Raw genomic sequence first — 72089 nt, forward strand, 5'->3', positions numbered from 1 at the left:
CTGATAGGGACTATAATGCACAGGAGGCTCTGATGGGGACTAGGATATATTGGGGGTTCTGATAGAGATTTTAATGCATAGGGGGCTCTGATGGGGACTATGATGTAAAGAAAGGCTCTATGATGTAAAGGAAGCTCTGATGGGGACTATGATGTAAAGAAAGGCTCTATGATGTAAAGGAAGCTCTGATAGGGACTATGATGTAAAGGAAGCTCTGATAGGGACTATGATGTAAAGGACGGCTCTATGATTTAAAGGAAGCTCTGATAGGGACTATGATGTAAAGGAAGGCTCTATGATGTAAAGGAAGCTCTGATAGGGACTATGATGTAAAGGAAGGCTCTATGATGTAAAGGAAGCTCTGATAGGCACTATGATGTAAAGGAAGGCTCTATAATGTAAATGAAGCTCTGATGGGGACTATGATGTTAAAGAAGGCTCAGAAAACATACATTTGAAGCAATTCTAATGTGCATGAGTTTGGAAAGTAGGGATTCCACACATACCTCTTACTAGGTAATCTTCTGCTTTTTGTGCTTACATGTTACATGTTATATACTGTATATACAGTATACTACAATCACATACCTCCCAACCTTTTGATATATAGATGAGGGACACATATTAGAAAAAGTATGCAGGCATAGGACACACCCCCTGCCATGCCCCTTAAAACAGAATTATTAAAAAAAAAATTTAGTTAAACCCACAAGTGTCTTTTTTTTTTTTTTTTACTACTATTCTTTTATACTGGCTTTTGAAATTTACAAATGTAGCAATTTAGAAATTGCATGAAAGGCTTGGCTCTGGGAAATATTTTGAGAGGACAGCAAATTTACACTGTTATACAAGCTGTACACTCACTACTTTACATTGTAGATTTTTTTCAGTGTTGCCACCTGAAAAGATATAATAAAGTATTTACAAAAAATGTGAGGGGTGTACTCACTTTTGTGAGACACTGTATGTCCTGTTTCTTGGACCCCCCTCCCAGTATACAACAATTGTCAGCTTTGATTAATCAAAGCCGGCAGAACTTTACACAAAAATGCAGTCTGACTTCATAAATAACACCAGATGCGAATATACAAAGATACAAAGTAACATATTGTTACTTTTGTATTATTCTGTTTATTCGTCTGCAGATTAAAGGGATGAATTTCAATCTGCAGATGATGTCCGTAAAAGCAACCTGACAATTGTAATAAAATGTTCCTTTGTTCAATCCATTATTAAAGTAATATTAAAGTCTCTTTTAAAAAAACAAACATGTCATACATACTTAGCTGCTCTGTGCAGCAGTTTTGCAAAAAGCAACCCCTGATTCTCCTTTTCTCATGTCCCCCGCCTGCGCTCCTGGCCCCTCCCTCATGCTGAGTGCCCCCAGAGCAAATATCTTGCAATAGGGGGCATCTGAGCTCGCTTCCAAGCTGGGGCTCTACAGGTCCATTCACACACAGAGCCACGGCTTGGTTCCGCCCCTCTCTCTCATGATTGGCTCAGTGCATGTGATTGCCAGCAGCGGGAGCCAATGCTGTCTCAGCCAATGAGGAGGTAGAGTCCCCAGAGAGCCGAGGCACTCTTGCACTTCGCTGGATCGAAATGGGGCACAGGTAAGTACTGGGGGGGGGGGGGCTGCTGCCACAGGTGTGTTCACATGTGGTTATATGAGCAATTACGTTTTTATGTTTATGCTTTGCCACAAGGATGTGTACTTGGTGATTTGTGGCCCAATTTGGACATTTTCACCTAAAGGTGTACTCACTTTTGTTGCCAGCAGTTTAGACATTATTGACTGTGTGTTAAGTTATGTTAGGGGACAGCAAATATACACTGTTATACAAGCTGTACACTTGTCACATGGAAAGATATAATAATATAATTCCAAAAATGTGAGGGGTGTACTCACTTTTGTGAGATACTGTATATACTGAATGTGCTACAATGTGTAGCATGCCCAAAGTTTGCAACTAGTTAAAGTGATATTAAATCCTCAGTTTTGCAAGCACGTTCCGCATGATTATGCAGCTTTGTCATCTCTTAATCCATTCTAGTGTTCCAGGACCCCTGTCTCATTTTTCCTGTTTTAGGGTGGTCTCTTTCTATTGGAGTATCCTATGGAACCATCCTTGCAATCAGGGGGTAGAGTTGTGTCTCTCTACACTATGTGCATTAATAGGAACACACAGCCCCATAGCCTAGGAGGCCAAGGCACTCTCCTGCTCTTCCCTCCCCTTCAGTCCTTCCTTGTCCAAGCTAACGGACTATCTTTATATTGCACTGTCAAATAGCAACTTTTTCCTGTGAAGACTGGAAGTTCAGGGAAGCAGCACTGAGAGAGCAGGAGCCAGCAGCATTGGAAGTTGTAAGCTTTCTGGGGTAAGAATTTCAATAAAAATGTGTTGGGAAACGTTTATTTTATTGTTTCCAATGTGTTAAACCTAAAAACACTAAGGGTTTATTACTACTTTAACCACTTAAGGACTGGAAGTTTTACCCCCTTAATGACCAGGCCATTTTTTGCGATACAACACTGTGTTAATTTAGCTGACAATTTCAAGATTGTGCGACACTGTATTAAAATAAAATTGATATCCTTTTTTTCCCCACAAATAGAGCTTTCTTTTGGTGGTATTTAATCACCTCTGCGATTTTTAAATTTTTTTTTGCTATAAACAAAAAAAGAGCAACAATAAAACAATATTTTTTACTTTCTGCTATAAAACATTCTCAATAAAAAAATCAAAAATCTAATTTTTTCATCAATTTAGGCCAAAATATATTCTGCTACATATTTTTGAGAAAATAAACCCCAATAAGTGTATATTGATGGTTTGCGCAAAAGTCATCACGTCTACAAACTAGGGGATTGATTTATGTCATTTTAATTTTTTTTTTTACTAGTAATAGCGGCGATCAGCGATTTGTAGCAGGACTGCAACATTGTGTATCGGACACCTAACTGACACTTTTGAGGGAACCAATGACACTAATACACTAATCAGTGCTAAAAATATGCACTGTTACTGTACTAATGACACTGGCTGGGAAGGGGTTAACATCAGGGGAGATCAAAGGGTTAAGTGTGCTCCTAGGGAGTGCTTTCTAACTGTATGGGGGATGTACTCACTGGATGAACATAGAGATCTGTGTTCCTAAATAGGTGGAACACAGGACCCCTGTGTTAATCTCTGATAGAACAGCGGTCTGCCTTGTTTACATCGGCAGACCGCCGTTCTGTCTCCATGGGGAGCGATCGCGGGTGGCCGGTGGACATCGCATCCGCCGGACCTGCTAATTAGCTCCCCCTTTGGCCAATTGGCGCGTGTGCGCGCCTCTGGCAGCGCTCGTGCTACCCCACTATCTGTTACATGAAGGGACGTACAGGTACATAGTTTTGCGTAATAGAGCAGACCTGCCCAGTAAAACTATGGCGGCTGATCGGCAAGTGGTTAAGGGTTTCGGTCATGTCCCTCTTTCCTTTCTTTCCTCAAGACTACATATTGGTACATAGGTCGTTCACTTTGCAAGTGAATTTTCCCAGAGCTTAGTAGCTTAGTGAATGCGGTAAAATTCCACTTTGCAAAAAAATACCAAATCACGTGCAAGGAAATGGAGAATAAGAAAATATTATGGCTTTTTTGCTTGCACGTGATTGGATGAAAGAAGCTAGTAGAGCTTCACCTCATTTATTAAGCTTTGGGGAAAATTCCAGTTCAGCTTGTAATGTGAACAGTATATTTGCCTTTAATAACATCAACTCCATTACATTCCTATAGTCTCTCCTGATATGTTTTATCCCTCAAACCATCACCACCTGTAGTATGCACATCTCCTTTCTTCTCCTGTAGCCCCATCTTGGATTGAGGAGGCGGATGTCACTTCCTGATAACTTAACCGTCCCCCCGTTGAAATGTCGCTGTGTGTGTGTGAGATCTATGGACTACAAGGTGACTGTCCTCCTGAGATAGAATATTGGTTAGGCTCCAAGTACACGGGACGTTGTAAAAAGTCCCTTGAATGCTGGAATTTTTTTTTTTTTTGTAGGACGTTTAAAATGTCCGTTGTGTCGCGTTTTCCCCCGCGTTTAGCGGGCGTTTAGTGGGCGTTTAGCGGGCGTTTGCGTCTAAAACCGTTCCTAGAGGTCAAAAAAATCATTCCCCTTTAAAATGGAAAAACGCGAGCGCTAAACGCGGGTTATCGCGTTCGGCCGCGTTTGGTCGCGTTTGGTCGCGTTTTTTGCGTTTGAAACGCCGGGAAACACACGTTTGAATGCAAATAATTGCTTTCCAAAAAACGTCCCTGAACTCAACTGCCTGTAAATGATTGTAAACGACCCTGTGTACATGGACAGATAAGATAACATGGAGGTGGGTTTAGGGGCTTCTGAAAAAAAACGCCCAACTGCTCCTAAACGGCCATTTACAACGTCCCGTGTACATGGAGCCTTAGTGCTGGTTCACACTGAAGCGGCACGACTTCGGGGGCGACCTGTGAAGTCCCGTGCACCGCGACTTCGGCACAACTTGCACAGACTTCATAAAATGAATGTCTATGCAAGTCGCTCCAGGTCGCCCCAAAGTAGTACAGGACCCTTTTTCTAAGTCGGAGCGACTTGTGTCGCTCCTATTAGAACGGTTCCTGTAGCAGTCAATGGACCGCGATGGTGCGTGACTTGTCAGGCTGACCAAGTCGCCTGACAAGTCGTACTAGTGTGAATGGAGACTAAGTGTAATGCTTAATGGATTCCTATGGACTGGGTTGGGTTGGGATTGTTCAGCTCGCTTTTAAGCTAACCAGTGCATGCAAGTGTTAACTTTGGGTTGGGATCGTTCAGCTCTTTTAACTTACATTTGCCTTTAAGACAACCAGTGCATGCAAGTATTAACTTTGAAAAAAATAACACTTTTATTTCTAGTAAACATTCCCCAGCAGAAATATTAAAGAGCAAAATGCCATATTGCTCTGCAATCATTAGCCCCTGCTGAGATTTCCAACCTGATGAACACAACCATCTGTCTTTCTCTAAGCACAAACAGAGCATTTACATGACACGTGGAAAAGGTTTGCATATATTAAACCACAAATTGCAAAGACACTTAAAAAGGCATATACTGTTTACTGAAAACCACTGCTGCCTCTACCGCTTACTCTGAAACATATAACTTTGAAAAACAAAAATAAAAGATGTAGAAAATGCTTACAAAGTGGTGAACATACTCATTAATTAGGAAAAAAGTTAAAATTATCTTACAAATGCAGATGCAACATACATTTTTAGTTTGAAAATGACACCGCATTCACACTGAAGCGGCACGACTTCGGGGGGGGCTACCTGTGAAGTCGCGTGCAGCTCGACTTCGGCACGACTTGCACGGACTTCATAAAATGAATGTCTATGCAAGTCTCTCCAGGTCGCCCCAAAGTAGTACAGGACCCTTTTTCTAAGTCGGAGAGACTTATGTCGCTCCTATTAGAACCGTTTCCGTACCACACAATGGACCGCGACGGTGCACGACTTGTCAGGCTGACCAAGTCGCCTGACAAGTCGTATTAGTGTGAATGGACTCTTAAAGTGGACCTTTCAAAAATGTTACTAGTCTGTGTGAAAACAAATTAAAACTCTATTTTTATTTTTAAAAAAAACATTCCTTGTATTCCTGTGACTTTGCCAAGGCTAAGATGATCTGCCCAGTCTGCTGCATGCAGGAGGAAGCATTTTCTCAGTCTCCTCTTTCTACAGGATCGGAGTACAGTAGTTTAATTCAGTAGGGGACGGAAGTGCGTTGTGTTTGTGAACAAAAATCAAAAAGTCAGCACTCAAGAATATGTAATTCCTTTCTTTCATAAAATGAAGTACATGAGAAACTATGGCTAAGAATAGGGGTGCTGCCAAAATTGGGGGAGGTTTTCAATTTTTGTACTTCATGTTCTGCAATGTGATAAAAAAAAATGAAATGTTGAAGGTCAGTTGTCTGTAAATGCTGTTTTTTTCTGTTGTGTCAGTTGAGGCTACACCAAAGGAGATGTTGCTATGCCCCACGCCACACAGTGCCATGACTCGTTAGCATTAAAAATGCAGTTGGAACAATACTAATCATCTTCTCATTTGTGACCACAACCCAGAAATGCATAGCATGTGAGTCTATATTAACAAAAAATTATTATTAAGACTGAATCTATCATTCTGATATTAACATTTGGGTACATTTCTCATTTTGACCATACCTTTGGCTCTATAGATGAGCAAACTGACAGAGGAGCAATTAACTAATAGCAGATATTAACCAATCTACAGCCAATCTGCAAGGCCAGGCCAATCTTTTTTTTTAAAGGTACAAATGAAAAAAAAAAATGGTACTCCCATTAACATTAGTAGGAAGTAATCTGGTCTAACGGTTATATAGTGCCATCATACCTAGTATAAGACTACAAGAAAATACCCTCTGGGGTTGGGACTATATGGGCACTTTAAAAAGAGTATGCATGCGTAGATAAAACAGAAAATTTCCTATCAAATGCTTACCATAATTTTCCTTTTCTGATCGGCTCCATGGCAGCATACGTGTGGGTTAACCCCGCCTCCTCTCTTACCCTATAGGATCCTGATTCCAATAAATCTTTGCTCCAAACCAGAGGCCGCGTTCCATAACTAGCGTACTCCAGCATTTGGGGGGGGGGGACTCCTGTATGTGGGTAGGTGGTCCCTGCGCTATCAGAGGTGTTATTAGGTCCCTTCCTAATGCTGCACCACTATACTGGTACCAGAAACCAGTTAGTAGAAATTAAAATATGGGGGTGTGTGGCGCGCTTCAGAAGTGGAGAAAAATTTAAATAAAGTAATTAAATTAATTAAAATATATGAGTAGTAAATGTGCTATTATTTTCAATTCCTTATCCTCGTGATTTGTACATACAGATGAAACTTCAATCAAACCGACATATAAATCATTCAAAAAAATCTGTAAAGTGTTGATCCAGGTATTTCAAACTATAAAGTGCTGAGTGCTTACAAACTTCCAAAATATATCAATAAATCTCTATAAAACTCATTAAATAAATAAAGTGCAAATTCCAGTGAATGTCCGTTTTTTTCTTTCCACCACAAGCAATTAATAAGATAAATTCAACTGTGTATCTTCAACTTATCACAAAGTGCTTCTGTGCAAAATAAAGTGCAGTGACTTGTTCCTCCACCAGGTGTCACCACTAGGTGTTCTAAACTCTCACCTTCATGGAGTATATAAATCGCCTGAATGGGGGGGGGGGGGGGGTGGGGGACTCCTACTGCCATTGAGTCCATCGGGAAAGGAAAATTCCGGAAGGTATTTGACAGGAAATTTTCAGTTTTCCTGACAGACTCCATGGCAGCATACATGTGGGAAATAACTAGCCAAACACACCCGGGTGGGCAATTGCTGATCAAAAGAAAAATGGTTTAATTTGCACCATCAACAGACAGAACTTGCAAGCCAAAGGTAACAGAGGACAAAGAAGCCGGCTTAATATAGTAGTGAGCCATGAAAGTGTTAATTGATGACCATGAGGCTGCTCTGCAGACTAATTCATGAGCGACGTGCATGGAGGCCGCTCCTTTGGGGTAGAAACACTTGTGGTTGAATGTGCTGTCAGCGCCTCTGGAGAAACCAAGCCCTTACTTTTATAAGCCCACTGGATGGTCTGGACAATCCACGCCGAGATTGATCTGGAAGAGACACGCATTCCTTTGTTTCAACCCATGGAAGAGGACAAACAGATAGTCAGACAGACAGAAAGGTGCTATGGCTTGCAGATACAGACTCAGAGTTTCTCCCACATCCAGCGAATAAATATTAAAATTTACTGATGACCTGAACGTTGGTAGGACAATTTCCTGGTTTTAATGAAAAACAAATGTAACCTTGGGGTTTGACCCCATCATAGGGATTAGCATAACTCGGTCTGGAAAAAAGGTTAGGAATGGTTCTTCACAACTCAGGGCTCCTATCTGAGACACTCTTTTTGCTGAAGTGATGGCTACCACGAAGGCAGCTTTGAGAGAAAGATCCTTGATAGAGATCAGTTTAATGAGCTCCAAACCTAATAAAGAGAGAAAGTCAAGGACGAGTGGAAGGTCCCATTTGGGGAATCTTGGCTTCCTCTGAGGCCTAAGCTTTACTGCTCTGTTGAAAAACTGGCAGATAATAGGGTGTCTAGCCCAGGACACCCCTGTGAAGGCTGAAAATGCTGGATTGTAGGAAACTCAAGATATCCTGGACTGACGGATTGCTGCATGAACCGGTAGTTGAGGCCATGTATTCCGTAAATCTTGACCATATTCTCTCGTAAACCCTATTTGTGCTTGTTTTTCTAGCACTAATTAGTGTAGAGATGGCCCCATCCGGGCAACCTAGGGCCTCCAGCCTCCCCCTCTCAAGAACCAGACCCTCAGGTGCAGATGAGCTGGGCAAGGATGTAGGGCAGCCCCTTGAGACAGAAGGTCTGGCCTGAGAAGTAAGGGAACTGGGTCCCGGAAATTGAGCTGAGTTAGGAGGGTAAACCATGGCCTGTATGGGATTAATGCCACTTTCTCCACCCATTCTGTCCTGAGCCTCTGCACGAACCGAAGAATGACCGGAACTGGGGGAAAGGCATAGGCCCTGCAAAATCTCCACCGATCTGTCAGGGCATCTACCCCAAAGGCCTGGGGAATCAGTGGGGATACCGATTCCTTGAGTAGTACCTCTCCAACTTGTTGTTGCATGGGGAGGCAAACAGGTCGACCTCCAGAGTGACTCCCAGAGACAAGACCCAGTTGAAGACTTCAGCATGGAGAGCCCATTTGTTGTGATCTAGCTGGACCCTGGACAGGAAGTCTGCATGGGTGTTCTGGACTCCGGGAACATAGACCGCTGAAAGGTTGGACAGGAACTTCTGGGCCCAGGCCATGATTGGCTCTACTTCCCACAACATGGAAAGGCTGTGGGTTCCCCCTTGCTTCCTTATGTAGGAAACCGCTGTTGTATTGTCCAATCTTAGCAGCACCGATGCCCCTGTTATCAGCTGATGAAAGACCTGAAGCGCACACAGTTTTGATAAGGGGCTCCAGGATGTTCGAGACCATTCCACGAGAAGGAAAGTTCCACTTGCACTGGGCTAACTTTGTTAGGCATCGAGCGCCCCAACCCGTGTTGCTGGCGTCCATAGTGATTGTGACCCAAGAAATGGGTGTAATGGAGTGGCAATTGAGAAGATTCTTCCATTGCAGCCACCAAGGGAGGCTCTCCCTCTAGGAAGGAGTTATGTAGATGGACTGCACTACGTTCCCTGGAGTCCATTGTTGAAGTAAACCCTTCAGAAAGGGACGCATCCTCCACTGAGCCCACCTCATCATGGGCAGCATGGCTACCATGGTGCCGATAGTCCTAAGGCACCGTAATGCCGTGAGATGAGAAGAGAACAGTGCTAGACGTATTCTGTCCCAAATCACTGGAATTTCCTCCATGGCCAGGGGGATGGTGCCTGTGAAAAGATCTAATAAAATATTTACAAAAATGTGAGGGGTGTACTCACTTTTGTGAGATACTGTATATATAGTATACATTTCTGTAAAAAGAAATGTATATAACTATTTAAATAAACGTACTGTATATTTTGGTACTTTGTATCTGAGTATATTTCCTCTTTTAGGCACTGCTAAAAGGTTTTAATGATTTCATTTATATTTATACTATATTGTCAAACGTTTAGGGACGCCTGCCTTTACATGAACTTTAATGGCATTCTAGTCTTTGTCTGTAGGATTTAATATTGAGTTGGCCAGCCCTTTGCAGTTATAACAGCTTCAGCTCTTCTGGGGAGGCTGTCCACAAGATTTAGAAGTGTGTCTATGGGAATGTTTGACCATTCTTCCAAAAGCACATTTGTGAGGTCTGGCGCTGATGTTGCAGAAAATACCTGGCCCGCAGTCTGCGCTCTAATTCATCTCAAAGATGTTCTATCGGGTTCAGGTCAGGACTCTGTGCAGGTCCAAATCATTTGGTTGGGGGGGGGGGATTATGGTGTGTGGTTGTTTTTCAGGGGTCGGGCTTGGTCTCTTAGTTCCAATGAAGGGAACCCTTAAGGCGGGTTCCCTTCCGTTTGGGGATGGCCCCTTCCTGTTCCAACATGACTGCGCACTAGTGCACAAAGCAAGGTCCATAAAGACATAGATGAGCAAGTTTAGGGTGGAGAAACTTGACTGGCCTGCACAGACTCCTGACCTCAACCGGATAGAACAACTTTGGAATAAATTAAAGCAGAGACTACAAGCCATGCCTTCTTGTCCAACATCAGTGTCTGACCTCACAAATGCGCTTCTGGAAGAATGGTCAAACATTCCCATAGACACACTCCCAAACCTTGTGGACAGCCTTCCCAGAAGAGTTTAAGCTGGTATAGCTGCAAAGGGTGGGCCAACTCAACATTGAACCTGGACTAAGACTGGGTTGCCATTAAAGTTTATGTGCGTGGAAAAGGCAGGCAACTCGATACTTTTAATAATATAGTTTTTCTCCTCTCACCTTCCAGGACGGCCCACACATGAGAGATGATAGGCTCCTCCCTACCGGAAACACAATGACTTACAATTTGTTAAAAGGCCCCACCCTTCCCTTTGCCCCTCAATTTAGATTGTGTTTCTTCCTACACCGAAACGTTTGTTATTTTTACCGACCTGAAGACTTGGAAGTCTGACGGTCCCCCTGTGAGCCAGGTTCAGTAAATTGCAGTGAGAGCTGAACTCTACCTGCTGCCTCCTCAGGCTTCTCACAGGTTGCCCCCAAGCATACAAGCCGTCGGTCACCAGGGGTGCCCCTCTAGGCTTGTCTCCGGCGCCAGCAGCTCTCCTCCACAGAAGGTTTTTTTAAAATCCCGCCGGACGGGCGTCTCAAGTCTCATCCTGAAACTGGAAATTCTGGCATGACGTCAGGGCGCAGCCGCGCAGCAATGCGGAAGATAAAAAGTGGGAAAGAGACGCTGGACCCGCTTGCTAGCGAGAAAGCAGACTCCCAGGCTACAGGAGCCCGGACAGCTGCAGGGGAAATGAAGCCCTACACAACCCACCTACCGGAGAAGGAGGAAGGGAGGCCGGTCCAGGTGTCGACAGCCAAACCCAGGTTGGAACCGGGTAAGTGCAGAAATGTACCCTTGCTTTTTTTTGGAAGACTGCTGGTATTGACAAAAAAAATCCTGTAAAAGTCTATTTCCCTGAACCTAGTCGGACTTACTCCGTGTCCTCTCTATGGTCCATGTATTTAAGTATGGAAGAGTGATACCTGGCTTTTTCTGTTTGTATCCTTTCTTCCAGAGTCCCAGGGCGGTTCACAAGAAACCTCTACTACTACCCCACCCTTATCAGCAGGCTCTGTTACCTCTAAGAAGAGTGGTAATTGTGGTGATAGACTATCCAGCTCCCACACCAAGCCCTTCTGTTATAGGTGCATTTATAAATTAGCGGGAAAAGAAGCCTCTGGTCTAATGAAAGACTTCTTGAAATCTGTACAGGAAGAGATGCTGACTGCAATTCAGTCAGTTCGTTCTTCAATGGTGACAACCAGAACCATAGAGGCTAGTGAACCTTCATTAATGGAGGGTACCTCCTCCCAGGAAAGTTCACTGTCCAGGGCTGGACCTTCCGGCTTCTTACCCACATCCCAAAACCTCCCCTCAGCACAGCCTAGGGAAGAGGGAAGGATATCAGTAGAGGAAAACCGCTCCGACTCCCAAACCAGTTCAGATGGTGAAGGAGACAGGGACTCAGAAGAACCCAAGGAATTAGGACGAAACAGGAAGTTATTTGGGTTAGAAAATATGCAGGGACTCCTTCAGGCCATTTATGCCTCTGAAGAGATACCTGAGCTGCCTAAGGGAACTTCAGCCCAGGATAGACTCTACAAAGGGCTAGGAAAGAGCCCCTCTAGAGTTCTACCTATCCACCAATCCCTAAAAGGGTTAATCCTGCAGCAGTGGCAGCTGCCAGAAAATAGGCTGGCCAAACCAAAATCTTGGAAGAGGAGATTTCCCTTTAAGGAAGAAGAAATAGAAAGATTTCTAAAAAGCCCTAAACTAGATGCCCCACGGTCACAGGTATCAAAAAGGTCGAACCTCTCCTTTGTTGATACAGGCAGCATAAAGGATGTCATGAACCGCAAGGCAGAATCCTTACTGAGGAAGGCCTAGGATGCCAATGCCTCACAATGGCCCCAGCATTAGCAGCTTCTTGTGTGGCAAGGAACGCTTTCTTTTGGGTAGACAGACTGAACAAACACTTGCCTCAGCTTAAAACCCAAGACCTACAGGATTCCTTGTCTGTAATAGGTAAGGCAGTCGCCTACCTGGCGGATGCGGCAGTTGAATCAGTAGTAGCCTCTGCAAAGACCGGGGCTCTCCTGAATTCCGCCAGAAGAGCCATTTGGCTTAAAGAATGGGAAGGTGACTTCACCTCAAAGACCAAACTCTGTGGTCTGCCCTTTGAGGGGTCTTTACTTTTTTGGGTCTGGTTTAGATGATGTCCTAACCAGATCCTCAGAAAAAGGGAAGAAATTCCCTGTTAAACCTAAAAAGGAGGGAGGCAGGAAATGTTTTCGTGGCCCCCGGGACAAAGGCAACAAAGGAACAAAAGAGAGCCGGCCAAAAGACAGGAGTTCGGGAAAGGAAGGCAAAGAAACAGTTTGCTTTTCCCCTCCTCGGGCGCAAGGGATAACAAGTGACACCAAAATCAAAGTGGGGGGCAGACTGAGTCAATTTTTGCCCCAATGGGAAGAAATTGCAGTGTCCCCTTATATTCACTCCCTCATAAAAGGGCAACTAACACCCTTAGGGTACAAATAGCGGCTCTTTCTGTATTTTTGGACACTAGTCTGGCAAAAGAGCCGTTGATCAAAAGATTTTTGTTGGCTAGACAAAGCGCTACCCTATCATTAAAGACAGGTTCCCCCCTGGGACCTGACCAGGGTCCTAGAGGCATTATCTGAGGACCCTTTCGAACCCTTAAAGGAAATCTCCCTTAGGTTTTGTCGTTAAAATTGGCATTCCTGTTAGCCATTACAACAGCGAGAAGAATAGGGGACCTACAAGCTCTTTCCATAAAAGAACCTTTTATGGTGATTGTTCTTAAACCAGATCCCCTGTATTTGTCAAAGGTAGCATCTTCTTTCCACAGGACACAGGAAATAAATCTACCATCCTTTTGTGATAACCCCAAAAATAATAAGGAAAGGAAATTTCACATAATTGATGTGAGAAGATCTCTTCTCACTTATTTAGAGAGGACCAAAGACTTAAGGAGATCAAACCCCCTTTTAGTCCTCTATTCTGGGCCCAGAAAAAGACTGCAGGCCTGAAAGCCTTCAGTTTCTAGGTGGATTAGACAAGCAATTACCACCTCTTATGAGGTCTCAGGTGTTCCTGCTCCAACTAAAATTAAAGCACACTCAACAAGAGCCCTAGCTACATCCTGGGCCGAGAAGGCTGGAGCATCCTGGGAGCAGATCCGCAGTCCAGCCACCTGGTCCAGTCACGACACATTCCTGAAGCATTACCGTGTAGAAGTACTGTCTCAACAAGACCTAGCCTTTGGTTGAAAGGTCTTACAGGCAATGGTCCCACCCTAAGGTAGGCCTATGGGTAATCTACTATCCTCTCATGTGTGGGCCGTCCTGGAAGGTGAGAGGAGAAAATCTACCGTTAGTTAACTGGTAACGGTGTTTCTACGAGCCTTCCAGGACGGCCGGCCTACTTCCCACCCTGTTAAAAGGGTGTGGTAAGAATGTATAACATAGGTGGTAAGTACCTATAGAATTATAAGAACACTTCCCTTGGAATTTGGTTGTATTGGATTTGAATTGGATTTTAACAAATTGTAAGTGATTGTGTTTCCGGTAGGGAGGAGCCTATCATCTCTCATGTATGGGCCGTCCTGGAAGGCTCGTAGAAACACCGTTACCGGTTAACTAATGATAGGTTATCTTCCAAAGGCACCAAGTGCATGACACTTGGTCCTGTTCCTTCTATCAATGGCCCCTTGGTCCCCTAAGAACATCTCTATATACTAGTTGTTGCCTCATCACATTTTTTGATTATTTTTTTTCTGTGGGGAGGAGGTACAGCCAGCATAGAGTCCTGCCCTCCCTCTAAGTTGAGTGACCTGCCACAAAAATGAATGAACAATGCTGCTTCTTCATATAAGATAGTAAAAGATCATTCAAAGCCCAAGTGATGGATCACAGAGCACTGCAACGATGTGTGAACTTATACTCTTTATGAAGACCTGATCAGCAATGTCAGGCTGTGTATAGTTATTCATAAAACTAGAAGCACTGTGTCAACCATCAGTCAGACTGTGGATGTGTAAAAGTAACCTTGATAGACACACAGCACTGCCTGCTGTGTCAACTCTTTTGTAAATGGCAGCACTGGCCTCTGGATCAACACCAGCTACCAGAGACCAGAGATGTCTATCAAAAATGTTTCTCCTTCTTAGCAGCATTGTCAGGTGGGATGGGGGGGGGGGGACCTGTCTGACCACGCTGCTTAGAAACAAACACTGATCTGAACAGGACAAGGTGTTATATACACTTGGCTCCCTAGGGAGCAAAAAAAAGTATAATGCTAGATCTTAGTATTTAACGTTAAACACTTGTTTAGATATGGCATGAAGATTTTTTTTTTATGTTTCAAACATTTAAAAAAGCATTTTATTAAAGATGGTCGGTCGATAGCTCGGCTGCAAATGGACCCACAAGAGATGATCAGAGGAAACCTTTATAAAACTGCTCATTGTGTTTGGCTATTTTGTACTTTATATGCATCATTAAACAAAACAGAAATGTTGCCTTAACATTGAGTTCTGCCTTCATTTACTGGGGTCCTACTGGATTTACTCCTAGCAAGTCGTTCCAGATGCTGTGGGATCCATGAAAAATGTTATATTATTCTTATTGTTATTTATAACAATCAGTATATTCCTCAGGGTGCCACAAATAATGAATGCTGTACAATTCTGTTTCAGTATTTAGACAAGACAATAGATGCAGATGTCATTAACTCTATTGTTCCCATTAGTGATTTAAAATGGCAAGAAAATTAAAGTCATTCTAAACTCTGGTTTAAAAAAAATCTATTCAAGAATATATTCTTAACTCCAAAAGTCCCTTCTATTGCTTTTAATCTACTCCAAATCCACCAAATTCCATTTTTATGTACTGCTAAAATCTTATTATACCCTATTAATGCTAGGTTCACACTGATCTGGTGCAAGTTGAATCCATTTCACATTGTGATTGAAAGGAACAGCTTCAATGCGAGTTGATGCGGTTCATGGTAAATTTTTTATTTTTTTTTTTAATTTTTATTTATTACAGGTTTTCGCAAAACACAGTACAAACATAGAAAACATTCTAAAAAACAAGAATACCATCCCACCCCCCTGGTAGCACAGTGGTTCATAATATGAGGGATAGGCATGGGCATCAAATCAAAATCAGAAGTTCAAGATTTCCAAAAAGCAGGAAGGGCGAGTGTACAGCAGAACATCAATCACAAAAACCGAGCCATGAATGGAATCCCCCGCTGTAAATTCCGGGGCACTCAGCAGCAAATTAATTGAGGGACTCCGAGGCGTCCAGCCAACACTACCAGATCTTCTCAAATTTGTAGGGACATCCTCTACTCAAGTAGGTAGCCTTATATAATGGAAGTACTTTATTAACCAGTTCTTTCCAAAAGGACAGGGAAGGAGCAGTTTTAATGCGTTTTTCTTGAGATTTCCATACATCTCTCTCTCCCTTTCTCTCTCCTCCATGGCCCAGAAATGGGAGATGCTGAGCAAAGTAAAGGTTTTACAAAATGCACTGGAATCATATTACTTTAGGATAGATAAGCGATCTGAATGCGATTTCCATTCAACAGATGGAGATAAAATTTTAACCACAGCACGCTAAACTTGCACAGGACCCTTTTTTAAACTGCACCGCATATACAGGAGCATCTAATAAAATTAGAATATCATCAAAAAGTTAATTTATTTGTGTAATTCAATTCAAAAAGTGAAACTCATATATTTTATATTGATGCATTACACACAAAGTGATACATTTCAAGCATTTCTTTATTTTAAATTTGATGATTATTGCTTACAGCTAGTGAAAACCCAAAATTCAGTATCTCAGAAAATTAGAATATTACATAGGACCAAAAAAAAAAAAAAAATTAATACAGAAATGTTGGCTTACTGAAAAGTATGTCCATGTACAGTATAGTATGCACTCAATACTTGGTTGGGGCTCCTTTTGCAGGAATTACTGCATCAATGCGGGGTGGCATGGAGAACATTAGCCTGTGGCACTACTGAGGGGTTATGGAAGCCCAGGTTGCTTTGATAGTGGCCGTCAGTTTGTCTGCATTGTTGGGTCTGGTGTCTCTCAACTTCCTCTTGAAAATACCCCACAGATTCTTGATGGGATTTAGGTCAGGCGAGTTTGCTGGCCAATCAAGCATAGTGATACCATGATCATTAAACCAGGTGTTGGTAATTTGGCAGTGTGGGCAGGTGCACTGGAAAATTAAATCAACATCTCCATAAAGCTGGTCACCAGAGGGAAGTATAAAGTGCTCTAGAATTTCATGGTAGAGGGCTGCACTGACTTTGGACTTGATAAAGCACAGTGGACCAACACCAGCAGGTGACATGGCTCCCCAAATCATCACTGACTGTGGAAAATGTTGCATTTCATTTGGAAATCAAGGTTCCAGAGTCTGGAGGAAAAGTAGAGAGGCACAGAATCCAAGGTGCATAATGTCCAGTGGGAAGTTTCCACAGTCATTGACGATTTGGGGAGCCATATCATCTGCTGGTGTTGGTCCACTGAGTGTGAACCAGGGCTAAAGGGTGGCTATGTTTGTTCTCCATGGTGCCTATGCTGTCCATTAATGCTTAGCTTACAGCTAGCTAACAAAACTGATAGAAGCACCGTCATGTTTCATTCCAAAACTAAATTTACTTCTGTGAAACTGCAATGCAAACAAATAAAATGAGGTTACAATATGCTTTTACACATATGTAGCAGCCCCTGTGTACAGTAGGTAAACTTAGTTGCGCTTTTGTTGTAGCCAAAGGAGCTAGGATTAATTTGTTTAGAGTTAGGTTAGCAAAGCTTCAAGGGCTGGGTCTCTGCTGCCTCCCCCTGGCTTCCAGTTATTCTGAAGAGTTCTAGAACTTAGAGGGCGGAGGGTGCAGAGATGCGGCCTTAATATTTATGGACCTCCTCCAATCCCTGGGTGAGAATGACCCAGAAGGTGGAAAGATAGCCCATAAGTGTCCTGGAACCTGGCCATGTTGGAGCAGAGTCCTGGGTCCAGTGAGCTGGGAGGAGACCCCTGTGCTGGGGGGCACTGCCTCCAGGCAGAAGGAGCCATAGAGGAAGAGGAAGATAGCAGCAGAGGGAGCACTTTCAGCCTTAGCTAGGGTTAGCTGAGCCACCATGGAAGCCATTGGGACCTGTCTAGCAGGAGGATTGTTCAGCAGTCTTACAAAGGGACTGAATGCATAGCTTCAAGTACTACACCTCAGAGCCTATAAAGGAGAAGCAGCTAGGTGCAATATCCAGCTAGCTATCTCCAGAGAGACAGCTTAGAGCCACCCAGAGCCAGCAGCGTGTCCCTACACCTCTTGCTTGGGGATTCCAAGGAGAAGTAAGGTGCCTTCCACAGAGAGAAAGCACTTGCATTCAGTATTGTTGAACTTGTTTCGTTACCAGTCAAGCTGATTCATGGGATATCTTACAGGAGGACATCTGTGTGAATTTTAATAGTAGAGACAGTTTCAAGTCCTCAGGTCACATGTAACTACACTTCTGGGTATCCCCTATCTTCCCATCCTCATCCATGTTTATTACCCAATAAACTAAAAGCAAAACCTCTTGGATTGTTTTTTTACTACTAAGTGAATGCCTGAAAATTCTTGTTGCCTGGCTTTGCTTGCAAAAAGGGGCACACAAATTCAGTGGCACTTACGGGGATGGCGCTACACGTGTCGCTTTCAAATACATACAATAAACATATTTCTTTAGAGAGAGTCCACCTTCAAATCCCACAACAAATACATAGCATGTAATCCAAAAATACCATAAACTTAAAAAAAAAAAAAAAAACAGTAAACAATAAATTAACTTAACAAGCATATGTGTATCAAAGGGAAAAATAAAAGAGCTTCACTGGTGTGCTTCTGGAAGATGGCTCACCACTGATGTGAGGGTGAAACTTTATTAAAGTGTTACTAAACCCAGGACCCTGCATTCGCTATATCTGGTCTCCCACACTACACAGAACATGGAAATACATAATTTTAGTAAATATAAACTTCTAAATTCCTTTTCTCATCAGCAGTATATAGCAGTCTTGTTACTTCTATCAGTTTCCAGCACTGGTTAAAGCTTGTATTTGGAGTTTTCTGACTGTACTAAGAGACTGCAAAATCTCTGACTCTCTGTCTGGTTTGGTGCTGTGCTGATCACATGCACACTCTTAGGAAAAAAACTCTCTAGCAATACACACCAAACTGAGCATGTGCAGCTTGCCCCCTAGCCTCTGTACTATCATAAGATGGTTTCGGGACTCTAGAAGAAGGGGAGGATGAGAGAAGACAGGATCAAACAGCCTTTTTACACAATGCAGAGAATTAACCCCTTAGGTTTTACAGTGAGTATAACAAGCATTCTCTACTGCATATACAGACTGATTTTACTGTCGTGGATTTATTAACACTAACAAACGTAAAACAATTCCTGTTTCTTTACAGAAAGACACTAGACTGTAATTGCAGAAATAACCAATAGATTGCTCCATCATCAACACCATAATAATGTAATAGATAGTACAGTCCCACTGTATGGGGTTGATTTACTAAAGGCAAATAGACTGTGCACTTTGCAAAGTGCAGTTGCAACAGAGCTTAGTAAATAAGCATCATGTGCAAGCAAAAATGTTGTTTTTTTTCCTTGCATGTGATTGGGTATTCTTTGTAAAGCAAATCTTTACCTCATTTACTAAGTTCTGAAGCAATTGCACTTGCAGAGTGCAACTTCACTATGCAAAGTGTACAGTCTATTTGATTTAGTAAATCAACCCCTATGTACGAATGTAGTCATCCTCTCTTGCATGCTCACCTTTAACCACTTTCCGACTGGAGGATTTGGCTGCTCAATGACCAGGCCCTATTTTGCCATTCGGCACTGCGTGGCTTTAACGGACAATTGTGCAGTGGCACGATGCTGTACCCAAACTAAATTGACGTCCTTTTTTTCCTACAAATAGAGCTTTCTTTTGGTGGTAATTGATTACCTGTGCGCTTTTTATTTTTTGCGCTATAAACAAAAAAATCGACAATTTTGAAAAAAAAAAAAACAATATTTTCCACATTCTTTTATATGAAATTTTCAAAAGAAATGTAAAAATCTAATTTTTTTAACATTTTAGGCCAATTTGTTTTCTGCTACATATTTCTGGTAAAAAAAATCGCAATAAGCATATTTTGATTGCTTTGCGCAAAAGATTTATGTCATTTTGATTGTTTTTTTTTTCTAGTAATGGCGGAAATCTGTGATTTTTGCGGGACAACGACATTGCGGCAGACAGATCAGACCCCCAACTGACATTTTTGACACTTTTGGGGGTACCAGTGACATTACTACAGTAATCAGTGCTAAAAAAATGCACTGTTACTTTAAAAATGACACTGGCAGGGAAGGGGTTAACCCTGTTGGTGATGAAGGGGTTAAATGTGACCTTAGGGGCGTGATTCTAACTGTGGGGGGCGTGGCTTGTGAAGTCAGCACAGAGACATGTGATCCTATATAGCAGGATCACATGACATCTGTGATCACTTCAGGGAGAAGTACGGACGGCTGTCCTTACATCAGCCGTCTGTCATTCTCTGTCAGTGGCAGGAGATCGCGGGTGGCCGGTGGCCATCGGAGCCACCTGACACCCGCACTGGCTCCCCCGCTAACAAGTGGGAGCACGCCTTCGGCGGCGTGCGATCGCCCCCTAGCTCCTCCCAGGCGGGCACTTTGCCTGTACGAGCCAGACTGCCGCAGTACATCTGCGGCGGCTGGTCATAAAGTGGTTAAGATGGACTATGGGATCTGTAGTGTGCACAGGGCAGTGCCCATGATTGCAACTAACATGCACTTCTCATTCCAAACCAAAAAAATAGATTACAGCGCCATTAAGTAGTGGGTGTGTATGGATTATTTTTTGGAGAATAAGGATACATTTTAGTGTCACTATGAGAATTCAGTTGTCAGAGTGATTACCAAAAGTTCAGCCTTAGGGATTTTCTAATCAGTTAAAAACACTGTTGAAATAAATGTGTAAACTGCTTTACCTGGCAAAGGATTTGCAATTCTGGTCACCTGGTCTTATGATTCAGATACCCTTTTAAGACAGAACGCTCCAAACCTCCACTATAGTGGTAGCACAGTGAGCTTTAAACCTTTTCTCTAGCCTGCTGATTGGATAACGGAGGAACAGCAGCACCCTCATGAGCCATCACTCTGCTCACTCTGATCTCTTATTCTGTCAGATTCCAGTTGTTTTGCAATATTTACTATGCCCATCAATTCCAAAATGTATGCTTAAAGATGCACTAACGGTAATTGCTTAGAAGCAAATAATCAGAGCACCAAATAACTCATATTGTAGAATATATGCAAAAACACATTTGGGGACTTTTATGGTGCCAAACACAAACAATATGCTACATCATAATTTAAAATCCATATTGAATTTTTTTTAATCATTTTTTAAAAAACGTTGTTTACATAAAGATCAAATGCGATTCAGGTGTATAGCACAGCAATTTTTGCTCAACATGTTTCGCCAAAGGATGGCTTCTTCAGGAGTCTTTTTAATTACTGTACAACATATTCACTAAAGATGTTAAATCAGAATAGATGTAGCAGGACGGATTACTCAAAGGATAGAACTTGTAGTGACAATGATGAACATTTCACTAAAAATTAAGCTACTAGGATAGTAAACTGACACAGACAAATATCATGGGGCTAATCTTGTTCAGCATGACAGTCTAGGAGGCATCTTCCACAGCATGGCAGATGGCTGAACACAAACTCATATTGTAAAAGAGCCTCCCCAATATCAATTTAAATGTGTGTACACATTTAATTTTGTACCATAAGACTAGGCAATGAGAGCAGTAAATCTTTCCGTAATTACTTTCCATTAATTTATTTGTTGCAATAACAGCTGACTGCACTATCTTAGCCGTATGAATACAGCACATCCAAGGATATGCTATGAATTTCTTTATTGTTTTGCTGAGTGGAAAGTAAATACAAATTGTATTCACATGAGGTTAATTGTCTGTCATAGCTTAACTACTTTGAGGTGAACTTCAGGCAAACTGCTACATTCACAGTCCAAATATAGGTGTAGCTAGGTACTTGGCTAGCAGAGAGAGCAACTATAAGGAGACTGTGTTGCAGCTGCTCTATACTTCTGCTGAACTTTTATGCTGCCTCAGTTAATGATGTCCAGCCTCCAGTTTGAGAGGTTTCAGTGCAGGCCGCATTGAATTGTGGAAAATGTAGTATGGAGAATGAACCTTGCTATGAGAATGAGTAGGGCAACGCACTACAATCCCCAGGGAGAGAATTTTTAAAGGAGGAGAGTGTGAATAATTTTCCTGGAATGTCCTCTTGCTGAGTGGGGAGCAGAGCAGTGTGCATCTCTGCTGCATTTTATGTATGCACTAGCTGTGTCCTGAGACAGCATACCAGACAACTGGGACTTGGAGTCACCAGGAGGGAGATTCACCCTGTATGCAGAGCCAGGGCAATCACTGACAGGCAAGTATTTAGATTGGGGTTCCCTGTGTTCCTGGGAGTGGTAAGCAGACACTTGCTGTGTTGGAAAAAACAGTGCTGGGGGGAGGGGAGAGAGAGAGAGAGACCATTTACCTTGTACCACTGAATCACTGCTTGCAGAGATTTTAAAGGGATGATACTTATGTGCACCACCTTAAAGACTGGGCCTCACCGAACAGCTGGCAGGAGGTTGAGAGCCAAGATTCTTTCTACTGACTATGTCACAGGGACCAAAGATTTAGTTGCTCATAGCTAAATGTACCTCTGTAGGTCATATGTAAATACAGAGTGCTCTCTGAGATGTTACTGACCACTGACTGCTGGGATGATACTGTGCTGTTATCTGTCCTTATTGACACCTTCACTGATGCTGCAGTTTGAAAAGAAAAGGTTATTTTATAATAAAATTAAAATACAATATGACTTGTGTTGAAATTGTATATGCTAAATATATATATTTTTTATTTTCTATTTTTTTCCCCAAGAAAGTGGCGTTGCCCTTTAAATGTATGGTTGTAGTGAAGTGGTTATCATTAACTATAAAAAATATGTTTTGAAAATATACTACAAAGCAAGGAATTCTATGAAAAGAAAAAAAAACTATAAACAGAAGCACATATTAAAAATGTATATCAAGTAAAATGAAAAAGTATGTCTATCCACTTTAGTAAAGTGCAGCTAAACCTTATGCATCCCATAGTCATACAGCATTTGTTTTATAGAACATTTCTATATAACCACTGAGCTGTGCTATGATACAGGACACAGTTCTAAATGGCTTGCCTAGAACAAAAGTTCCTTCTAATCAAATTACTATGTTTGAAGGGGGAGCATATTTTACTTAACATAAGAATAGATTAGCATTACAATAAAGTTAATAGCCCATAATGCAGGCTTAGTGCTTTTAATTAAATGGTGTTCATTAATATCTTTTGTAGAGAATCTAAATGAGAATGGGTACACTCCACTACCTTTCTCAATAGGAAAACATTAGAACAGAACAATATCCTCCAAGGGTTCAGGGTAGGAAAAACATGTACGTAAGAGCAACTTTAAGCTACTACATTTTTTTTTAGTTGAAAGAAAAACTCCCATCTAATAGAAATGCTGAAAATAATTTTCAATGGTGATCTATAGAATTCACTAAATAGGAAAAAAACATTTTCTTGCTTTAAGGTAAAATCTTGAATTAATTCTTGACAAGTCTGTGACCACCCACTACATCATGCTGGTTGACAGTACATGTTTAAAATGGTAACTGTAGGGGAAGGTTTTGCTGTATCTGGAAGGAGAAGTTTTCCTTCTACTTGGCATATAACTTCCCAGCAATAAAGTATTGAGAAATGGCCTCACACTTGTCACAATTTTATAATTCTTCTTCATGTGCCAGTAAAAACCAGCTTGCAGTGGGAGAGCTTTCAAGGTCAAACCCAAACGGGTTGACTTGCAGAGTTAGCTGAAATCATTATGCATATTTTCTCAGCTACATCCTACACTTACGTCTCTAGAGACCATGCTAGCAACTCAGAGTACACAAACAGCCAGTACTCCATCCTGCTTTGCAGTACACAATGGACTTTTTGGTTGAAACCATCAGAGACTAGGCTCTAGTCTAAGTAAAACAGACACCGTATGGCCCTTACACATCGGTCTCCGCATAACTCCAGAAATCTCTTTTTTCACTTGGTGTCCTGAGACATTACTCCCTTCTTAGGCACCAGCACTGAGAAGGACATCAGAATCCAGCTACATAACCATTCTATAGTGGCAATATGATACAGCAATCCAGTCCTCTTCCATTGCCATGACCACACTCATTTCACTTTCAATATGCAGAATCTTTGTCAGTACTCTTGGAACACGTAGAACACACCACCTCTCTAGGTCTAATCTGGACCTTTACTGTAACATTCTTAAAGCAGGAAAATCGTGATAGTGAATAAAGCAAAACTATTGAAAAATATAACCTCAGTCTCTGGTCACTGAACATATTGCAGTAGGATGATAACCCGTAAAAAAAAGTATCTGATAATCTTTCTCTCTGGATGTCATTAACTCAGCTAACCCCTTTGTTTCCTACAGAAAGTTGAAAATCCAGTATATACTGACATAGCAGCCTCCAAGGGTTTTAGTTTGAGATCTCTTCAACAGCTTCTGTATGATTCTTCCACCATGGAGGCATCCATTCTCCTTAGTGGGGGAAATCTCTTCCAGTTATAGAAAATGATTCAGTTACACCCTACTGTAGAGGAAGAGTGATATTGTATGTGCTCATACATACCAGGCTGTGAGAGACTGTAAGAGGTTCAGTTCACATGCAGTAAGTTAATTTGGTATTATTTGCTTTTTTGATCAAGAATATATTTTTCAAATCACTGCATTACCACATGAAACGGGTAAATATACTGAACACATAAAATTGTATCTGTTATTTTGACAAAGAAAATATTTTCACAAAGATTATTGTATGAATCATCGCTCCTTAAAATACTGCTAGAACTGAGAATCTCAATGAGGTGTGAACTGATGAGAATATGCATAGGAGCTGCCCGGAGGTGAAGAGGTAAGGTGGTGGGAAAATAATGACCCATTTGGAAAGAGTTTTTAACAGTTAAAGTGTTTATATTACCAAGTCTTTTTTAGCTTCGGATAAAGGATCTGAACCCCTGTGAAGATTGGCTTTTCCCTCACATTGGAGAGATTTCCCGTTACTTCCTAATGCATCTCCAGAATAGGAAGTGAAGGATAATCTCTTCAAAAAGATGAAAACAGGAAAATAAATTCATTGGAGCTTTAACCTTTTCTAAAGGACATCTATGCAGAGGTAAATATGTATGCTACTATTGTTGACCTCATAATGAAAATCATGGTTGCTACAGTCATACTCTGAATAATAGACCATCTGCGGTTTGCCGATGTGTTCTGGAGGGTCTGTTCGACCAACAAAGACAAGGAAAGGCGCACCAACCTCATGCATTACCACTAAAAAAGGTTTATTAATCCAAAGACGACATACATTATACTCACAAACAAGTGATGATAGCACATAAAAGACAATGGAACCGATCGTCTCAAAGGTGACCAGGGAACCCCTGTACTGGATGACATGCTGGTGTCAGCAACTATATGGCTGGGCAGATGCGTTTCGAGGGAGGACCCTCTTCCTCGGAGCCAAAAAGTGCTACTGAACTGTTGTTCCATACACAAGGTGTTAAGTAGTTGGCTAGTACCGCCCCCCCACAAACCGTCCCGCTGCACAAGGGGCAAGGGACAGGAATGTAAGTGGTAGAGGCCATCAAGTTGCCGGGGTAACACAGCATACTAAATTGCATGCAACACCAGCCACAATCTACACCAATTGCGAATAACAACATTAGCATAAGTTAAAGCAATCATATAATACCATAGACTGAGAGTAAAACAATGAAATAAATAAATAAATAAATAATCTCATTTTTTAAAAAACATATCAAAACAATACACAATCAATAGCAATAAATACATATACATGCTAATACATTAAAGTTGATAAAAAAAAAAAAACATTTTAGAGTTGATAAAAATGCATATGTAACCTAAGACCTTATTATATGTTGATAGAAATAATCAGCAAGTGGCACAGTTGTTATGGATGTGAGGGGGGAGTATAGGAAGTGTATGTAGATGCAGCTGGTGGCTCCTGTGTGCTACAACCTTAGTTCTGCTGTTTAATGCATAATATGCCAGTTGGTACTCACCAGATGATCATGATCGACATGGGGGCATCAGGGCCAGTGTCCAATAGGCTGACTGCATGGCTGGCTGCTCGATCCGAGCTTGGAGCACACGCACGTCACTTCCAGGCACAGAGCAGCGTCACTTCCTGTTTCTTCCAGGCTTCAACACGGAGTGAGTAGCTGCCTCCCCATCAATTAGGCGTTCAGAAACACAGTGACAGCCACTCAGACCCGCACCTCTCTCGGCTGGGAGGAGATGGAAAACTATAACTCCCTGAATACAACTGAAACCGAGTGACAATCCAACGGTCAAAGTATATATGTAGTAGAAAACATATGTATATATATATATATATATATATATGTATATATATATACACACACACACACGTCATTTAAAAAACATATATATATCAACTTAATAATAAAAATGAAAAATTATATAGGAGGAGGAATATGTCAGCAAATGTAACTAAAGGGACTTTCTACTGGCTCCCTTCATAATACTATGGGAAATGACCCATAGTACACAGCGTGTAGGTGACATGCAGTGGTGTGCCCTCCTGACCACCTTGTGGTGTGCTCTTCTGGCCACCTTTTACCATGCCTTTTTGAGCCCCCAAATTAATGAATAAAAAGAAAAATTAAAATGACAAGGGGAGGAGGATGGAAGTACTATGAAACCGGATGCTCCCATAGGGAAAAACGACATGCTAAACATAGGGTGCACAAATAATGGTGTACTCAAACCCAAAGGTCCCACACACTCCTTGTGCATACATGAGGGGAAACAAAGGGCCAAAAAGAAAAGGAGGCCTGTGTGGATCGTGACTCAAAAAGATATGTGGTAGACACTAGCATGAATACAATTGCACCCACGATGATAGGTGCAACTATAACCATGCCAGCGACCATCCAAGAAAGTCCCAGAGAAGGAGAAGAAGAAACAGACAAATGGTGTATATAGGAAATAGCATTGAACCATAGATGTATCGCATAAGATGCATCTGGTGCGGGGAATACTACTGGACATAACGGGATAAGAACTCCATCTAAATCACACCACAGAATGGAGCTCGATTTCCTTGTTGACCCCAAGGTCAAGAAAGACTAAGCTGGTGTCATCTAACACATGGGTGAAGGTGATCCCTTAGGGATTTGTGGAACAATAAATAAAATAATCTCTTAATTTTAGATCCGACTCGTCCCAGATAATCAGGATGTCATCAATATAACGGGCAAACAGGACCAGGTTTGCCCCTAAGGGATTATCTGAGCAGATATAATGATTTTCCCAATATCCCATTAAAAGATTTGCATAACTAGGGGCGAACCTGACACCCATGGCTGTCCCCTTAATTATGTGTTAGCATAAATTCAATGCTGTTATACAAGAATTGAATTGGGCATGGTGAAAGACCTGATCTTTAACCAGAAAGTGTTGTACGGCTTTGTTTGGTCTGTTTGACCTACACCAAAAACATTTAATCAATAGCAAAAAAAAGTTTGCAAGTTTATAAACTGATCTCTAATACGCATTTGATATTATGACACTGGGTTTACAGAGCACTCTTAACTTTTTACATTGTTGGTGTGTTATTGCTCTTCAACTGACACTCTTTAACGGGGTCGGCAATCCATCAATAACGAACTACCAGTTGACAGCGTGCAGGTGACATGCAGTGGTGTGCCCTCCTGACCACCTTGTGGTGTGATCTTCTGGCCACCTTTTACCATGCCTTTTTGAGCCCCCAGTAGAAAGCCCTCCTAAACCCCCAATACCATGCCTTCCCCAACCCCCCTGTACTGTGCCTTTCTGAGCCCCCAGTACAATTCCCTCCTGAGCCCCCAGTACTGTGACCCCATGGACCCCCCTGTGCATTGCCCTGCTTAACCCCTGTCCTTTGCCTTGTTGACCCCCTGTCTGGCTCACCTCTGTCAACTGCCCTACTTTTCCCTGTACACTGCTCTTTTTTACTACTAACCTCAGTACACTGCCCTACCTACTACTGACCTCTGCGCTGCCCTGCCTAATTATGACCTGTGAACACTGCCCAACCTTCTGCTGATCTCTACTGACCTCTGTACACCCTACATCCTACTGTCCTCTGCACATTATCTTATTCCTGGCTGACCTTTGTACACTATCCTACATCCTGCTGACCTGTGTACACAACCCTTCACACTACTGACCACTGAACACTGCCCTACATCCTGCTGATCTCTGTACACTATCCTACATCCTACTGACCTCTGTACACTATCTTACATTTAGCTGACCTGTGTACACTATCCTACATCCTGCTGACTTATGTACACTGCCCTACACACTACTGATCTCTGAACACTGCCCTACATCCTGCTGATCTCAGCACACTATCCTTCATCGTGCTGACCTCTGTACACTATCCTACATCCTGATGACCTCTGTGCACTGCCCTGCAAACTACTGAGCTCTGTACACTATCCTACATCCTACTGACCCCTGTACACTATCCTATACCCTGCTGACCTCTGTACACTATCCTACATCCTACTGACCTCTGTACACTATCTTACATCCGTCTGACCTCTGTACACTATCCTATATCCCGCTGACCTCTGTATATTGCCATACATACTACTGACCTCTGTACACTGCCCTACACACTAATGACCTCTGAACACTGCCCTACATCCTGCTGATCTCTGTACACTATCCTTCATCCTGCTGACCTCTGGACACAACCCTACACACTACTGATCTCTGTACACTGCCCTACACACTACTGACCTCTGAACACTGCCCTACCTACATTGCCCTACAAAATAATTTCACTGGCCAGAGCGGACAGCCAGTCTATTATTGAGGCCAACCAGGTCTAAAACTAATCAAGGAAGTCAGCCTGCCATACCAGATGTTCTGCATTCATGATGAACTCCTGCATCAGACATGTGGGGGTAATCAATTATTTGCCAGACATAAATTCATTGTGAATGAAAATGAATGCTGACTATCTTGCTGAAGCTAACTTTTAAGGTAGGCTAAGTTTATATTTTTACAGTCACATTAGTTATATTCGATTTTTCTACATTTTCTCCATGCCGTCCTTGCCCTTAGTTTTTATTGGGGACTTGCTAGTTAATTTCTTAAAAAAAGGGCGTCATACCTTGGTGATCTTTGATCTCTTCCATGTTGTGCAGATAGATTTCTAGTTCTCAAAGGCTGCCCACCCCTGCTCTTTAAAGAGTTGCAAAAACTAGGGACAGATAGGGAGCTTTTTCTTCCTCTGAGACATACAGCTGTGTGCAAGTTATGCGGTAAAAATTCAGTCTCCAGGCTCTAGAGTTTTACCTGTTGAAAGTACATGGCAATATGCATATGCAAAAATAAATAAAAAACATGTTTAAAATTTAGTGTTGATAACATATCAAAGAAATAAAATATATACAAAAATATTCTTTACTTTCTTTCAATTCCCTCCTGGCGTTACATAGTTACATAGTTAGTGAGGTCGAAAAAAGACATCCTTCCATCCAGTTCAACCTATGATGTGCGTGTGTGTTTGCTGTTAACCGTACATTGTATACCCCTGTATGTTGTGGTCTTTATGGTGCCCATCTAATAGTTTTTTGAAACTATTGATGCTCCCTGCTGATACGACTGCTTGTGGAAGAGAATTCCAAATCCTTACTACTCTTACAGTGAAGATCCCCCTACGTATTTTGAAGTTAAACCGCCTTTCCTCTAGTTTTAGTGAGTGGCCACGTGTCTAATTGTATTCCCTTTCTCTGAATAGTTTGTTCCTTATGCTAGGGTCGCCAGTACAGTATTTGTACACTGATATCATATCCCCCCTCAATCGTCTCTTCTCCAGAGAGAATAAGTTCAGTGCTTGTAGTCTTTCCTCATAGCTGATGTCGTCCATTCCCCTAATTATTTTTGTTGCCCTTCTCTGGACTCTCTCCAGTTCCAGCACATCCTTCCTGAGGACCGGTGCCAAAAACTGGACAGCATACTCCAGATGTGGCCGGACCAGAGTCTTGTAGATTGGGAGAATAATCTCTTTATTTCTGGAGTAATTCCCCTTTTTTATGCATCCCAGTATTCTGTTGGCTTTGCTTGCAGCGGCTCGCAGGGGCGTAACTACAGGGGTTGCAGGGGTTGCAATCGCTACCAGGCCCCATGCTCCAGGGGCCCCGTAGCAAACCAGTGGGTGAACTTCTAGGATCTCAAAGGTCACACTTGCGACCGGGCCCTGGCATTTCACCACTGTGGGGAGGCCCCAAGATTGCAGGAAGGGGGCCCACTGCAAAACTTGTGAAAGGATCCTGATGCGGGACCATAATAAAAGGCCATGCAATGAGATTAAAGGGCCCCAGGATCAGTGGGAAGAGCCCCAGACTTGAAGGGAAGGGCCCCGGCCAGGGGTCTGGGGGGCCCTTCATGGTTTCTTGCATCGGGGCCCTGAAGGTTCTAGTTACGCCTCTGGCGGCTCGGCATTGCATGCCACTGCCAAGCCTGTTGTCCACCAGTACCCCCAGGTCCTTTTCCATCCTAGACTCACCCAGAGGTTTCCCCCCCTAGTGAGTAGCTTGCTTTCTGGTTTCTGGCACCCAAGTGCATTACTTTACATTTTTCAACATTAAACCTCTTCTGCCATGTAGTTTCCCACCCCATTATTTTGTTCAGATCCGCTTGTAAGGTTTCCACATCCTGCATAGAAGATATTGTCATGCTTAGTTTAGTATCATCCGCAAATACTGAGATTGTACTCGATATCCCCTCCTCTAGATCATTTATGAATAAATTAAACAGGATTGGTCCCAGGACAGAACCCTGGGGGACCCTACTTTCCACACCCGCCCAATCTGAGCACTCCCCATTAATCACCATGGTGTCTCTTTAACAAGGTATTTTTTCCTGGGGGGCGGGAAGGACTGCTCAATCATGTGATTACTGTGACTGGTTGTCACAGTGGTCACAGGATTGGGAGTCAATTCCACCAACTTCTGATTATTACTATAGACCGGGAGCTGTCTATGATATCTCATCACTGTGTTAAGAGCAGGCAGTGCCAATCTTTTGATATTCACTAGTCTCTGCCATCTGTATGTCCAGGTTTTGAATTTGATTAAAGTTATATTAAAGTATGTTTTTTTTTCTTAAAATAAAAAAGATGTCATACTTACCAGATCTGTGCAATGATATTGCACAGAAAGGCCCACTACTTCCTCTTTTGGCAGTTCCCCGTTGACGCTGTCTGCTCCTCCCTCCTCCAGGTGCCTCCTCGCTGAGCTGTATGTTAAGAAGGCATCCGTGTGCTTACACTTCCAAGCCAGGCTGTGTGCGTTCATAGACACACACGCTAGTAAGCCACAACCGGCTACTCCCTCACAGGAGTTTGACTGACAGTAGCAGAAGCCTATGGCTCCCACTACCCTCAGTGTCTCCTGTGAAACCAGGAAGTGGAGGAGTGGGGCTGCAGCCGAGACAGCGCTTGAGTGGTGAGAGGAGTCAGATACAGTAAGTGTTTAGGTATAGGGTTGGGTAGGACAAGTAGTGAGAGTTTTTTTACATTACTGCAAAGAACCCTTAAAAGTAAAAAAAAAACTTTGGACTTTAGAACCACTTTAAGCAATTCACTCCTCGGAGTGCAACCTGGATCTTTTGTACCATATTGCTTAGGGAAGCAGACATATTTTAAGATCAGGAATACTTGTATCGTCCATTCCAGCTTTGAAAAGATGAATGAGATCTAGAGCTATAATCCTTAGTGTAAGCATTCTCACATGCTTACCTTTTAAGTACAAGATAAATATGTTGAAAGTAAGTCAAATGACATCATCTACCATATACTGTGGATTGCAAACCATTAAAGCTTCAGGGAAGGATTTCATTCAAAGTGGCCAGCGGGTGTTTTGTTATAGTCATAATCATCACTGCAAGGGAGGAACATTGAAAGCCAACACAGTCCTACCATTTCATTTGAAAAGAGGATTGTCTGTCAATTATTTTTTTTTTTCTACAATATTTTACCTAAAATAAGATGCTGTATGACTTTATTTCTATCTAACAGTTACATAGCATTTCAGAACATAACAAACATTTCAAATTAAGAGAAACTGCTTTTGTTTCAGCCTAACCAAATTTTGTAGAGATAGTTTGGTGTTGTGTTTATCTCCCAATTAATACAATTATTTCCACATACCCTTGGTAGTGTTCTTATTAGTATGAAATAATACCTATTTGTTGAAATAATCCAAACACTATTATTGTATTCCTATTTCTCTTCACAGGCAGGGGACACAGACTTGCCAACTGTCCCAAATTGCCGGGACAGACTTGCTTTTTACTAAGTTCTCCTGGGCTGGCCATGTCCTGGGCCGCCTCCTGGAATCTTGGCTGCAGGCACGGCAGCGGCCTGTCACTGAGATTACTACTGCTGCTGCTTGTGTGGGCAGTATGTGTACTGCTCCAATCACATGGGATGAATAGGAGAGGATGGCTGGCAGGGATCTGAGCAATACACATCCCACCCACACAATCAGCAGCAGTAGTAAGATGCTTTGCCTTGGGTGTTCTTCCTTATATATGCTGAAAACAAAGGGGGGGGGGGGTTGGGGTAAGAGGGAAGGATTGCAGATTTAGCCCACTGATAGCCTGCCAGAAAAGATAAGATCTGTGACAGTTGCCTCCCTATGCTGCTTTGTTTAAGGAGACCATGTCTGTATTAAACATTACTGAACCCTGCACTGTACCCTCCTGCCCATTCCTGTACTGTGCCCTTATTACCACCCCTACTATATTGTACCCTCCTGCCCCCCTGTACAGTGCCTTCCTGGCCTCCCATATTGTGCCCTCCTGACCCTGTAATGTGCACTCCTGCACACCAGTATTGTGCATTCCTACCTTGCCTGTATTGTGCTATCCTACCCCCCCCCCATACTGTGCCCTCTTATCACCCATACTGTGCCCCCCTGACCCCTGTAATGTGCCCTTCTGACCCCCTGTACTTTGTCCTCCTACCCCCCTGTACTGTGCATTCCTGTCCCTGCCCATACTGTGCCCTCCTGCCCCCTTGTACTCTGCCCTTCTACCCCTCTGTTTTGTGCCCTCTTGCTTCCTGTACTGTGCCGCGTTCACTCCTGCCCTTCCACACTGTACCCTCCTGCCCCCTGTGCCCTCCCTCCCCCCTGTACTTGGCCATCCTGCCTTCCTGTACTGTGCCTTTCTGATTCCCCCATATTGTACCTCCTGCCCCCATATACAGTGCCTTTCTGACCCCTCTGTATTGTGTCCGCCTGACCCTGTAATGTGCACTCCTGCCTCCCAGTATTGTGCACTCCTACCTTGCCGGTATTGTGCCATCCTACCCCCCATACTGTGCCCTCTTCTCCTCCACACTATGTCCTCCTGACCCCTGTAATGTGCCCTTCTGACCCCCTGTACTGTGTCCTCCTACCCCCTGTACTGTGCATTCCTGCCCCTCCCCATACTGTGCCTTCCTGCCACTTGTACTCTGCCCTTCTACCCCTCTGTATTGTGCCCTCTTGCCCCCCTGTACTGTGCACTTCTACCCCCTATATTGTGCCCCGTACACTTCTGCCCTTCCCCACTGTCCCCCTCCTGCCCCCGTGCCCTCCCTCCACCTGTACTGTTCACTCCTGCCCCCATACTGTGCTCTCTTCCCCCTGTACTGTGCCTTTCTGCCCCCACAGTACCATGCCCTCCTGCCTCCCCCTGTACTGTGCCCTCTTGCCTTCCCTCCTGTACTGTGCCCTTCATCCCCCCGTACTGTGCCCTCCTGTCTAATCCTCTGTACTGTGACCCATTCTTCCCCTTCTGTACTGTAGCCTCCTCCCCCCCCCCTGTGTACAGTGTCCTCTTGCCCCCCTCCCCGCTATTTCCTGCTTACCTCTCTACTCTGCTCTGCTGACACCATGTCCTCTGCCCTACTGACCCCTCTGCAATTTCCTGATTACCCCCAGTCTTCTGCTCCAGTGACCCCACGTCCACTTCCTTACTGACCCCCAGTCCTCTGCCCTGGGGACATCCTATACTCTGCTCTACTGACCCCCTGTCCTCTGCTCTACTAAAACCCCTGTCCTCTACTCTACTGACCCCTGTCCTGTTGGCCCTGTCCTCTGCCCTATTGACCTCTGTACACTGCCCTACATACTTCTGACCTCTGTACACTGCCCTACATACTACTGAACTCTGTACACTGCCCTACATACTACTGACTTCTGTACACTGCCCTACATACTACTGAACTCTGTACACTGCCCTACATACTACTGACCTCTGTACACTGCCCTACATACTACTGAACTCTGTACACTGCTCTACATACTACTGACCTCTGTACACTGCCCTACATCCTGCTGACCATGGTACACTGCCCTACACACTACGGACCCCTGTACACTGCCCAACATACTGCTGACAACTATACACTACCCTACATACTACGGACCCCTGTACACTGTCTTACATACTACTGACCCCTGTACACTTCTCTACATCCCACTGATCTCTGTACATGGCAGGAGTTGCAGTACTCAGCAGAATGGTCAGTGTCAAATTAAGTTTCCAGAATATTTGATGCAAAATGTGTTTGCAGTGTAAATGATGTGCATTCCTGTATTTTTTATAAGATCTGTTGGATTGCTACACTTTATAGAGACTCTACAGTTGCAGCTAAATAAATACATCAATAATAACTATTATTATTATAAACTATCAATTATAAATAATAACCTCTTGGCTGTGTTTCTGTCCTTATTATGATAAATCTTCCGGTATGTACAGTATTTTAAAATTGAATTGTTACATACAGTATGCAAATCACTGTGAAAATTATAGGTGCGATATATGCTGTATGCCTGTAACAAATAAATTATAAGGCTAATCATATGTTTCTTGTAGAATGACACCCATTTTAAATGAATGCCCCTTTCCAAATTAAGTACATTCTTCTCCAGTCCCTGGAAACTTTTTCGAAATGTTGGCAGCTATGGAGACATTACAACCCCCTGACACAACGGAAGGTACCTGAAACCTTCCAGAGCACACTGGAAAATTCCACAACACAACATTATATCTTATAGGGAAGTTTAAAAAAAAGCTCTCTGCTGTTTCTTTTACAAAATGTGTAGCACTGTAGTTAAAAATAACATTGAACCAGAAAATCTCAATTTATGGATTCAAATTCAGTAAATCCTTGCCATTTAATACCATTCTTGGGTTTGCTACTTCACATTTTCTTTTTGAAGATTTCAACTTCTCAATCAATTTTCAGTCTCTAAGCACAACAAAACCCAATTTAATTTATATTGAAAGATAACATTTAATCTAATTTTCCGGTAGTAATATGTAGCATATCTCCCAACCTGACAGCAGTATGTATAGTTTATAAAAATGATATAAAGAATAAAATCCAATTCAAAATGAGATTTCATCTTGCTGACCTCCTGCCGCACTAATCATCCTTATCTAGAATTTCCAGTTGTAAATATAGAAGTGTTATACATTCACAGTAGATAAGGCATAGTGTTCAGGACCTCATTATACCAGCAGTCATCAGCCACATTCCTGAATACAGCTGGATGCTTCATAAGGGCTGTCACAATTGCAGCATCCCAGCAGATTATTATTTTTCAGTACTGTACAGGGCGTCATTTCCCGCGGTAACTAACAGACACTATTGTAATGGGTATATTAACTCTCCTGAGCTGCTCTAGAAATATATTGCCCCAGCTGGACACTGAAAAGGTCAATCTACATATTTGTTTGGACATCTGTCTGGACCCTGTGCTCCCCATCACATCTGTCTCTGCCCAACTAAATATTGGCAGTGGTACAAACATTTTTATATTTAGTGCATCACTGCTGATAGAGTTGTTTATAGAGAATTACTTTTCACTCAAGGGGATTCAAGTTCAAGTTCCATTTTAAACACTATCTTGCATTATGATCACAATAAAAAAAAAAATATATATATATACATATACACACATATATATATATATATATATATATATATATATATATATATATATATATATATATATATATATATATATATATATATATATATATATATATATATATACAGTGGAACCTTGGTTTACGAGCATAATTCGTTCCGGAAGCATGCTTGTAATCCAAAGCGCTCTTATATCAAAGCGGATTTTCCCATAGGAAATAATGGAAACTCAAATAATTCGTTCCACAAACATTTATTCATTATGGCAATACAAAATACAGTATAAAGTGTACTGTAGAAATAAAACAAACTAAGCTGAACCTCAGCCGTGTACTGTACCAGCCTGTATGTACTGTATACATACTGTACTGTAAAAGGCATTCATTGTGTTCAACCCTGTGTACTGTATCAGCCTGTATGTACTGCACTGTATACTGTACATGTACAGTAATGTGTTCAGCCCTGTGCAGGTGACTCATGTTTGCCATTTAAATACTGTACTGTATGCAGGTGACTCATGTTTGCCATTTAAATACTGTACTGTATGCAGGTGACTCATGTTTGCCATTTAAATGCTGTACTGTATGCAGGTGACTCATGTTTGCCATTTAAATGCTGTACTGTATGCAGGTGACTCATGTTTGCCATTTAAATACAGTACAGTACTGTACTGTATGCGGGTGACTCACGTTTGCCTTTTAAATGTACTGTATTGTACTGTATGCAGGTGCAGGGGCTCCACATCCGAACATCCGCTCTGCATTCCGGAGACACTCGGCTCGTCGGCTCGGCTGATGACGTCACTTCCGGGTGCGGGCGCCGCTCGTATATCAAAGCGGCGCTCGCAAACCAAAGCAAAAAAAAAAAAAAATGATTGCTCGTCTTTCAAGTTGCTCGTAAACCGCGGTACTCGTAAACCGAGGTTCCACTGTATATATATATATATATATATATATACACAGTATATATACAGTATTAAACCTATCTATGAATAGATAGTAAAAAGGTAAAAAAGTAACAGGTCCTTGGAGGACCAGGCCAGGGTCCCTGCAGGAAAATTCCCTTGCACAGTGCAATATCCTTTGCAAATTGAGCAGCTTATTTATCTTCAGTAAATCAACCCCTAAAGGTCATTTAGTTAGCGTTTGCCTCTCCTCTAGAGCTCATGCACACAGGATTTTTTTACATCTGATGTTAGGGGCGTCTGACATTTTTTTTTTTTTACTGCCTTCAAACGCCCCTCCATGTTAGCCTATGTGTCCATGCACACAAACTTTCAGAGGCATTTGGAGGCATTAGCGTTTAGGCTCCATTCACACCTGGGCATTTTTGAGCGTTTTTCAGCTCCAAAAACACTCAAAAAAACGTTCCAAAATGCCCAACAAGTAAAACCCTATTCATTTAAATGGCCCCTGTTCACATCTGAGCGTTTTAACGCCTGAAGCAAAACGCCTGTAGCTGAAAAAAGTACATGAGCTTCTTTTTGGGCTGATTACCAGCGTTTTTGATAGATGTCAATGCCTGCCTCCAAAAACGCCTGAAAATCATGGTAAAATCGTGGTAAAAATCGCTGTAAAAAACGCTCGAAAAACGCTACGCTCAACTGTGAATGCAGCCTTAGGGGCAGTAGAAAAAAAAAACACAGCCTTTGTGTCCAGGAGCAGAGGCTTTTGAGCTGTAAAAATGCAAAATGCCAAAAAACGCTGCTAAACGCGGCTGAACACCGCTAAACGCTGTAACAAGGTATTAGTCGCTTTTGGCGCTTTTAAAAAATTTTACATTATAGTGTGTGTTTTTACTGTAAAAAATGCCCAAAAACACTAATGTCAAAAAATGTGCATAAACGCCCATAAACACTTGTCAAAAATGCTAAATGCACGGTTTTACAGCAGCTTTTTCCTGGCAGTAGCATTTTTTAAACGTCCTGTGTGCATGGAGCCTTATAGCTGAACTGATATAAAAGACTAAAGTAATGGAGTTATGTGTTTGTTAATGCATAATTAAAGTGATACTAAACGCACAATGTTTATTTCACATGGTCTCTTCTCTTTCTGTATGTGAATGATGGCACTGTAATTATTTTAATAACAAAAAATAAAAAAATTGAAGTACCTTTTTCCTAAACAATATACAGCTGTCACATGACCCAGATCTTTCCCAGTCTGTCTGTAGAGAAACAGTGGCAGGGCGGAGCTTCTAGTCCTCTGCTGCTGGTTACATGTTCAAAATAAAAAAAATAAAAAAACGCCTTTGGAATACAGAGTAAAAATAAATAATGAATATCAATAAACTGTGCTAAATTAGCATACAAATATATATTTGAAATCAAATCTTTCTTATTTTTTTGGCAATAACATGGTGTGGGTGGATTTCAGCAAGTCACAGGCTGTTGTACATCCTTTCAGCCTGTGTCTTAGAATAACAGGGAGGTGAAGCCTCCATCAATATCTCACCCCAATTGTGTTTAGCTGGATAGTGTGCATAGAGGAGGAGGGGAAGGAGTAGATTGTCATTTACCACTGTGTATACACTCACACTCTATAGTCGCATGGGCTGCCCAGATGTGCTAGAGAGGAAATGCTAAGGGTAGAAATACTGAGCATATGTATTGACTGCAAAATCCCCAACTGCAGTGGGGAAATGGACAGGAGGGGGGATATAGAACAGCAGGATCAACCAGGTGTTTTGCAGAATACAGAAAACCAATCCCATAGTGACTGAGTGAGTATGAACAGCAGGTAATACACCAGTTATTAATCGTTTTTAATGATGTGAGTTTAGTGACACTGTAAAGGATTTTTTTTAAACAAGATCAGCAAAAGTACCCAAATTTGACCCTAGTACAGCAGAGCTCAGCCTTGAAGAAGGAGGAGGAGCACAAGGAGCCAGTCAGCAGTGCTGCAAGAAACACGCTGACAGGAGTAGAGAGCAGAGTGACAGAGATTCGCTCATCAATCTGCTGCTTCATCCTTCACTATATTTCATCTGTGTATTTAGCTGTTTGCCTGGAGTTCAGTTTTAATGTCTTCTACCTCACTTCAACCAATATTGTTTAATATGTTTGTCCAGGATCATACGCTCTCCACTATGTATTGCTAATAAGTGAGGCAAGTCTATTATACAGTGGGTACGGAAAGTATTCAGACCCCCTTAAATTTTTCACTCTTTGTTATATTGCAGCCATTTGCTAAAATCATTTAGGTTCATTCTTCTTCCTCATGAATGTACACATAGCACCCCATACTGACAGAAAAACACAGAATTGTTGACATTGTTGCATATTTATTAAAAAAGAAAAACTGAAATATCACATGGTCCTAAGTATTCAGACCCTTTGCTCAGTATTTAGTAGAAGCCCCCTTTTGATCTAATACAGCCAGGAGTCTTTTTGGGAAAGATGCAACAAGTCTTTCACACCTGGATTTGGGGATCCTCTGCCATTCCTCCTTGCAGATCCTCTCCAGTTCTGTCAGGTTGGATGGTAAACGTTGGTGGACAGCCATTTTTAGGTCTCTCCAGAGATGCTCAATTGGGTTTAAGTCAGGGCTCTGGCTGGGCCATTCAAGAACAGTCACGGAGTTGTTGTGAAGCCACTCCTTCGTTATTTTAGCTGTGTGCTTAGGGTCATTGTCTTGTTGGAAGGTAAACCTTCGGCCCAGTCTGAGGTCCAGAGCACTCTGGAGAAGGTTTTTGTCCAGGATATCCCTGTACTTGGCCGCATTCATCTTTCCCTCGATTGCAACCAGTCGTCCTGTCCCTGCAGCTGAAAAACACCCCCACAGCATGATGCTGCCACCACCATGCTTCACTGTTGGGACTGTATTGGACAGGTGATGAGCAGTGCCTGGTTTTCTCCACACATACCGCTTAGAATTAAGGCCAAAAAGTTCTATTTTGGTCTCATCAGACCAGAGAATCTTATTTCTCACCATCTTGGAGTCCTTCGGGTGTTTTTTAGCAAACTCCATGCGGGCTTTCATGTGTCTTACACTGAGGAGAGGCTTCCATCGGGCCACTCTGCCATAAAGCCCCGACTGGTGGAGGGATGCAGTGATGGTTGACCTTCTACAACTTTCTCCCATCTCCTGACTGCATCTCTGGAGCTCAGCCACAGTGATCTTTGGGTTCTTCTTTACCTCTCTCACCAAGGCTCTTCTCCCCCGATAGCTCAGTTTGGCCGGACGGCCAGCTCTAGGAAGGGTTCTGGTCATCCCAAACGTCTTCCATTTGAGGATTATGGAGGCCACTGTGCTCTTAGGAACCTTAAGTGCAGCAGAAATCTTTTTGTAACCTTGGCCAGATCTGTGCCTTGCCACAATTCTGTCTCTGAGCTCTTCAGGCAGTTCCTTTGACCTCATGATTCTCATTTGCTCTGACATGCATTGTGATCTGGAAGGTCTTATATAGACAGGTGTGTGGCTTTCCTAATCAAGTCCAATCATTATAATCAAACACAGCTGGACTCAAATGAAGGTGTAGAACATCTCAAGGATGATCAGAAGAAATGGAAAGCACCTGAGTTAAATATATGAGTGTCACAGCAAAGGGTCTGAATACTTAGGACCATGTGATATTTCAGTTTTTCTTTTTTAATAAATCTGCAACAATGTCAACAATTCTGTGTTTTTCTGTCAGTATGGGGTGCTATGTGTACATTCATGAGGAAGAAGAATGAACCTAAATGATTTTAGCAAATGGCTGCAATATAACAAAGAGTGAAAAATTTAAGGGGGTCTGAATACTTTCCGTACCCACTGTATATAAAACAGATATCATAGTGAATGGATCTAACAAAACCAAACTTATTCTGAGTGGAGATTATCTCAAATGAAGCAAGCGCCATGTCAAAATGTTTCCTTTTTTACTAAACAGGTTATTTATAAGGAAGCAAAAAGTACACTGACAGTGTGCAACACCCATTAACTCATAGTAAAAAGTGTTTTCCTGTAGTCAGATTAGGTAAAGTAACACTAAACAACATCCTTTTTCTCCAAAAATAATCCAAACACATCCAATGCTTCATGGCCCTGTAATCTATTTTTCTATAATCTTTTCTGTGTTTTTCTACCCATGTGAGCTTTTCGAACCTCTCCTTTTCCCTCTCCCTTTCCTTTGTTTGAAATGCGCAGTGCATGTTAGTTGCAGGCATGCGCACTGCTCTATGCACACTACACATCCTACAGTCCATGGTACATAGTCCGAGTCCGAGCAAGAGAAGGTGACTATGTTTCTACATACAGTGGGACCATGGAGAAGGAACATAACCATCCTCTAACAAGAAGTCAGATCACAGCAAAAAAAGTAAATTGGAAGAGTAGAAGGTACTCTTTGAGTTGAAGTGGTATTAAATCCACAATCAAAAATGTATTATTGCAGCTTATCAAACATTAGATGTGGTGGCTGCATTTCTTTTCTTTTTTAGTATCTTTTCCTCTCTGTTTTCACCTGGTGATCTGGCCAGTAACACCATTTCTGTTTCCACTCTGGATGAAGGAGCACAGGGAGCACCTTTGACATCAGCATTGTCAACCTAGGTGGAGAGGGGTGTTCATTGCCGTTTTTTTTTTTTTTTTTTAAGAAGTATTTATTAGTATTTTGCAATAAAAACAACATAGTAAAAAACAAACAAGAATGCAATCATTGGACAATAAGTAACCTAGTAATATTGTAGGTACAATATCCATACAGAAGAAACATCGGCAACTAAGACGAGGAGGGCCTGAAAGAGAAAGATAGTGAGTAGGTGGTAAATATACCATTAAGTGGGTGGGGGGAAGAAAGGAGAGGTAAAGGGTAAGGGGGGGGGGGGGCGTAAGGAGGGGAGGGTAGATGGGGGGGGTGGAGAGAGGACAACGAGGGTCAATAAAAGAGTACACACAGGTGGTATCAAGAGCTTGCATGAAAATCCGGAGTCCCTGTCTCTCAGTCATTGGCTGAGGTGAGGAGGGGAGACACGTTAGTACCGTAGCAAGGTATACAATGGAACTAGTAATCTACAGGCATCCGAGTGAACAGTCTAGTGTGAGTTGAGTGAGAAAAGAGTAATTATACACAATAAACGTCAATTGGGGGGAAATAGTAAAAGAGAGGAATATTGTTTGTTGTCATTTTAAATGCACTAACAAATTGAAGCCAAATTCCAGCTAATGCTTTAGAAACAGTAACAGCAAATAGCTTTTTTCCCTTTGAGATAAAGGTTTTACATAATAATAAAAGTTGATCATTCTAAGCACCCCTGCCAGTAGTCAATGGTTTGTCTCATCCCTGTTACTGATACATCTATAGAACAGCGTATTCTGTTGAAAAACAACAGATTTACTGGCGAGATCACTAGGTAAAGATAAAGAAGGCCTAAAAAAAGAAAACTATTACAGCCACTTTAAAGAGAAGTTCCAGGCTCCTTCAGAAAAAAATAAAATATCAGCAGCTACAAATCCTGTAGCTGCTGACTTTTAATATTAGGACACTTACCTGTCCGGGGGTCCCGCGGTGCCTTCACCCCAACTGATTGTTCCATCGGCTGTCGGGTGCTGCCACAGCCATTGCTTCTAAGGGAAACCGGCAGTGAAGCCTTGCGGCTTTACAGAAGGTTCCCTACTACGCATGTGCAAAGTGGGCTGCACTTTCTGAATGGCTCGGTGGTGAGGGAAGAAGGGGGGGCCCGGACTTCTGCATTGCGATCACGCGGAAGTGGGAGGGGTACCTGTCAAAACTGGGTACCTGTTCCCCCCTCCCCCGAAAGGTGCCAAATGTGGCACCGGAAGGGGGGAGGAGGCAAATAAGCAGAACCTCCCATTTTGGGTGGAGCTCTGCTTTAAGATTGCATGCTTGAATATAATTTTTTTTTAAACAGAGTTTAAAATTGACCGGTCTAATTGGTTGCTGTGGGCTACTGCACTGCAAAGTCCTTCTTTTGCCATTGTACTTTGTACGCCATTAAAAAATAATATATTCTGTTTAATATTCGATAAGATTCAGTTTTAAACGGACTAAAACAGCTTGAGCAGATTATTTAATGTGACACAAATATAGAGAATACATTTGAATATGAGAGGTCATCACATGCAGGATTACATTACCCGGAATACTCCAGCAAATAGTTGATGTTCCATTTATTGGCATGTTTAATGTCCATCTTCAGTAATCCAGCTTAGTGAAAGACTCCTACATCTGTAGATAAGATTTCCTCCTCTGTCCTCGAAAATTCCTTTTGTCTGATTTCATGCAGATAATAATTAAAGAGTGAAGGATTAAAAACAGTTTCTCTCATTTTCAATACAATTTTAGTAAAACAGCATTCTTTAAAAACAAACTAAAGGCCATCATGTAAATACAAAAATGAAACACATTGGTGCGAAATGAATTTTCTGCCAAAATATGTATTATTCTATTCAGCCACACTTGATGTACCTTCACCCCTGCCAGACAGCGCATATAGGTCCCTGATCTCACTGTTCTTAACTGCAGTTAATTTTTTCTTTTTAATTTGTTTTAGATAGAGTGGAGAGGGATCGGAACACTGGTTTATTGCGGTCTGTCACCAAACATAACTAAAAATAAAATAAAATCCCACAATTTGGGTTGACACCAGAACAGGAATGGAGGGAAAATCTTCCAATAGGGACACTAGTTCTTGTGACCCTGGTGACACCCTTGGATTCCCCCACTTTGCAGGGATTTCCTCTTACTTCCTTTTTTGGCTATGAGACAGACATGTAGAGAAATCTCCCCTAAGGGACAAAGATAGAAAAAAAAACTGACAGAGGATATAACCCTCCCTTACTCTATCCAAAATGAAAGAAAAAATGTTTGGCCATTAGTATATTTTAGGGCTGTACAACTTGATAAAGGACCTGCTTTAATGTATGTCTGCATAGTGATGGAGGTGTTGTTTAAAGTTCAAACTTAAACTTAAAGTTTAAACTCCAGGCCCCACACTTTCATTTAAATATTTTCCTCTGTAGCCGCAAAGAATAGAAACCACATTGTGTGCACCATATACCTTTAGAAATCCAGCCATTACCTTAAAAAAGTAGTGATGAAATCTTCACTATGCTGTACATATCCTTTGTAGAGAACAGGGCTGTGGGAAGGGCCCAGCAGGTTCCACCCACTACAGACGACCTATAGAAAAACACAGGAGGGGCGGAGACAAGACCAGTCACCCTGCACAAGGAGACAGAGCAGCAGTTACCGGTCTGTGAGGGTAAAGAAAATGGAGTGGGTTATTGGGTTCTTCTGGGCTATGCTAGGCACTAGTGGCAGGGTCACTCGCCCTGCACATGGGGTACTTTTAGCTGTCCTGCTCATTAATGTGCCAGGACAAGGCAGGGGCCTGCTTTCAGGGAAAATCAACCTTAAGGCATTCCTCCAACTTAAACATGAGCCGAACACTGTGTACATTGAATAAATAAGCCGGATTCCAGTTAGGCTTCTGGTCCCGTATCAGTGCACCCATTAACTGTAACTGCTAGCAATTAGGAGGGACCTATGTCCACTCCACCCATCCAGCATATCTCTGTTTCCTGACTCTCAAACACAGAATGGTGTTCCTCCATGCACCTAACATGGACCTCATGTATGCACTTTATTCCTCTTGATTCCCTTACCTAGTGGCTAGGCTCTGGGCCTCCATGACGCTGGTCTGCTCCTGTTGCTATGGGAAATGCACCACTATGGAGGGAGCCCAAAGCAGAGTATGCCTCACGCAGGCACCACACTTCACGACAGGCTGCTTATACTGAGTACTTAGACTTTCTTTACTCTTGGCAACAACTTCCTTCTCTTCTGAACCATGTTAAACCTTGAAGAGACTGACTTTATACCCCAATGTGCTTTAACTGACCCAAGCTCTAAGTGTCTATATGTTACTTTCATGCACTCCTTTGAAATTACTTCAGACCAGGCAGAACAATAGTTTTAAGGCTTTACTGATAAAACTCAGCATAACAGTTTAACAGGCAAGAGTCTTTTTCCTAACTAACCCTAACTGTGGCTGCCCCAGTATACCTGCATAGGTAGAGTCCATAAGTGGTGAGTCCAGAATGGTAGAAGTTCATGACGATGATGTCCCAAAGAATCAGTATTCTTAGGAGCGGACCGCAAGTCCCAGCAGCCCTTCTTCATAATGGCAGTTTGCAGTTCCCCAACCCAAGTTTGGTGGATGTTTCCCTGGAGAATCATCAGAGGCTCTCTGGAGACCCTCTGAGCTAAAAGGATCTGAACCCTTCTCCCTTTTTTAATCACCTTGGATGAAAGGCCTGGACCCAAAAAAAGCTTGGGGAAGGCAGTAGAAACAATAACTCCTTCCCCCTGGCTAGGACAGCCATAACCAATAACTTACAGTAGGCAACCTGCCTACAGGACTGTATTACAGGAAGCTCCCGCACAAAGGCAAAAAAATCACACTGGATTACTGCACAGATCTGGATTTAAAGAAGAATACACTAGACTCTTGTATTTACTTGCTGACCCCAAAGTTTAGCTTTAATGACTATCTCATCCCTGTGTTCTCTCCTTCTATTAGAAAATGCTTTTGGGGAAAATGAAGGAAGGCTGGCTAATGCCAAAAAATACACCAATTTCTATATTCCTGCTTAATTAAGTGCTTTCTGCAACAAATTAATAAAGTGAAGTTCCACTTTAACTATTAAACTTGTTATACAACACAAACCTTTAATTGAACCGTCTCTCCACTTCTCTTCTGTTCTGGAGTTGATGACATCAGGACAGGAAGTAAAAGGAGCTTTGTTCAGATCACAACAATCGAATGATATCCCTTAGGCTGACCATAAACGGAGCACATTTCTTTCCTGCAACAAGATAATTTGCTTGATTCTCCTATCAACACAGACAGTTGGTATGCGGGAAGCCCTCCTACCCGGCCATTGTCTTCTACCAGTGGGGAAGCCGTACCTGCCAGGAGACAACAATGATTATTGCTAGCGGCTATAGCAACCGCTAACGATAATCACAAGTAAAACCCAAGATGCTGGTTGTACCCAAGTTGATCGATCGATCAACTTGGCACATTCAGCTTGCCCATACACGGTTTGAATCTTGGCCAATTCCTGCTGAACCAGCTGAGATTCGAACCGTGTATAGCCTGCCTTGGGGGGACAGTGCATGTGAATATTGTGTGGTGCACCAGCTTTGTGCACAATTACTTGTGAGCCGATTCTTGTATTTTTTATAAACATTGGATGAGTTTAGCATAAAGCACTATTATTGTTTTTATGTTTTGAAGTGGATGGATGGAAAAATAAAAGGTGTCATATTAGAAATCACTTTTCGGGAGGTACAAAAGGGAACAGAGGTGAAGTGGAGAGATGGCATTCTCTTTGGAAGTGTGGTGGAGATCATGGAAATACCCCATAAAGGAGAAGTTGCATTGTGACCTGTCTGACAATTTAGTGGGAACAGTAGAGGATACATGCGTGATTCATTTTTGGAGTTTGGGATGAAAAATAAAGAAAGGAGAAGAAAGATTCTCTCAGAGTTCATATATTGGACTGTTTGTCCTGAGATCAGGGCTCTGTGGGGGCAAAACCATCACTTCCAGGACTCCTTGTTCTTCTTTACGCTGAAGATAGTTCTGAATGACATTGGCTGTATGCTTAGGGTCATTGTCTAGCATAAATAAGGAATCCTGGAAGTGATGGTTTGGCTTCCATAGAGTCCTGAAATCAACATCATCAATTCTGTCTGGGATTACATGAAGAGACAGAAGGATTTGAGGCAGCCTACATCCACAGAAGTTCCTTCAAAAACTGTGTGCAAGTGTACCTAGAATAATTGACTCTGTTTTGAATTCAAAGGGTGGTCACACCAAAAATTAATTCAGTTTGTATTTTTCTTCTGGCTATTTACTATTTATTTTGTTAATTGACTAAAAAAAAAAAAAAAACAAAAAACAAACTTACATTTCTATTTCTGAAAGCATTCACTTGACAACTAGCGATATATCAGTTTGTCACTAGATTTCAAGTGGATATACTGCAGCTACAGACATCATCCCAGTATCATTTTTTTTTTTTTAGAGCCAATGGTTGGTTCTCTTGTAAAAGCAATCCTAGCAGCTAACTAACTGATGGATTCCTTTTACAATCAGTGGAAGGGAACGTAACCTCCTTACAGCTGCCATCAGCAGCTTCATCAGGCTGTCTTGTCCCACCAGGACACCCGATCGACCACACAGCTGATCAAAGGGACGAGCAAAGGCCGGAACTGCTCTGTTCGCCTCTGTGACATAGGGAACTGGAAGTGATGACCTTACATCACTTCCTATTTAGCCAGATATAAAGGCACCATTTTGAAAGTGAAAAGTATTTGATCACAACGATCTTGGTGTGATCAAATGCTTTTAAGGGCAGAGGAGGGATCTGGGGATTTATAGACCCCAGATCTCTCTATAAAGAGCACTTGTGACATGCAATATCAGTGATTAAAACAAATATAAATAAACATCAGATCATGGACAGTAATTTTAGCACCAGACCTCCTGTGTTTATCTAAAGTGGTAACCTGTAAAGGCTAAAGATAGTAACATTTACGTCTTTTGTCGCTGTTGCATGAGCGTGCGCAATTTTAAAGCATGGTATCTAACATCTTCATTTATATTTTGCCCAAAAATTTAGTTACTGTATGTCTTTTTTTTTTTTTTTTTTGCAATAAGTACTTCAATACAGGGCAATGAAAAAAGACCGAAATGTTGAGAAAAAAAAGTTTTCTTTGTTTCTGTTTTAAAGTTTTGCAAAATAAGTATGTTTCTTGGACACTGATAGGCGGCACTGATGGGCATTACTTATAGGCAATGATTGGCATCACTGATGGGTACTGATTGGCATCACTAGTGGGCACTGGTGAGCATCACTGGTGGGCGCTGGTGAGCATCACACCTCACCGGGCGGGATGGGGTTAAACATTCAAAAAAGCACATTTCTTCCCAAAAAATTGCGTTTGAAAAACCGCTGTTCAAATACCATATGAAATAAACAATTGCAACACCCACCAATTTATTCTCTGGGGTGTTTCTGTTTTTAAAAAATATATATAATGTTTGGGGGTTCTAAGAAACTTTCTAGTAAAAAATACTACTTGTATCACGTAAACAATAAGTGCCAGAAAAAGCCTGGTCTTAACCATTTGCCAACTGCCTACCGCAGACATAGTGCAGCAGGCTGGCTCAGTTGTGTGAATTGTTGTACCTGTACAGTGATCCATGGTATCGATCCAGGGGGCGAACGCGCGTTGTCGGAGGTGCGCGTACGCCCCCATTTGCCAGCGGGGTAGCTGATGCACAGGGTACCCACAATCGCTCCCCGTGGGGAGAGAACGGTGGTCTGCTGTTGTAAACACAGCTGACCATTTTTCTCTCTGGTATCAACACAGAGCACCTGTTAGACCCTGTTCACACTGGGGCGACCTGTCAGACGACCTGGTCGCCTGACTGGTCGCCTGCCATAGAGAAGCTGTGGACCCGTTCTAATAGGAGCGACACAAGTCGCTCCGACTTAGAAAAAGGGTCCGGAGCTTCTTTGGGGCGACCTGGAGCGACCTGCATTGACTTCAATGATATGAAGTCCGTGCCAGCCTCTCCAAGGTCGCGGTGCGAGCTGCACACCGCGACCTGTGAGGTCGCCCTGGCAAGTAGCGTCGCCCCAGTGTGAACGGGGTCTTATCCTCCTATTTAGGATCACAGGTCTCTGTGTTGATTTCACAAGCCCATCCGCCTTACAGTTAGAAAACACCCCCTAGGCATACATTTAACCATTTGATCGCCCCTGGGTTAACCCCTTCCCTGACAGTGTCATTATATTGGTAACAGTCAGTGCATATTTTTAGCACTGATTACTGTAGTAATGTTACTGGTCCCCCCAAAAGTGTTACTTAGGGGTCCAATCTGTCAGCCACAATGTTGCAGTCCCACTAAAAATCGCTAATCGCCGCCATTACTAGTAAAATAAATAAATAAATACATAAAAATGACATAAATCTTTCCCCCAGTTTGTAGATGCGATAACTTGCGCAAACCAATCAAAATACGCTTATTGGGATTTTTTTTTACCAAAAATATGTAGCAAAATACAAATTGGCCTAAAATGATAAAAAAATTGATTTTTAAATTTTTTTATTAGGAATGTTACATAGCAGAAAGTGAAAAATATAGTTTATTTTTTCAGAATTGTCGCTATTTTTTTGTTTATAGCACAAAAAATAAAAAATCGCAGAGGTGATCAAATACCACCAAAAGAAAGCTCTATTTGGGTACAGCATTGCGCGCCTGCGCAATTGTCCATTAGAATAACACAGTGCCGAATCGCAAACAAATGGCCTGGTCATTAAGGGGGTAAAACCTTCCGGCCCAAAAGTGGTTAAAGTGGTTAACTGACAGCATTTTTTCACACCTGCCTACAACTTTTGGACTGTACTGTATATACAGTATATTACCATTATGTTTGTGATCAGATTTTTCAGCACACTGGGTTATTTTTTTGTGATTATTTATGTTGTATATATATTTTTTGACACATGTTGATGTATTATTTTGGTTGTGGGAAATACTGTTAGGATTGTGTAGCTGCGCTGCATTTTCAGTAAAATATACAATATACAAAGGAAAAGCCGAGGTGAAAAATGCACTTGTGAGTTTAACCAATAATTTTTGTATATTAATTATTCGTAGTTTATGTTACTGGGGGGCGTAACAGAAGTGCCTATATAATTTGCACTAAAAGCTTTCTTGCTTTCTCATTTCAGAAAATTGAGAGGTACACCAAATAAAATTATAATCTATTTTTTTTTTTTTTTTTTTGCAGCTTTTAAGTGAATGTGTACTTAAACCTTACTGTACTCGGAGCCCCTGGAAGCTGTATGTCTGAATGCATATCAAGATATGAGTGCAAATCTATGACCTCATCTGAGTTGGAATTTTAGGCCAAACATAATATTATCCAGTCCGCACCCGGTATAAAATAACCCTCCTTAGGGAGTGGGCCTGGTCCATGACATTTACAACTCATATTCGAGAAATTTCAAATATTAGTTTTTGATATAGGTGGGGAGGCATGGAAAAGGCATTGACTAATTTACAGTTAAATGGAAGTTAGAAAACATTTCATGATACACTTTCACAAGATATGCGGTAACTAAGCAACATTAAAATATTAACAGCGCACAGTCATCCAGCTAAAATAATCAGGAAAACAACAGGGTAGAAATGTAAAGAAAAGGGAATTGTTGCAAAAAAAAAAAAGGCACCCCTCAGTTCCTGGCTATATCCAGGCGGGTCGTGATCTGCAATTTAGGCAAGAGACACAGCCAATCAAAGCCGTTTCAGATAATGGCTCACCTTGGGAGCTAAACTGCTGATAATGTGCCAGAAAATTCCTTAGAGTCCAAAGAGATTTTCAGCTTAGAGAATCTCATTACAATATGTTCAACAAAACAGCACCTGGGAAGCAAACAAAATTCAATCTAAGGTTTAGCCCAATGTTCATATCAAGAAGAAAAATAATGTTCATAGTAATGTTGCATTGTATTGTTCATTCTTGCACATTGCTTTATTCCTTATTAAATAAGTCCATCACAGAATTCCATACAAACTATTGTAGAATTGCAAAAGGTGTTCTTATATAAAAAAAAAAAAAAAGATTTCTGCCATCATGATCAATGTAACTTTTATAAACTGGGAGCATTAAGAAAAGATCACAGAGCGTGTTCTATCTATTGTCACAGAGTAGGTGATAAGAAGAATATGGTGAGTAATGCTGGCACGCACTATACAGGAACGCGGGATGATTCACTGCACTGACATCAATATGGGTATCTTAATTTAAACTATAAATGAGTTATCAGCTGGTGAGAGTGACGCTAATGGAAAAGTAAACTTCAATCTTCAATGGTAAATATTAATAACAAAACCTTTTTTTTTTAATACCTAATACTGATCTTTTGCCCTAAAGCATCCTGGCACCAGATATTGGTGCAAGCATGCTATGCTAAGTAGTGTGTAAATGTAAAACCTATAAATATTTATTACTTCTCAAAGAAATGACAGTACTCTCCCTGAAAAATGCATTCATCTTCCTTGTCACCAATAAGGTAAAAACCATCTTTGTTCAGGAATCATCTGTACTAGCCTCTACAACCTAGAGCAGGGGTCTCCAAACCTTCTAAACGAAGGGCTGGTTTAATGTCCTTCAGACTTTAGAGGGAAAGGACTCTGGATAGTGGGAAAAGAAAATGTCTTGCAGTCAGTAAGAGTAAACAAGGCCTATATCTTTGGTATTAGTGGGAGGAATAGTGCCCCAATGTTGGTGTCAGTGGGAGGAATAGTGCCCCAATGTTGGTGTCAGTGGGAGGAATAGTGCCCCAATGTTGGTGTCAGTGGGAGGAATAGTGCCCCAATGTTGGTGTCAGTGGGAGAAATAGTGCCCCAATGTTGGTATCAGTGGGAGGAATTGTGCCCCATCATTGGTGTCAGTGGGAGGAATAGTGCCCCAATGTTGGTGTCAGTGGGAGAAATAGTGCCCCAATGTTGGTGTCAGTGGGAGGAATTGTGCCCCATCATTGGTGTCAGTGAGAGGAATAATGCCCTATTGTTGGTGTCAGTGGGGTAGCACTCTGGCCAGTGGGAAAATGTTCTGCAGTCAGTAAGAGTAAACAAGGCCTCATCCTTGGAATTGGGGGGAGAAATAGTGCCCCAATGTTGGTGTCAGTGGGAGGAATAGTGCCCCAATGTCAGTGTCAGTGGGAGAAATAGTGCCCCAATGTTGGTATCAGTGGGAGGAATTGTGCCCCATCATTGGTGTCAGTGGGAGGAATAATGCCCTATTGTTGGTGTCAGTGGCAGAAATTATACCCCATTGTTGGTGTCAGTGGGGTAGCACTCTAGCCAGTGGGAAAATGTTCTGCAGTCAGTAAGAGTAAACAAGGCCTCATCCTTGGTATTAGGGGGAGGAATAGTGCCCCATTGTTGGTGTCAGTGGCAGAAATGTTGCCCCATTTTTGGCATCAGTGGGGGTAATAGTGCCTAGTAACAGAGGTAAGAATAGTGCCCCAAGGGCCAAATAAAGATACGCAAAGGGCCACATCGGGCCCACGGGACGTTGTTTGGAGACCACTGACCTAAAGTAAGATGCTAGTGCAGGGAGAGGGATGAGACAATCATGTAAGTCCTGGTGTGGCTAGAAAGTTACTATATAATAATAATGGATATAATTCAGAGTATGCTAGGCTAGGGGGCTCCAAGGGCACACCGGAAACTAAAACAAAATATGAACTGTCAATTCTAGGTGCCTGTTTTTAGGCTTGTCTGTCACTTGCATAACTTTATAACTCTACGCAATTTTAGACCATTATTATATTCTTTACCTGTGTGCTCCTTAAAAATACAATAACCTTCATTTGCATCCATACAGACAGAGCCCTCCTTGTTTGGGCATCATACAGGGCTATCTCCTACTACCTAGAGTAAGATACAGTACTAGTCCAGGGATGGGGATGAGGCAATCATGTCATTAGAGGCAATCTTAGACCATTATTATCTCTTCTAACTGCCCTCAGGGGTCCATACACACTGGTCATAAAAAATGCTGCTTATACAGGCATTTTGCATTTTTTTTCATCAGACTGTAGAAGCAGCCCTATGTTAGTCTATGTGTCCATGCACATTAGGGAGTTTACAGGCATATTTTTAGGAGCATTTAGAGGCCGTAAAAAAAACCCTCTTCAAAACCGCGTTTTTGAGAGGAGCTTTCGGGCAGGAAAAAACACTAAACTCTCATAAACGTGGAGTTTATGTGGACTGTACTTGAAAAATGAGCAGAGGGGAATGTTTTGGAATTAGGCTTGTAAAAGCAAATGCCCACAGATGCTCATAAACTCTTGTGCAATATGAGCTACTAGGAACATTTTTTATGCTGCTTTTTCTGCCAGAGGTTCTGGCATTGTTTTTGCTCCTGGTATGCATGGACCCTAAATGAGTCAGAGTTTTTAGTTACTATAATACTTGTCTAAAGGGTCCACTGAGAATGCATTTGAATGTATAGCAGGAGTTGTACTTCTGGCTCTCAACTGCATCAGAGTTGGGTGTATTACAGATGACAGTTCTGGCATTGTGCCTCCACCCCTTCCTCTGTTTTGCCATTCACAAAGCATATCCTGTGATGACGCTGTTGTATTGTCTGTATTGTCAATTCTGGAACAGGCACACCTTTCCTAGATTGTCCTTAAAAAAATACAATTATTTAGGTGGCCAAATTAGTCATAGAGTTATAGTCAAGTTAACTGATGCATACTGCCCACATGGAAGAAAATTATATTTAAAATATATTTTAAAAAAACATTTTTTTATTTTTCCCAAATATATTGGAAATATATTTGAAATGCTACAATTTTGGCCATATTCAATATATTTCAATTTTTTTTTCCCCAAATATATTGAAAATATATTTGAAATGCTACAATTTTGGCCATATTCAATATATTTCTAAAAAAAATTTCCCTAAATATATTGGAAATATATTTTTCTTCCATATGGGTGATGCTGCTAAATTCGGGATATCTAGGTTTCAAGTATGAAACTTTCATGCCCAGACCTGGGAAAAAACAAAAAACCTTCAGCTTTAGTTACATCCCTTACCTATAATGAAGTATGCCTCTTGTTGTACAGATAGCTGGATGAAGGAGAAACCTTCACTATAGAAATGCCTGTCCTCTTCCTGTCTCTGAATTTCTGGCACTGCAATGGTTAACAGCTTGAGTCTTCAGGCCGAACCACGGGACAGATTGACAGGAACACACCCCTTACTTCTCCCCTACTGCTTTGAGAAAAGATCATAAAAATAAAAATAAAGAAATGAAAAAAAAAAAAACAAAAACAAACATTCATACTCATCTACAGTAGATGTCTGCAGCATTGCTCGGTTATTGGTCTTCAGTGAGCAGAGAGTCAGTGATTCTGCTCTGCCCCTCCAGTGCTCACTGGAGCTCTGGGCTGTGGAGGAGGAGGGGGCAGCTGGCTCAGGCTCTCGGCTGTGTTCTGAGAGGCTGAGCCAGCTGATGGTCAGGCATCTGGGCAGATCCTGACAATATTGTTGGGATCCCTTCAGACTCTGGAATGGCTGTAGTCAGTGTAGTGTAGTCAGTCAAATTTATTCCGCTGTCGGCTGAATCTGGGTCACAGGAATGCAGAACTAAGTGGACTCCTGTGACCTTAGACTTAGAGACAGGAAGAGGACAGGCATCCCTGCAGTGAAGATTCTCCTTTATCCAGCTGCCTGTACAACGTGGTACATACTTCATTACAAATATGTGATGTGACTGTGTGTAGGGAATTATTTTTCAGCTTTAACTGCATGCATGGTAACTAAAATGTTAGTGTACCACCAAGGTTAGGTCCAGGGGGTGTATGTACAGGGGCCCAGGGGTCACCATTACGACCCAGCCCCATGTTCCAGGGGGTACATTCGTCAGCTAAAGGAGGGAAATGGATGGCATTGGTTCATCCACATGCCACACTTGCCGCCTCCCTATCCTAGTCCTGCAGACCTGGGCTCCTGTGTGGTTTCCCCCTTTCGCCCCCTTGCAACACGTCTGGGATTCCCCTTCCCACCACCCCTCCTGGCTGCTACGGGAGATCTGTCAGGATGGAGTGCGGAGAAGGAGCCGGTAAATGTGTCATTCCTTCATTGTGATTGGTACCGATAACTGACTCTGTTTTTTTTTTCATCCATAGCTAGGGCATAGATAACTGAATCTGTCCTCTTTCTGTGCCTCAAAAGTGAGATATCAGACATCAGGGCTCTGTTTAGACCTCTGATATTTCACCAAAGCCCCTTCATTGGGGGCCTAAAAATATGTAAAAAGTAAGAAAAAAATTAATAAGAAAAAATATTAAAATAAAACAGTAAAAAAATAAACAATAAATAAAACAAATCAAATAAAAAACTGCTGACACCAGTGGCGGAACTACCAGGGTCACAAAAGTCGTACTTGCGACCAGGCTCTTACGTTCTGTTACCATGGGGGGATCCCAAGACAGCTGGAAGGTGGCCTACTGTGGGACCGTAATAAATGGTCCCACGATGGGAGTAAAGGGCTCCGGTATCAGTGGGAAGGGGGGGCCCTTTATAGTTTATTGCATCGGGTCCCTGAAGGTTCTAGTTATGCTTCTGGCTAGGTCATTTGATTTTTGCTGTATATTATGTCATGTCAGTCGTTAATTAACCCCTCGCTGCCGTCTGTACACATACAGTATATGCAGCCTCATTGCAGTGGGTCTTCTTCCATGAAGTCACATACTATATAGGCATACGTGTGTTTGCTCTAGGAGCACACTGCAGAGCTCGCTCCCAGCACAGAGACCACACTCTCACTGAGAGCACCGGGTCTCATACTAATGATTGGGAATGGGGAGGTCTGGTCCCTAATCACCTGATCGCTGTGATACCCCCTGATTAATCACTGTGCCGCTCGCCCCTGTGGTTTTTTTCTCTAAATAGAGAGAAAGATACCTTGTATCTTTCTCTTCTTGCTAGGAGAGAATAAGTGCCGGTTCACACTAGTACGACTTGTCAGGCGACTTGGTCAGCCTGACAAGTCGCGCACTGTCGCGGTCCATTGTGTGGTACAGGAACGGTTCTAATAGGAGCGACACAAGTCACTCCGACTTAGAAAAAGGTTCCTGTACTACTTCGGGCGACCTGGAGCGACTTGCATAGAAATTAATTTTATGAAGTCCGTGCAAGTCGTGCCGAAGTCGCGGTGCACGCGACTTCACAGGTAGCCCCCGAAGTCGTGCCGCTTCAGTGTGAACCGACAATTATGTAAACAAAAGTATGTTATAAAAAAAAAAAATTTAAAGATTAAAGGGTTACTAAACCCAGAACTCTGCATTCACTACACCTGGTCTCCCACAGTACACAGAGCATAGAAATGCAATTATTTTAATACATATAGACTGCTAAATACCTTTCTCAACAGCATTATATAGCAGTCTGTTGACTTCTATCAGTGTCCGGCCAAGCACTGGTTAAAGCTTATAGGAGGAGTTTTCATTACCTTCTGACTGTCCTATGAGGCTGCATGACCCCTGACTTTGTCTGGACAATGCTGATTGGCCCTGTGCTGATCACATGCACTCTCCCCAAAAAAAAAAAAACTCTCTAGCAAAACACATCAAACTGAGCGAGTGCATATACAGACTGATTTTACTGTTGTGTGTTTAGTAACACTTTAAGGCTTGATTTAGTTCAGTTTTAGGGTTAATGTTAAGGTCAAGTATTAGGGTAAGAGGCCAGGGTCTGTATATTTTAGGTAGGATTTAAAAAAAAAAAAAAAAACTTTTTTAAATTACTATCAATGTCAGTTAGTGCCAGTGTCAGTGTGTTTTAAGTAGATTAAAAAAAAGCATAAACATGTATTATTGTTTCTGGGTCCTACTATGCGATCCAAAAAACAAATAACATACACATATGTGGTATTGCTGTGATCATCAGGAGCAGGAGAATTTTTTGGGTTGTTCTTTGGTGGTAAGTTATGGTAACAGCAAGAAATGTATAGCTAGTTAAATTAATAAAAAATATTTTTTTTTTACTATTTAGGCTACTTTTCCTGTGATAAAAATACAAAAAACAAAAAAAACAGGAGATATCCGTTACCATTTACCACCAAATTTATTATGAATAAACAAGGTATAATCCACCTGGATACACAAAGTATCTATACAGTTACATTAACACATGTCAAAGTTGCACAATTGTGTTCAGGCATTAGGTTTTATTTTACTCTCCATCATGAAGGGGTAAAGGTGTCTCTTGCCTGCACTGCTAGGGTTAACTGCTTGTTTTTGTCTATGGGACAGCAAAAATACTTTTACTTACTTTACTATCCACTCTCCCAGCAGATGGCACTGCCTTATAGTATGGCAGTGTACTGTCCTTCAACTTGCTCACATCCAATGTAGGGTTATGGTCCTGCATGGTCCACCATTGGTCTTGATGATGTCAGAGGCATCCAACCGCCAAGTGCAGGGAATAGGGGGGCTGCAGGGACTGGTCTGGCAGAGGGGGAGACCCTGTGGGAATGGAGTGCCAGGCAAGTAAAATTTACCATTCCCCTTAGACATAGATGAGCAGTTAACTTTTGCAGTGCAGGTGCAGCCCCACTACAAGAAAGGATGTTTAGGTTTAATTTTGATTGGTTAGACCAGTGATGGCGAACCTTGGTACCACAGATGTTTTGGAACTACATTTCCCAGGATGCTCATGCACTCTGCAGTGTAATTGAGCATTATGGGATATGTAGTTCCGCAACATCTGGGGTGCCAAGGTTCGCCATCACTGGGTTAGACAGACAAGTGCGCCAGAAACCTATCCTGAATGAGAGGGAGGCTATATTACTTAGTCCTCCTTTTGAACTAACTGCCATGCTGTGATGCTCATCCACTTACTTCAATGAGTCGCTGGCTTGGAACAAACATGCAGATAAGGACTTTTGATTTATCTCGTGTTAATGATGAAAACGATTGCATTTAGTGGATCCATAGACAGTCAAAGATCATTTTTATAAGGAGGGCAGCATTTGCAGCTGCTGCATTTCCTCCATGACATGTCCACTTTAATGTAATTGCAAAAATAAAATGAGAAAAATAATTTAGAAGGAAAAGTATTCGTACTCAGGCAATAGCCCGGAGCACCCCGAGAAGATCTAAAGCAGAATAACATTATTAATGTCACACTTGGCTTGACATGCACAGATCATATTAAGGTGACTTTCTTAGTGTGCCTCCATTAATTAGCATAACGTATAATAAGTTGATAATTTCCTATTACAAATGCAGAGGCGAGGTCATCTCACATTTTCTCAGGTTTCACACTGTCAGTCCTACATGATGAGGTGAGAAAATGTTTCCAAAGCTTGTGTTCGCTGTGCGCCCTTCCATTTATAAAAATCCTTGGCAGGTTAAAGTAAGCAGAAAACCAATAAAAGTTGTTAAAGTAGATGTAAACCCTATCTGAAAGACATTTCGTTTACTAAAGCTGGATGTATGATAAATACAATATTTAACTATTTAAATCAAATATTTGTCTTCACCTTTTGATTGTCATCTTTTTTTTTTTTAATGCTCTGCATGTCTGCATGTCATTTTTAAGGCATTGTTTTCCAACCATGATGACAGTGTCTCATGCCTGCAAAATGTGTATTAAAATGGCCACTCCTAGTCTCCATTAAAAGCCTGTGTGACAGGGTGACAACCCAGGAGCAAAGTTGAGAGACAGGGACAGTGCATTGTCACCATATAACAGGCAGAGGCTGATCAAGAACCTTCATTGTTGGATCACCAGATATTATTTTAATGAAAGCTGCAGATGCAAGATAAAGACTATATATGATTTTAGTAAGTGAGTTTACATGTAGCACTGTCCCCTTGAGGACTGCTGAATTCTTCACCTTTTTGGGTCCCTCTGGGTTACCGTTAGCAACTGCATGCACAAACTTAACAATTTACTTTCCGGCTCAATCAATGATCAGTCTAGGGGTTGTAGTGGTTTTTGTTGTTTTATTTTAAATAGGGATGGGAGAAGGGATAGAGTGGGATACTCCAGAATTGAACTATTCACAGTTGATGAGGACTCCTATCTGAAAGTACAGCCAGGCTGCAGATTCACATTGCCACTAAATTAATTTAAGGTCAAATCTCTGTAATGAAGACTTGATTGAGCAAATATCTTCAGGATACTCGCCTAGCACCCCATTTCATTTCACCAACTGACACCCATCCTTTGACTACACTGGGGTGGCCCCCTCACAGGTCAGGCCCTCAGACACGATCCCCTGTACTCACGATACTGCTTTTCCAGGTTCTCCAGTGTCTCAACCCCTCTAGTCAGCTCTCTTGGACCTCTGGGTTCAGCTCCTTCCTTCTGGTTCACCAGGCCAACTGCCTGTGACCATGTGCCACCAATGCAGAGGAGGAGACAGCCGTCACCCTCCCTCCGGGACTCTTCTCACCATCCATAGACCCCAGCACACGTGCTCCTGGCTTTTATAATCACACCACAGAATGCACCGAGACAACCAGTTTGTGCCAATCACTGAGGCTGTATCAAAGCCTGTGTACCCATTGTCCTGGTTTCCTCCACTGTCCAATAAGCCTCCCTATTGGACCAGTGTGGACACTACCTAGACCAGATGAATCACACACTGAGCACCATGAGCAGACATACAGTAACTTACAGATCCTGCTCTCTGTTAAGCAGAAAGCAATAAAGAATGAGTCTGCTGCTCCTCTGATAGGCAGACAGAGCCAAAACTATACTTACTCTCTAGCACCTACCTAGGAGGGTGCTACATACATTTGCTTATATCTTAATAAAAGTGTACATTTGTGGAATAAATAACAACAAGTTTTTAAGCATATTTGGAGTATGGTATGTGCAACAGGGTGAGAGGTTTTTTTTTTTTTTTTTTTTCAGGTTAAAATAGCACTTGTAGGCAGGGTGAGATTCTCCACTACACAACTCAAGAATTCTATCCCCCCCCCCCTCATATGAAAGCACGGCAGATGGGTAACACATGTTTCAGGGCCACTTTCCAGATGGTGCGCCCAAGCCAGGATGCTTCCTCTATCATGAACCAGATGTCACAAGAGCTCAGACTTTCCTCAGCTCCTATCTTCTGTGTCTCCAGTCTGCATCCAGCAAAACTTACACAATGGTGCCTCCGCCAAGATACAGTTTACTTTACTCTGGAACCAGGAACCAGGTATTATAGCAGAAAAGTACACCCAAGAACTAGACAACACTAGTTTAGGTGCAAACTGGAACTCACGTTATTGTAAATTCACACAACATATATACCAAGCAAAATATCCTAAACAATGCAAACTGTAAACAGTAATATCATCAGTACATCTAACAGTACATCTAATGAACAACTAACAGAAACAAATATGCTTTCGATTTTTTAAAAATGGTGCCCTTAAAATCTGGGTAAACTGGAAGTGATATAAGGTCTTCGCTTCCGGGTTACCACAGTCGAGAGACGATCAAAGGCGAACTCAGGTTTGTTTAGGTGTGGATGCTCTAGCTCCCAATGGGACAGGAGAGCTCAACAAGTGGCGGAAGGAGATGGGAGGGGTAAGACATCCCCTTTCGCTGCTTGTAAAAGCAATCCAGCTTCTAGTTAGCCACTAGGATTGCTTTTACAAGAGCTCTGACTAAAGAACGGTATCGGGGTGATGCCTGCGATGTACAGGTACGTCACTGGTTGGTAAGTGGTGTAAGGCAAATAAACATAGACTTTGTTATAGCCAGTATTTAACAACTGAATACACATTAACTTCTTCAGCTCTTTGGAAATGCCTGGTATGCCCAAAGTTGCATTAATCACTGCATTCTCTCATAGACTTTAGACTCTCAGGCCCCATTCATTTCTGCAAGTAGCAGGAACTCATTTTTTGTTTGCGCATTATTTAAGCATTAATGTTCATCATGCATAGGGAAGCCTATTCACTTGACTAGGCTGCCCTATGCATGACTCACGCACCAAAGAAGCTCCAGTACATTTTTTTGAGTGGAGTGTGGTGCGTTTTTTATAGTGTGCTTTTTGGTGCATATGCAGCATGTTTGTCATGTGACAAAACACACAGCAAACACATGTCCGCTACATGCACTTGGGGTGCTATTAACATTTAATGGCAACATAAGAGCGCTGTACATTTGCAGTGCATTTTAGAAACGCACTTCAAAGCATGAATTTTCATTGAGGTTTATCACGTGATTGGAAACGCAGACATGTGAATGGGGCCTAATCTGTAGATTGGATGCACTTAGGGTGGCTGCTGATTACGGGCTCCCCTGGGTTACCATTAGCAACAACATGACAGTTTGACATTTTTCCAAGTGTTCTAGTTCAGACATGAAACAGTCCAGTAGCTTTGGTTTTTGTGTTTTTATTTGGATGGTCCACAAGGATTCCCCATCTGGTCAGCAGAGACATACCCTCTTCCAGTGAGGAGATGGTCACCGTAGAGTTCTGGTGCGTAATGGTGAGCAAGGCAGGGTGCTTCCATTTATGGGGTATACGGTGATTGCGCAGAGCCTTGGTGATGGTAGCCAGATTTCTGCACTTCTGGAGCGTATGCCGGGAAAGATCCGGGAGGATTTGGATATTGGGGAAGTCACCGGGCATAGTTTGAAGTTGACGGGCAGCTTGGAGGATTCTGTCCTTCGCCTGGAAAAAATGCACCGAAGGAGGACATCCCTGGGTAAATCAGGGGCTATGAAGCCCTGGCTTAGGGATCCTATGAATCCGATCAATCTCCAGGTCAGAGGCTGAGAGGGAAGGAACCAAAGCAGAGAAGAGGTCAGTTGCTACTTGCCTGAGGTGTTGTGGCTGGACCGACTCTGGGATCCCCCTCAGCTTCAGGTTGTTCCGACGGGATCTATCCTCAAGATCCGCCACCTTATCTCTCAGCCATGCAATGTCCTCAGCATGGCCATTGTGAGCAGCAACCATAGTGTTGAGTGAGAGAGTGCATTTCTCCATAGAGGTTTCCACATGCTTCCAGTTGCTTCACCTCCTGTTTGGTCTGAGTGAGGCCTTGAAAGAGATCCGAGTGGAGGGAGGACCACAGGGAGTGAAGCATGTCCTTTAGCAGAGAGGCTGACACTGGCTGATCCCCATGCTGCAAAGGGGTCCATGGAGGGCTGTGCAGGGATCCCACCATGCCGGGGAGAAGCTGCAGTTTGGTCCATCCCACAGGCCTGGTCAAGGTCCGGTGGTGGGGAGCTCCATCTGGGCTTTTGTTTGGCGGGGCTCCTGGCCGAGGGCGAGGGAGGAGTGGAGGAGCCGGACGAATTTCCACTGTCCAGATTAGCAACCTGTCTCTGCTGCTGACCACGACTCTCCTGCCCGCCGGAGGCGTGAGAGGCGTGCTGCTGCGGCCTACCTGCGACATGCTGGCAGAGGCCCGCGGCGGAAGAAATGAGAAATCCATCCAGCCGATTCGCCTGCGAGGAGCCCTTCTTCCCCTTCATCCTTCCTGGGGGCTACGGGAGTGTCGTGGAGGTGAGTGTACCCGCTGTGTGGGCTGCTGTGAGCTGGAGTCCCGGATGGCCGAGCGGAGTTACCGGTCTAAGCGTCCATCTTGCAGCGCCGCAGACCACGCCCCCCTTGTGTTTTTATTTGGAACTTGGATAGGAGAAGGGAATGATTGGGATACTCCAACTTTATAAAACTATGCACAATTGGCTGGGACGACTTGAAAATGCTGAGTAACGCTGAGTAGCGCTAGTCACAGCTAGGCCGCTGCTTCACTTTGCCCGTAGCTGTGAAGTATAAGAGAATGAGCTTTCTGAGGTAATCTGTACTGTACTGCTGAACAACTTCAGGGCCCTTCCTGGCACCCCCTTTGTTCCTATTATTCAGGGTCAACTACACGGCACCCCCTTTACTGATACACTTCCTGTGTGAGTTAGCTCCTTGATCCCCTGATTTCTCTGGAGTGGTCTCCTCTCTTAGGCAGACACTTAGGCAAAACTCCTGGTACTCACGATACTGTTTTTCCCAAAAGTCTCTGCCAGCAGCTAGACTTGTCAGCGCTCTGGATCCTCTGCAGCTCAGCTCCGCACACCTGGTTCACTAGGCCGACCGCCTGAACCACCTTCCTCACACCTATAGGAGGAGAGACAGCCACCCCCCTCCTCCTGGGACTTTGCTCCCGCCAAAAGACAACCTGCCTCATGTGCTCCCCACTTTTATCACCAATCCCATGATAAATCTCTCCAGGTACCAACCCACTGGGACAGTTACAGAAGCTTGTGTATGATTGGCCAGGTTTCCTCCACTGTCCAACAGGCCTCCCTATTGGACACAGTGGAGACACTCCCTCAGACCAGATGAATACACACTGAACACAGAGAGCAGGCCTAACTAAAGATAAGGCTCCCCTGATAAGCACCAGGAGCATTAGATGCCTTTACCTAGCACCTATCTAGGAGGGTGCTACATTTATAAGCTCGGGATCCCCGGTTAACGATCTTCCTGGGTGACACCACACACTGATCCAATGGTGATAGCTTTTCTTTCCATCCACAGAGCATACAATACCTGCCCTTCCTACCGCTGTTCCTCCTGCCTTTCTTTCCTCATTAGAGTATGGCTCACCTTTTACCAAAGTAAGCAGACTACTACCATGAGTGTATAAAAATAAGATGCGCTAGACCTTTGGTATGCAAGCAGCACCTAGAATTCCCTGAACCTTGGGGAAATACATGAATAGGGAGTATGTACTAGTGTGCTAATGAAATGAACATGGCATAAAAATGCTGGTGAGAATAAATGAATAAACAAACAAATCTTGGCATATATATGCTCTAAAGTGAATACAAAGAAATCAATGAAAAATCTGCATAAAATAGGTGACAAAAGCAAAATGCTCAAAGTCCTATGGTGAATGAAGATATATAATATGAGAAAAAAGTTCATAATAAATCTGACTGCAGTTGAAAGGTGAGCAGTGAATCAACACAGCTGATGAACTCAGGTGTTGTATGCAACCCCACAATGATCACACAGATGGATGGCTGCTTACCAGACTCAAATGAAATCAGTGCAGATATATGCCTGATAAAGAGACTCAGGAGTTGATTAAAAGAGGGGAGCTGGCCCAAAAATTGGGGTTCTGTGAGACCTACACAAAAAGGGTCCCAGACCTAACCCCACTCTCAAATTATGCCCGGGCTCAGGATCAGAATGAGGCATACTGCTCCCTAATCAGAAGAGAGGAGACCCTTTTTCTTTGCATGGGGGAGGTAATAGGAAGACCCTCCCCAGGCTCTCACGGATGCAAAGATGGATGGAACGCAAAGTAGCAATGGAATATGGATACAATTATCTGTATGCTTCTAGGGAAGTCATGTTGAATATTGAAGCAAAAAGAGACTTCTGGTGGGATGAAGCCATTTGGGATTTCCTTTTGTCCCCAAAAATTTCCGGGATTCATCCAGAACTGACCTCAAACAAAAATTCAATGCTGTAAAGACACAGTGGCTGTATGGACGGTCTACTTACATTGACTGGGTGGAAGTTTGTCGTCCGGAATGGTCGAGCCACGCTTGGTCCATCCGAGTGCAGGACAGTCAGGGAGCCCTTGTTAGGGTCCCCCACACAGAGTACTATATTTAAATGGAGTTCTCTACTTACAAGACTGTAACAGTAAGGCTGGCTAGCCATTGAAAAAAATATATAATGTTGAATTTTGAAGTTACGATTCGAGTTGTTACCCCTTTGTTTGAAAGAAACTGTTGTTTTACAGACCCCTTGCGCCATCGGGCCAGGGTCCTAGAGAGGAACTTAAACCTCACAGATCCCTTGGGCCAACAGGCCAGAATCTCTGGATTACAATTACCTGTCTGAACAAGAACTGGATTGCAACGGGTGGCCGTCACAGTAATGGGCGGTGCATTAAGAAAGTTTAGTGGAAGGTGCTCTAAAAGACCACCAACTTTTCCCTTACTCAGCAGGACTGCAGGCCACTCAGGCTCCAGTGGTTTGCCCTGTTTCCAGAAGAAGAAGTGTCGTGAGAGATAGCAGGAAGATGCTGTAGTGGTCTTCTCCAAGGACTCTGCATAGCTACTCAGTGGTAGGGCACAGTTTCCCTCAGGAGAAAAGGGGAAGATTAGACTTGTCAAGCACTGAGTAGCAGAGGAGTCAGGACCTGGAGTGAGAAGGTCACCCCTGTGGGGAAGTGGGGAAGGTATTCTCACTCAACTGTCAAGGTAGATAGTCATGTTACAGATTTGACTTAAATGTGACTAACTTTCCATTCTCTCTACAAGTGGGCGCACAGTAGAGGCAGATAGTCAGGATATGTATATTTGCTTAATCCCCACCAAACTGAGTTTGTTGGGGGGTGCATCATTTCATTCACCTTAAATAATTTGTATATGTGTACAGTATAGAGATGTATATCTATATATATTTTTTCACGTACATTATTTGTATATTTGTTTATCTTCCTTTTCCCCCTTTCCAAGTTTGTGGGATACTCCTGATCTTTTTGTTTTTGGCAGATTTTTGTAGGAGGCTGCTGCCACAGAGCCAATGGGGACATGGCTCATTTTTGGTGGGGGGTGGATGTAGCACCCTCCTAGGTAGGTGCTAGGAAAAGTATATTGTGGCCCTGTCTGCTTATCAGGGGGCCTGATCATTCAGCTAGGCTGTCATGTGTTTCCAGGTGTGTCTGTTTAGACTGGGAGTCTCCCCACTGTGTCCAATGAGGGCTCTTATTGGACAGTGGAGGAAACCAAGCCAATATTCTTTCCTCTATTCTCTATTCTCTCTGTACTGGTACCAAACACCCCATAAGTATGTCTTCTGGGCATTCTAGATGAGGAACAATAGGAGAGATACAATAGAACTATGCTAAGAGATATTATTCTTAGCCCGAAAAGCTGGTAGTGATTAAATGGATTCAACCTGCCTCCCCCTCTAATCGTAATTGGATACAGATGGTAAATCATATACTTCCATGTGAAAAAAAAATCATTTTTTAACATAGAGGTTGCCCTATGAAGTATCTGGGAATAAGATCTGGGATACATGGTGCTCTTCCTCTCTTACCATTATTAATGATTAAAAACTGTTTAGCATTGTGTTTGATCTGTAACCCAGGGAATCTTAATGTATCATTGCATATTGTGACCCAGGAACTTTCTAGCCATTTTGATTTCTTATTGACGCACTAAGGTGTTTAGTCGATGTTGAGCCCTTTATTGCGATTCTAAGCTTAATGTTATACATGATTTTACTTTATTTGCTTCATGTCAGTTCTACATGTAATGTAGCTTTTCATGCTCATGATGAGCAATTTATTGACTGTACTGATGTCTTACTTCTCCATTAATAAAAAATAGTTAAAAAAAAAAGAAAAAAAAAGTGGTAGTAAACCCATCTTGTTAAATTGCTTATTACATATTACTCATTTTAAACTAGTCAACTAGTTGCTGTGCGTAGATCACTCCCTTCCTTTCAATGCAATAATTTATTTTCTGAACAATGGCGCCTGCACAATTAGTCCCATTTTCACGGCAAGCTCTTTGTGCCGGAAAAATTATGTTTATATGCCAGGGCTACCTCCTTTCCTTTGCCTGGCGTCAGCACCAAGATCCCGCGACACTAGCTGTCACAAGCAGAGTGTTAACCCCATGTAGACCAAACCAAAGAAATTGGTGCAAAGCACCTATATCCTGCACTCTGAGAGGTGATCTTCTAACCACATCCAGCCAGACTCATGCGGCTACCAAAGACCTTCTGCTTGGCTTCTCTTGGATGCTTCAGCCTTGCAGCCCCTTTCAAGACCAGGGTAGTCTGGGACCACTTAAATCGAAAACAAACACAAGGTCGCACCGGCCTAGTGCATTATCCTCCACAAAGGTTTTATTAGATAAAAGGTATAAAAATACTAACAAACAAGTTCTTGGTACAAGCGTATCAAATAGATATATTGCCATCAGCATCAGAACTGAAGGGTGTATCATCCCCCGAAGCTTAGAGGCTTACGCATTTTGAGGCTTAGCCTCTTCCTCAGAGCCTGAGGAAGAGGCTAAGCCTCGAAACGCATAAGCCTTCTAAGCTTCAGGGGACGATACACCCTTCGGTGCTAATGCTGATGGCAATATATTTATTTGATATGCTTGTACCAAGAACTTGTTTGTGAGTATTTTTATAACTTTTATCTAATAAAACCTTTGTGGAGGATAATGCACTAGACCGGTGCTCCCTTGTTTTGGTTTTTCCATTTTTGTTAACCCTATGTGACTCGGTACATCACGGGGGTTGTAGAGGCAGTGAGCACAACACAGGAGAGAGCACATGAGAGCAGTATTACACAGGAGAGCTCCAATGCTGTACTGCGCACGTGCAAGATTATGGACATGGAAAGGGAGTACGGGCGGAAGTTAGAATGTTATTGGACATGGAAGACAGCAGTCGCTATGGGGGCGGCTGCACCTGAAAAGGAGCTTTCAGAAAAATAATGTTTTTTCAAGTAAGAAGCATTTGATATGCCTTGCCATGTAGGCGCTTTAATTCACAATAACTTTGTACATTGCATTATGTGAAAATTAGGGTCAAAGCATCTGAGTTTACTACCGCTTTAACCACTTGCTGACTGCCTAACGCCGATCTACGTCGGCAGTCAGCCCCTCACAGGCAAAGTGACGTAGGGCTAAGGGTCTAGGGAGCGAGCGCGCGCCCCCGGAGGCGCGCTCCCGCGTGGTCACGGACACCCCCGCACGTGTGACCGGCGGACCCGATGTCCGCCGGTCACTCTGCGATCGGCGGGGGAGAGGGAGAAAGTCAGGCGGCTTGTGTAAACAAGCTGCCTGTCATTCTCCCCTGTGTATGAAGGATGATCATACGGTTCTACTATGTAGAACCGTTGATCACTCTTCATACATCTGAAGCCACAGCCAGTCACAGTAGAAAGCACGCCCCTAGGGACACACGTAGCCCCTCCCTTTCAAAAAAAAGTTAACCCCTTCACTGCCAGTGTATTTTTACAGTAACAGTGCATATGTATAGCACTGATTACTGTAGAAATGTCACTGGTAACCCCAAAAGTGTCAAAAATGTCAGTCAAGGGTCCGATCTGTCCGCCGCAATGTCGCAGTACCGCAAAAAAAATCGCAGATCGCCGCCATTACGCGTTAAAAAAAAACAACAAAAATGACAAAAATCTTTCCCTTTGTTAGTAAACGCGATAACTTTTGCGCAAACCAATCAAAATACGCTTTTTGCGATTTTTTTTACCAAACATAGGTAGCATAAAACAAATTGGCCGAAAATGTTAAAAAATGTTGATTTTTACATTTTTTTGGGGGGGAATTTCATATAAAAAAATGTGAAAAATATTGCTATTTTTGCAAAATTTACGCTCTTTTTTTGTTTATAGCGCGTGATCAAAAAATCGCACAGGTGATCAAATACCACCAAAAGAAAGCTCTGTTTGTGGGAAAAAAAGGACGCCAAATTTGTTTAGATACAGCGTTGCATGACCGTGCAATTGTCCGTTAAAGTCACCCAGTGCCGAATCGCAAAATACCCCCTGGTCAGGAAGGGGGTAAAATCTTCCGGGGCTTAAGTGGTTAAGTTCAGTTTTACTTTAATAACCCTGGACTAGAGTGATTTGCGTGAAGGTTAGTAAAGAGAACAATGATTAATAATATTACTCAGATTTCCTGTGCAGAAGCTGGGTTTCTACAAACACAGAATAATTTACACATTGTATTTTCAGGTATTAACACATTTCCCACTTTGAGATGTCATTAACATTTCTTGTCCTCATTATTCATTTAAGTAAATAATGTATATTGTAAGAGCTTTCACTGTTTTAGTTAATGACGTGGAAAACCAGTGAAAATGAATCAGTCCATCTGCCGCAAGTAAGTAAACAATGAGAAAGTGTCAGGTGTGTGCTTGTCACAAAGCTGCTATTCATGTCACGACTAATAGCTGGTACTGCCAAACTGTATGTAATACATTAACCAGCACCGAGCCTAACTGCCGCTGGTTTAATCTTTCCATGATTGAAAATGTATTTATTATTAACCTTCCTTACCATTTCTGTGCAATGACTATTAAAAGGAGATGAGTAACACATCAGCAAACATTGTTGCAACACACTTGTAGTCCCTGACACCGGGCAGCTGTAAAATATGCAAAGACATTAAGGCAGGGGTTTCAAACTCAATTTCTTTGTGGGCCACATTAGCATTATGGTTGCCTTCAAAGGGCCGGTTGTATCTGTAAGACTAGATGTCGAGAGCACCCTACCCCCCCTTACATCAGATATCAAGAGCCACCCCCCCTTCAGAAGTCAAGAGTCCTGACCCTCACTTACATCATTGTGCACCCCCACTTACCTTGTGCTGCTGCTGGGAAGAGACTGGGGGCAGATATGGGAAGCAGAAAGTGCAGGGTCTGGATAAGGACCAGAGGAGGGCTGGAGTCTGCTAAATGTGGAGACCAGGGGAGGCAGAGACAAAAGGGTGCTGTGGCTGCACATAAAGGCACAGGATCTGTAGGAGTTCTGTTCCCCTCTCTGCTGCTAACTTCTGGGACTGGAGGGCAGAGATGAGCCTCTCCACAGCTGCATAAGGGAGGTACCAGAGCTGCAGGACCAGTTTAAGGGCCATGTGAAATGGCCTGAAGGGCTGGATTCAGCCCGGGGGCCTTGTGTTTGACACATGTGCACTAAGGGTTCTATTTATATAGAAATTGGCATAGCTATTCATTCAGCAAATCTGTATGTACTTCCGCTTTGTGCACAGTGGTCAAATACAAAGGTTTTTCTAATCTGAAAGAATTCTCTCCTTTTTTGGGGAGTCGTTAAATACCACATTATGGTCATTGGATAGAGCTGGGGGCAAAGGAAATACATACACCTTTGTGTGTATACCTGTGAATCATATACTGGTATCATATCTCCAACTGATATGAACAAAACACCAAAAACCTTATAAATGTACGTAATCACCAAAAATGATATATGTACTGTATTTGTAATAAACATGACCCGTGACATAACGCGTGAAGCGGGACCTGGGTGACATCAGACACTGAGCGGTCCTAGTGGTATTACATATGATTTTAATATTTTCTGGCTTGTTCTTAGCAAATGTGAGTGCATTTTTAACGAACAAAACCGTGAATATTTAAATACTTCACTATGAAGACTGTTCCTATCTTTTGACATTTATGTTGTGTGTGAGATTAGCTTGGTGGTAGGCGTGGATGACCCCTTGGGGGGGTGCGTTTACACAGGGAGATAGCCGAGAAGTGGTTGCAAACAATAGTTTGGTTTATTCTTGCAGTTTACTTCACACAAGTGCAAGCCTCAAAAACAGCCGAAATAAAATAAAACACAAAATAAATCCTTGCCACTGTGGGCAGCTACCTTCTCACACACAGGAACCTATCTAATGAAGTCTGTCCCCAACCTACTGTTGGGCAGACTTGGCTGATCATTCAGCAGACTCTCAATAGTCCATGTTTTATCTCTTCACACAACAAATGTCCATTGAACCTGTCCCTTTGTTTGTCTCTTCACATAGCAACCATTCCTTTTCTTGTCTCTTCACATAGCAAACAGTTCATTTATTTCTTCCACATAGAAATAGTTCATTTTCTCACCTTGAGAAGTCTTCACACTTTTTTACCCTCCTCAGCGCCCATCGCTTCAGGAGGTCTTCCCCATGCTCACACAGCTTTCAGGGGGCATTCCTTCTCCCCTGCCCACATGGCGTCGGGAGGTACACATCTGACTGTCCTCCTCTCCCCAGCTTCACACAGCGTCAGGAGGCAGCAATCCATAGACTTCCTTTGGACAAATTATAGAGGCCTTAACTTCCTCATTCCGAACAGCTGAAGGCCTTTCAACTTCCTTAAGCCAGTTCTGGCTACCTTTGCAGCCGACACCCTATAGTAATTGGTGAATTTTCTAAACCAGGTGGAAATGTATCTCCTGTCTGTGACTACATCCACAGATTTACCTGACTTCCTGTCACATACCCCCCCTCTTGTTTCAACCCTAGGGTTGGGACACAGTTTTCCAGGCACGCATGTGTCAGGCACTGCTGACTCTCACTAATAAGCCTCTTAGTATCTTCAAGCTTCAGGGTGAAACTGTTTCTGTCATCTTCATTGACAGATTTCTCATAAATGTCAGACAACTTGTCCCTCATCTCATATACACATTCTTCAACTGCATTTTTGGCATCATTTCGCTCCTTCTCGTTTCTGTCCTGCATAACCGTCTGTCCTATCCGCCATGGAGGACCGTGATCCATAGGCAACTCAATTGTGCTAGTCTTAATGTCTTCAACATTCTTAAGACGCCTCTCTCTGCAATCAACAAATGATTTCCACAACACTTTGAGAACCTCTGCTTCACTTGGCTTTGATCCAAGTAGGGACTCTTGACGTCCCTCTGTGACTTGAGTTACCTCTCCATACAGCTGTACACAATCATTGACTCTTTGTTGTAAAAGGGAATGATCTTCTTTCTTTAGCTTAGCTTGCTCTAAGATGCTGTGCAGAGGGCCTTCCATTTGCGACAACAGGCGGTCATACATTTCTTCAAAGTGACCCCTGTTCCTTTTTCCAGAGACATCATCAACTTTCCTTCCACCAACACATGGGTCAAAGGCAACAACGCAGTCTATTACAGGTTTCTTCAATGCACTTTCTGCTGAACTATTTGACCGCTCAAGGTCACCTAGTTCCTTTTCTTTATCTGAACTCCACATGGAATGTATCTCAAGATCATGATCAAACTTCTGCCACCTGTCTTTCACCAATTCCATTTTGGAAATATTCCCTGAAAGGCACTTATTCATTTGCTTCACGTTTTCACCAACAGCCTTAGTTTTCTCCACTAGGTGGTGTTTGCTTTTTTCTCCCCGCTTTATATCACTTGCCTTAGTTTTCCCCACTAGGTTTTCAGCCTGAACTGAGAAATCATCACATTTCTTACCCAGCTCCTTTGTTTGCTGAAGTTTTTGAAGGAACTGTTTATTCCAGAGGGGTGATTCAAGCAACATGTCATCAAATTTCTGATGCTCACTCAGGACAGACCCCAAAATACTTACATAGTTACATAGTTAGTGAGGTTGAAAAAAGACATCAGTCCATTCAGTTCAACCTATGATGTGTGTGTGTGTTTGTTTTTAACCGTACATCGTATACCCCTGTATGTTGTGGTCTCTAAGGTGCCCATCTACTAGTTTTTTGAAACTATCAATGCTCCCTGCTGATACGACTGCTTGTGGAAGAGAATTCCACATCCTTACCGCTCTTACAGTGAAGAACCCCTTACGCACTTTAAGGTTAAACCGCCTTTCCTCTAGTTTTAGTGAGTGGCCACGTGTCTTATTGTATCTCCTTTCTCTGAATAGTTTGTTCCTTATGCTAGGGTCGCCAGTACAGTATTTGTACATTGATATCATATCCCCCCTCAATCGTCTCTTCTCCAGAGAGAATAGGTTCAGTGCTTGTAGCCTATCCTCATAGCTGATGTCCTCCATTCCCCTAATCATTTTTGTTGCCCTTCTCTGGACTTTCTCCAGTTCCAGCACATCCTTCCTGAGGACCGGTGCCCAGAACTGGACAGCATACTCCAGATGTGGCCGGACCAGAGTCTTGTAGAGCGGGAGAATAATCTCTTTATTTCTGGAGTGAATCCCCTTTTTTATACATCCCAGTATTCTGTTGGCTTTGCTTGCAGCGGCTTGGCATTGCATGCCACTGCCAAGCCTGTTGTCTACCAGTACCCCCAAGTCCTTTTCCATCCTAGACTCACCCAGAGGTTCCCCCCTAGTGAGTAGCTTGCTTTCTGGTTTCTGGCCCCCAGGTGCATTACTTTACATTTTTCAACATTAAACCTCATCTGCCATGTAGTTGCCCACCCCGTTATTTTGTTCAGGTCCGCT

Source organism: Pelophylax lessonae (assembly GCF_965119305.1).
Source record: "Pelophylax lessonae genome assembly, chromosome: 1".
Lineage (NCBI taxonomy): Eukaryota > Metazoa > Chordata > Amphibia > Anura > Ranidae > Pelophylax > Pelophylax lessonae.